Source organism: Ambystoma mexicanum, chromosome 1q (genome assembly GCF_040938575.1).
Source record: "Ambystoma mexicanum isolate Mex_15411 chromosome 1q, UKY_AmexF1_1, whole genome shotgun sequence".
Classification (NCBI taxonomy): Eukaryota; Metazoa; Chordata; class Amphibia; order Caudata; family Ambystomatidae; genus Ambystoma; species Ambystoma mexicanum.
In genome coordinates this window covers 1,411,720,616-1,411,792,704 of record NC_090922.1, presented here as the reverse complement: position 1 = coordinate 1,411,792,704, position 72,089 = coordinate 1,411,720,616, and positions in this window count along the sequence as shown.

Sequence of the window (72,089 nt, the reverse complement as noted above, 5' to 3'; positions counted from 1 at the left end):
TCAACTGGGGTCTTTCCTATCTTCTATCTTTCACTCTACTTGTGGTGTACTCCAGGGGTCTAACCTCGCTCCCTGGCTCTTCAACCATGTACTGGAACCTCTTGCCCACTGCATCGCTACTTTCTGCTCCAATTTTCAATGTTATGCAGATGACACTGAGCTCTCTTTTAGGTTCCCATCAGTCACCTCTGATTCTTCTCTCATACCAGACTGTCTGGCCGCAATTCAAGAATGGTGTGCCACCAATGATCTCTGCCTTAATGCGAGTAAGAATGAGATCCTCCTCATTGTGACACCCACTCCCTCCTTACGGTGAGGCTAAGAAGCTGGGTGTCATCTTCAACTCCACCCTCTCCTTCTCTCCTCACATCTCTGATGTCTCTAAGAAGTCAAACTATCAGCTGCACCTTCTCAGAGGTATTCTTGCTTTTCTCTCTTTCCCCCAGAAGCTCACTCTCTCCAGAGCTTAGGTCCTCTCTAGGCTTGACTAGCTTCTTTCTAAATCTTCCTGCCTCTACTCTTCGACATTTACAACTTATCCAGAACAGGACTGCAAGACTTGTCCTTGGCCTCAAGCCCAGGGATTGTATCTCTCCAGCTCTGAAATCTCTTCACTGCATCCCGTGGCTGCAAGGATCATCTTTAAGACCCTCTGCATCATCCACAAGGCTTTCGGGAACCAGGGACTGCTCTACCTCCAATTCTCTCTTCCAAAACATCTTCCTTCTCGAGCTCTCTGCTCATCCACTTCCAACTCTCTGAGGGTCAGACGCTTCTCCAAACTTGAGCAGAAGCAGCTCCGGTTCTGGAAGCAACTCAAGACCTTCCTTTTCGCTTCTGCCTTCTCTCGTCCTCTCCCTTGCTGATGCACCTGACTGCTCCATGCACTGGTCACCTGGTCACCCTCTAAACTCGAGCCCAGGCTCCTGCATGTGAAGTTGCCTTTGAATTGCCTCCGGGCTCCCCAGGACTTAAGGGTCTGTATCTGGAACCCTACAGTCCCTTTTCTTTGCACCTGTGAGCCACCTGCTGGCTGCACTTGTGAGTTAACTGAATTTCCCCCATCCGTTCCCCCTGGCACCTCTCCCCTTCCGTCATCCCCGCACTTTCACAATCTGAATTACACAAGCACTAGTAAGATTGTTATTTTGTCGTCCCTTTGTTTCCCCCTTCTTATCTTTTCACAGCTAGAAACACTTGTGTACAGGCGTGTTATGAATGCCACATCATATCATATCAAGGAGGGGGGATACAACATTTGGTCTAGCACCTTACAGCGTCTCTTGTGCTAGATGGAATTACCAAGATCTCAGACCAAATAACAAAACAAACTCAAAGAATATGGCAACTACTACTTTATTCTCAATTTAATAAAGCAGGGTACACCGTCAGACATCGGATTGATGCATGCACACACACACACAAACTTGATTACACAGAGGTCTTATACCCCAATATGCATCATCTATGACATCAACCTACATGGTAAACCATAAAACCAATTAGCGGGAGCGATTGGTTAGGGGAACCTATCTTCTTATATAATACATACAGATAAGTACATAATTTGATGTATCTTATCGGTAAAACAACCCTCAAACTACCTCTAAATACATATAATACTGATTATAGTGAACAAAATGGCAGCAGATTGATCTATGCAACATTGTATAGCAGGTTGACTCATAGACCCACTGATTGGTTGGCATCCCACCCAATCTTTGGCTCGGCAAGCAGCATGTAAGGAAACCGAAACCCAGGTGCTTCAATCACGTCAGATTACTCCCCACTTTTGCAATTAGTCCATCATCTCTCATCAGCTTGACCATAAGCCACAGTTTCCCGTCTGTAGTTGACCATGCCATTGCTCTCTGTTCTGGGATATTCAAGGGAGTAAGAGCACATCCCTTATCTTCAATCACAGCTTAATGGATAGCCCTTGTTTTCGACTTCTGTATCACATACAAGGAGACCGCAGATTTGTCCATTTCGACTTCCTCCTATTTACTGCTATTTGATTCCATAATGTGTGTTATTGCTCCTTTGGCCTTTAGAGACGTGCTCACTCAATCTTGTATGAGCCTTATTCATTGTTAATTGTCCAATGCTTGCCTCTTGCAAGTTTTTATCTTCATTAATCTAAGAGAAATATGTCTCACACTCATGAATTATCCATCTGCCTCCCTTCTTGAAATAGCATCATTGATCCCAGGCCAACATAGACTCCACTTCGTTTGCACACAAAGCTGTCGCCTGACTCTCATGCTCTGGTTTGTTTCGGAGGTAATTAGAATTAATCTTTGTGCAAGCCGGCGTCCATTTTCAAATTATGGCCATCCCAGCCACATTATATATTTCTCTCTAACAAGCTTCTTTATGTTTCATTTACCTTGCATTGCTGCATATTTACACTTACTGTTCCATAAGTTACTTTATCTTCTTTTTGCATACATGATTACTTTATCATTTCGTACATATTTCTCTTGTAGCTTCAGTTACTTCGTCATTCTTAAGTATTTTCAGGTAGTTTCAGTACATCCTCATATATCTTCTTCATGGGACAGTACATTCGGTATGGTTGTCTGAGTGCTTAACGTCTCTCATACACTTAATGCGGTATAGGGACAACACAGGGGTTCCCATGTGCAGCTCTTCTCCTGCTGTTCCAGTATGATGACAGTGAGGGGGCAGGAGTAAGTGTATATGCGTCTCCCTGATCCTCTACAAGCATGTGGCATAGGATATTTCAGACATTAAGATGGGATGTGATGCTGGAAAGCACAGAGCCCAGAGTAACGAGATTCAGAAGCATAGACAGGGTAGGGCTGTGTGGGCATTTACAGATGTTTGTCACTGCATTGGGCCCAACTACATTAGCTTCTGGCCCCACTTGTTAAACAATCTTGGCTAGATATAAGAGATTCACAATACCACACAGCACAAGACCTACAAGAACAACCTACCTACATCTTGTCTCAACCCCTAGATTCAAGCTCCAAAAAGCGGGCGGCAGTAGCTTCCCCACGATTGCCAGGAAACAATGAAACAACCTGGCGGTCCACTTAAGAGCACAAGAATCCTTTTGGTTATTCCACAGACAAATCAAAGCGTACCTCTTCACTCAAGGCCTGGGTAATTAATGCCCCCCACCCACGTCTGCCGAACTCATCAAACTCCTACCAGCCATCCATGTCCTCCCACATGTAACTATGTATATATTTTATCTATAATAATGTATTTGAACTGTATCTACTATACATTTTGTTTATATGTAACCTGCAACAATTGGAATTTCTTTTCTGTAAGAAAGCGCACAGATGCCTTTGGGTTTGAGGTGCTATATAAGCAACAAAATAAATAAATAAATAAATAAATAAACAAATACATAAATAAATAAATAAGAGTGGAAGCATTCGTTTTAAGGACCGCTATTGGAAATGGATCATTGTCAGAATAGCATACAGGTCAACATTATCCATTGCATTCGGGAGACACTAGTTCAGTCCTGGTGTTCACTTTGCATTCTGGGTATTGTAGTCCTGGGTTTTGTAATGGAGAACGTAAGCGCTATAAGTCCCACAATGCAAAGTCCAAACCAGCCCTTGACTAGTGTCTCCCAAATGGAATGGATACGTTGGCATGTCTGGGAAAGGGGCACTCATGTGGTGGTTGAGCTGAGAAAGGGGATTGGAAAACAGGGAGCCTGGGAGACTCCATGAATCACTTCAAGCGTCTTCTTCCACACTGCCAGTACCGGATTCAATTATGTCTCTTCTGCAGTGTTTTTCTAGCTCTCCATAAAACGAGTTAATTAATAAAAGCCTGAATCCCAGATGAGCTTCGCTTGCAAACGCGTTGAGGGAGAAGCTCTCCTCTTTGTTTACAGGAGCGACTGCTCAATCGCAGGATTAAATAATTACCGCGGTGGAGGGGAAAACTTCAAAGGCAGCTGAATTTCCTTTTCTGATTACAAGCAGAGCATCAAGCAGCAAATAATGAGGTGGATGTTGGCTGATTATGTCTGGCAGGGCGGGTCGCGTCAGCCCTCTAACTTTGCATAATTTCCAAACAATCATCTTCACATTTGCATAACATTTGGAGCACCCACAGGTCCGGGTACCTGCGAGAAATGGCACCTTGCCGGCTTTGTAGGGATTGCTATAAGAATGGTAATTTCATATGCATTGTATTCATGAACCTCTCGGGGTAGGGGAAGCTCGAGGCACATGTGGGGACATTTCCTGCTGAACCTGTGGAGAAAAGGATTGTACCCACAGTCACTGGCAGTGCCAGCGGTGAAGTAAGCCTCGTGAAACCAACGAAGGGAGTGGTCTGCAACCTTTTGCTAAACCAGATGTTTTTGACTACACTTCCCAGTCAGCATAAACAATGGTGAGGGATCATGAAAGTTGTAGTCCAGAACATCTGGAGAGCCACAGGTTGCAGACCCCTGGTCTAGTGTATGCCACACCATCTGCATCTGTGCTGTACTGATGCTTCTGGGCACCGACTGACTTGCAGGATACTTCTCTAGCAATACAGGGACAGCAAATCAGCAAAATGGCAGCAGATCTTCTGGTCCTGATGTTGTTGCAGGATGTGATGTGTAAAGGACTTTGGGCCTCATCCTGAGTTGGGCGGTATCCCGGTGCTAATTGTGCCAGGATACCGCCCAATGCTATTAGTGTTACCGCAACTCAATCAATTTGCACCAGATCGAGAGTTGCAGTGGGGAGGTACATCTCCATTCCCATTGGGTCCATGTTACTTGGCGCTATTAGAGCTGCGCTAAAAGTTCTGAAAACGGATGGAAAATGATAGATTTTCACCTCGAGCAAAAAGCTGGAGGTAAAGCTCCCGCTTTCCGCTCAACTCGAGATTGGGCGGAGCAGTAAATGCAGCGGTAATAGCATGAAGGCTGCAATTTACCGCTCTGCCCAATTCATGATGAGGCCCTTTGACCCAGATAACATCACCAAAGTGACTCTGATGTAAACAAAAACGTGTTTAAAACTGATACAATGACAAGTTAGTTAAGCAGAAAAAAAGGTTTTATTAGTTACTAACTATATATGGTGTGTACCGGGCATGCAGCCATTATGTGCCAGTGGCGGCCGAGAACAGTCATTACAGATTAGAGTCTATGACAATCTTGAAAACTCCATCAGCTTCTACTTCCCACCTTGTACCCTTGATTCTGGTGGCCTACTAATTCTCACTGTATCCTTGCACAGCCTGTACCAACTACCCTTTCTGCTCCTTCACTGCCATTCTCTATTGCCTGACCTACAATACAACATCTGTTCCTGCACTGAAATCAGGCCGTAATCTACATCTGCTCTTCTTGTGAGGGTATCGTGCCATGACACATCACTTTCTAAATTTGATCCGCTTTTTTCTCCCCGGGTATGTGTAGTGTTTTTTCAGCTGTTGAACAGTATATTCATGTACGCATTATCTGTAAATTCAGTACCATTGAGTACTAAAAAAACGACTAATATTAAGAGACAGTTCAGTTTGTAGTGTACACTAAAACTAAAAAGAAAATACAACTAATTGACTGAATGGGTGGGCTAGTGCGTGCTTGAGGGAGTGAGGTTATGTGCAGAATGTACATTAAACATCCTTCAATTCTGCTCGGCAGGATTAAAAGGATGAGCAAAGGCTGAAGTGCCCACTTGGGACTCACACTTCTACAAACCAATCGCCAACACAATCATAAGGGTAAAACAGGCACAGTTACCAGATATATGGCCTCACACCTCTACAGACCGTTAGCCAACAAAATTATGAGGCTATACCCTTAATAGGGGTGTGAATGTGAAACTTTAGCAGCCCAAACAGTGAAGTATGGCAGTCCAAAATAAAAGAATGTCTAATGAAGGTTCTTTTTCAAAGTATATAGATTGTAATTAAACCCACTATATGCAATAATAACCAAATAGAAAACACAACAAAAACCCAGCCCTGTAGAAATAATACAGAATATGCAAGCTAGGAAAATGCAGCACTCTGGGTAATGTAAAGCTACACTTTTCCCTTGTTTACGCCCAAACTATATTACTGAGAAATCTGCCATTCAGTGGAAGGAATATTTATCGCCTGTTACACATTTTCTCAAGTTTTTATGATTGTCACATTTATGCAGAGGTCACAATCAAATTCTTTCTTATAACTTTTGGTATGTCGTTTTTGGCCCACCAGATGTGGGTTTCTGACAGCTCTCCAGAAATCCTAATATGAATATTCTGGGATGAATATTATGGATATTACACAATGAAACACATATCTCCCAATTTACACAAAGGGAAATCAGCTATGTCCTTAAACCTGCCCCCACCCTCTGCCATGTGTGGCTGTGACATCAAGAGGTGTGCTGTGTTGAGATTAGCCCACATTCCACAAGCTTCAAAGGGCCAGTTGCCAGCTAAGGCAAGTTTTATGGAGCCTTAAGTGGTTTCTGGTCATAAAGCCTGAAGAGCATGAGCATTCCTCATCTCATCACCCTGGCTTGGACAAGCTAGTTTCCCACTTGTGGGAAATTGAAACCTAAGACTGGTCTTTTCCATGTTGAACAGTATTTTCCATTAAATCCACACAATCTGACAGGTAAACCATTGCACAAGTAATTTCCTGCAAACAGTGATTCCAGAAAGACAACCTAATATATATTTAAAGAATTAAGCTCAACATGTGAAAGCTCCAAGTGTTGTTGTTTAAAATCACAATTGCCATGTTATTGAAGAAAGTTCCAGCTGTGAAACCCTTAATTTTTTTGCAGTTTCACAACTGCACATAGATTCTGTGAATTGTTATGTGTTTTCATGATGGGCTCATGATGAACAAACGTACAAATCCTTTATCGCATTTTTGCCCACATTTTCAAGAGCGTGTCTTTACTATAAAGGGAAAAACAGAATTTGAAGGCAATGATTTTGGTCCAAGTGAAAAGCTCCATTCTGCTGTGCTGGCTTGCATACAATCTGAACATTTTATTTGCACACTGGATGCCGCTGTTTCTGTTGATTGTACTTTAGCTATCTGAGACTTTTGCACCTGTAGTCTTGTGTCTTTCGCTTCCATGAGACAATGAACATTTTTAGGCATCTTCCCGTTTTGACTCCTAAATTCGCTCCTTTTCGTTTTGGCATTTCAGGGCCTGATTTCCATGCTACTCAAAACAGGCCTTTTCCTGCAGGGCATGTTTCCCCACTGACTGCAGTATTTAGTTATAGTGTTTTAGGGCTACTTCACCCCACAAATCCCTTAGCAACTGAACCTCAAAAATACCATTGTTATACTGGCATGAGGAGGAGATCAACCGGCAGGACACTTCCTTATTTGGGCAGGTTAAACACACATCAGCCTCCTCTGACTATCTCAGAGAAATATCAGGTCAATGCGGAAACAAGGAAGAAACAACCGGGTGTAGTGCAATCTTCCATTCATTCACACACCTTAAGTACTGAGACGAGGAAGAGGAAGAAGTAACTGGGAGCAATGCACACTTCAATTCATTCACACGACTGGTACAGAACGAGGAAAAGGGCTGTGGAGGAGTACTGCAAATGTCAAGCATGTTCAGCTAATTGGCCTAATTATGGTCAGGCAACTAGAATGAAGGACTTACACCTGAAACCACATAACATGTCTCAGGTGTATAAAATGTGAAGTTAGAACCGTCCTGATTTGCCCCTATTCTCTATCTGTAGTTGCACATCCTGAATACTCACAAAGCATAGTAGGTTTGTCTTTATCCCCCAGTGTATATATTGTTTTTCAATGCATGTTACCTCCCTGTTGCCATGTTGGCGCTTTGAAACACAATTTACGTGTTGTATAAGCTCCTAACAAATGCACAATTAATAAATAAACAATAAATACATCCAGGAGAGAGCGTGGCATGCAGAGACATAGTGGACGGAAGAGGAACCGACTGGTGCGACGCCGGGTTAAGCAGAAGTGCAGAAAGGACGCCAGGGCCAGCGCAGGGCGTACGAAGGCCCTGAAACCAGATGTCCCCTTTTACCAGGGTCCACAGTAGGAGCTGTGGGACACCGAACGCCCTCAACTGCCTCAGGCCACTGATAGCCCCCGCTAGAGGAAAGCAGGACTATGTGCAACTAAAGCTAAGGAGAGCGAGCGATGCTCGCAGAAACTCACGCGACGAACAGGCGAAGCTGCACAAAGCAGAGAAGCCGAATCAAGAGGCCAGGATGAGAGATAACAGACCAGTAAGTGTACGAGAATGAAGCACTCAGACCGGGACACTCGGGGGCTGTAGAGAAGCATATTGTTATAGAGAACAAACTAAGAACAATCACAATTGTTATAGAAAACTAAATCTAATGTTGTTGAATGCTGAACAAGCTGCACATTGGCATAAGTACTTTTAAGAGTGCTACAAGCATTACTGATTACCAGATGAAGCTGAAAATGGTTCCAAGTATTCCTGTGAGTGCTACAAGCATTACTGAATGTCAGAGAAAGATACAAAGTATTATAAGTACTATTTCTGTGAATGCTGCAAGCATTGTTAAATACCGAACAAACTTAGAGGTGTAATAAGCTTATGTGAATGCAACACAAGATTAAAGAAAGTGATGAACACTTAAGAGCAAAGTAAACGCATGGTGGTGTAAGAAGGCGGACACCAGGAAATTAGTTATTTGAAATACACAGTGTGTCAAAGCCTAGAGAATGCCAAGGAGAGTCTGAAATAAGTATTGCTTGATATATCTGAAGAATATAGAAGCATAGCAAAATGCAAAGGATTATCGGTTGTGTGACCTGTAATGGGTGGGCGTGTGGTCCGACAACTGCGCCTAGACTGAGTAACCCCTATTTGAAAAGAGTCAAGAAAAAGCAACCGTGAAGAAGCTTGGATTCTGCTAAAGCTACTTGTGCATGAGAAAAACAGAGAGAGGAAATGAAAGTTTTGTGAACGTTTGAAAGGCCTGAATGATTACAGAGTTGAATTGGAATTATTTAGAAAGTCAAGAAACTTGAAATGATTATTGTTTTGAAACCTGGGAGAACTAGCTTCTAGGGGAAGGAAACCCCAAGACTTTGTTAACCGTGAGCTGACTTCTTGGGCAAGGGATCCCGAGAGTTGGTGAAATGTATTGACCCTAAAACTGTTTTCAAACTTAGGGGAAAAGAAAGCCCCAAGGCCTTTTGTGTACTGTGTTGAACTCTTGGGGAAGGGAACCCCGTAACATTGTGAACTGTGCTGAACTCATGGGGAAGGGAACTCCGGAACATTGGGAACTATGTTGAAATCTTGGGGGAGGGAACCCCAAGGCCTTTTTGGAATTGTTCTGAACTTGGGGATGAGAAGCTGAATTTAAACCACAAGCTGGAAGAAGCTCAGAACTTTGTTTTGACCACCATTTCTTTTGATGCTGACATCCCTACACATTATATATGGTTAGTTGTGAGGGCAGGTATAGATTTTGAGCACAGACAGACTTTTAAGTTGAACTTACTGACACAGACTATCCTTAGTTTTCTTTAGGTAGGGAAATCTCACCGTAGCATAGGGCAAGTTAGGCCTTACTCAATCCTGACATTTAAGAAAATACAACTTCTACTTAAAAATGTTGAATCTGTTGTCTGTGTCTTACTTAATAATATCTTCACAGTAATACGACAGTGGAAGAAAAGGGAAGAAAAACCACAAAGGTTATGTTCTGGAGTTGCAAAAAGGGAGTAATGTGACCTGCAAAAGGGATTAATGTGACCTAGTCAGACTCTAAGGCTCAAAATGGACCGTTGGCCAGGTGGCTGTTGTCAGTCAATAATACCTTTGCAAGTGCCTTGGCGGTTCGACAACAGTGAACAAGGGTTCAGCAGTTCAATTCGGTCAAAATGTGGGAGTCAAGGTGCTCGAGTGGCAAGCATATCTCGAAGCAGGGTCAAACTGAAGAAGGCTGTGGTTCACAGCGTTATGCAAGCGATGTTCAGTTTGGTGCACGAAGTGCAATGACGGATGGGCTAATAATGGGATGTGCTGCTGAGCCTGCTCAGTGCCGGAGCTCGAAGGATGCCGTTCAGGAAGAACACCAGGGTAGTTTTTTCAGTGATACATTCAGCGATGAAGAAGCTGGAGGTCTGAACAGTGGTTTGAGCAGTGCATCTGCAGATGTACTTATTTTTTCGAGATGAGGCAACAATGCACTTTCAGAAGGCATGGTGCGGTGGTGAACAGGTTTGAACATGCAGGGCACAGCTCTAAGTTTGGCAAGGGTCAAAAGCAGCTCCAGATGGTCCTGGTTTTTCGATCAGTGTTATCATGCTCAAAGCAAGACAGGTGACAGCAATCCTGGCTGTCCTGGCTCTCAGATGTTGTGAGTCTGACTCTAGCGTCTAATGGACAATATGATTTCTTTACTCGAGATCCCAAATATGGGAGAGGCTAGCACTTACCTTCTGGGGCCCATCAGCACGGTGTGGTCCTGGGAAACAGAATGGCTGCAAGAAATACAGGTCTTGTTCCAGCAGCAATTCACCCCAAATGGTCGCTGGAGATGAGAAGTGGACAGAGCTTGCCTCTGCCTTGGACACTTGCTTTAACCTCACAACTCGAGAACTTTGGAAAGGACCCCTCTCCCAACAGGGTCCAAGAAATCTCACTGAAGGTTTCAAGTCCAGAGATGATTCAAAGAAGTGGTGGAGGAATGTCGAGTTGCAGAGCCAAGATGGCGTACGAGTCAGTCGCATCTCTGTGAAGCTCAATATAACGGGATTTACCTGGGGTTTCGCAACGTTAAACAAATCATCTGCTCATGGAAACGGACATGGCAGTCTAAATTCCCCTTCAGGGCTGTGGCACTCACATAGGAGGACTGGGAGTGCTGTTGTTACGTTGTGATCCCCTGGCTCCTGCACAAATGTTTTGAGCAATTGGGGAGCCATTTATTTGCCTGTCGTGTCCTGAGGATCTTTAAGGCTGTCCAGGCTGAGGCCTATGGAGGAGTGTGGGCTGGGCAGGGTAAAGATGAAAACAGCCATGGCACTGTGAGCGATGGTGTGGGCCCTGAAGGTCAAAGAAGAACAGGTGTGAGAGGTGCCGGCTGTGAGGGGGGAAGGCAGCATGAGACAGCTTCCATGGAGTGAGGTGGAGACTGTGCCAAGCCCCAGAAAAACCTGGAGTAGGGATCGTCGGTGGTGATGGCACTGTCTGCGATGTTGAGCGATGTCTTGATGGGCCGCGTAGCCTTGACAGCAGTGAACAATGGAGCTGCATGAGGCATTGTATACTACCATGGCCTGGAAGTCGTGGAGCAGGTTGTGGTGAGTCACATGAAAGTTGAAGGGGGCCTTGATAAAATTAAAATATGATCCTCCATATGAGGCAACCCTGGACTGATGTGGATTGGAACAGGAGCATGAACTGGGGATACAAACATGAAACCTAAATAAAACCTTGAAGCTGTAACAGTATACTTATGTATAAAGTGATTTCTGAAGGTGATAGGCGAAAGAGTGTCATAGATGAACTTTTCATAATGGTGGTTGGTGAGCTATGAAAATCAATTGGCTACAAGTTGCTGGATGACCAATTTGAGGATCCCATAACAAAGCGGTTGTAAAGGAAGACACTGGGAGTCCCGATGAGAAAAGCTGCCAAAACACCAAGAACACAGCTAAAAGGGAGCATAGATACATTTGCCCTGGGCCCTCAGTGAGCAGTCGTTTCAGGCATGTCACTGAACTAGGAAGGTAGCGCGGGGGGAGGTACTCCAGTCGCATTCACCAAAAAAGACCTCAAGGACTGAAAAGTCTGCAAGATAATTTAGGCCATGAAATAGTTGACCTAAGGAATTAGGAGGGGCTGAAGAAAGATGTGATTTGCTGGGAAACAGAGAAAAATAAGATGGAACATTCAGTTACCGAGATCATTAACCTGGTTGCCCGCACATCGGCTGAAGTTGCCGGGCTGTGAAACGCGGTCAACAAATTGGATAACAAGTATAAGGATATCAAAAATAGGTAGAGAAGAGCTACTACAGGAACTATTTGCGCTATTGCTCCCGGAAGACTCGCCAGGTACACTGAAGCTAGACAGAGCGCATCGAGTCGGCCCTCTAAAACCGAATCAACACAGAGATACACCTAGGGAAAGCCTGTTCAAGCCTCATGCATACACCCTAATAGAAAAGATGTTGTCGGAGGCTAGAGCAAGAGGGATTATAGAATTTAGGGACTACACATTTCAACTTTTTCAGAATGTCTCAAACTCCACACTGCTAAAAAAGAAGACAACTATAACCTATAGCAGACAGACCATATAGGTATTTCCCACCGGCACACAATTTGACTGGAGTAATCAGTATCATGTGATACATGGCCTGGAAAAAGGGTGTAGGCTTCTGAAGATTGAGATTCCTGCCCAAGAAACAGACCACATCATGAAGAAGACTTGTAATTGGTAGGCGAGTGGGTGATCAGTGATGTGAGAAACCTGCAGGTGTCTCACACGCTAGTCCCCAGGGATCTGTAATCCAGGTAGCCAGGACATGGCCATTGCTTTTGGATCTAGTTCCTGAGGGTGGACCAGTGTGGGAGGATCACCTGGATGAGGTGTGCTCGGGGAGTGGAAGTGGGACACCAGAGGGTTAGACGCGGTATCCCCCTCCCAATAACACCTTTTCCCCATCCTACCAAGAAGGATACCTAGGAATTCAACCCCCTTAAATCCCACTTTTTCCGACGAAAACCCTTTCTCACAGACAGTTCACCATGAGCGACAATGGACTAACACCAGAGACATAAATCTGACATGTCCCAACACCATGGATAGGCAAGTTCAGGCAATTACAGATTATTAAACACACCTGACTTCCATCCCACTTCCCCACATAGATAAAAGGTGGAGCACGAAAGCACACTCTAAGTGTGGCAAACCACACAAGAAAACAGCAGTTCCAAGGTGGCAGTTTAATAAAAGGAGAAAGACAGTGAGACCAGAGAGAGTCGCAAGGAGGGAAGTACCCCTGACTTCTAAAGCCCCTTACTTTCATGAGTCTTGGAAAGTAAGAAACCGAACACCAGGAAAAAAGGCTGATGAAACCTGCACAGTGTGTCGGAGGTACCCGGGCACTCCCACATCGATAACCAAGACGGGAAGGAGCGATTGCCACTGCGCTACTGTCCTTGGCTCCTACACCAAAGTGGAATCAGAAAAAAGAGCACAGCCGTTGAGTCGAAGAGACTGATACTGAACCAGCTTGTGTTTTGAACCAAGGTTTCAAGTGGCACCTTTGTATAAAGAGAACGGTGTGTGAGGCGTTAGCGATGAGCGACACGAGTATAATTGGAACGAAAGAAGTAACTGAAATTTGTGATTGAACTTTCTGAGAAAAGATACCACACACAGAGTGGTCAGGCGCCACATAATTCAAAGGTCTCTTCTAGGTATCCATTTGATGCTGAGTGTGAGAAAAATGAATACTGAGATCGAAGTGGTAATGCAACGGGTCTTGCTAGATCCTGTGCACATTCGAAAGTTTTTGATCATTCAAAGTACATTGCAATTGGTCTGAGCCGTGTCTGAGGGAGACTAATTGACCGAAAGAAAGGGATCTGAGCCCAGGCTGAGGGGGATTCGGGGTGAACCATGAGTCACCTGCGAAAGAACTCTTGGACATTGCTGTAAAAGGGATCTGAGCCCGGAAGAGGGGGGGGTCCAACATGAAACTTTGAGTTAAAAAGTATTTGAGCCAGGTTTTGGGGCATTTGCAGTGAACCGTGAGTCACCCAAGAAAAGACATTTTGAACTATTGTTTTGAAAGGGATTTGAGCCCAGCTGAGGGGGATCCAGGGGATCTGAGCCTGGAAGAGTGGGATCCAACATTGAGCTTTTGTTTTGAAAGGGATATGTACCTGGCTGAGGGGATCAAAGCAAAATATTGTTTACGTGTTGTTTTGTGTACACCAGACCCTCTGAGTCAAGAAACTTGCAAGAAGCAAAGAGACTTGGATGCAGGAGGTCCTGAACTGTGAAAATAGAACTGTATTCTTTTACTACAGAAGCCAGAGTGTGTGATTGGCTCCAATGAACCGCCTTGCCCAGTGCTGAAAATATCGGGAAGGGAATCCAACAGCCCAATCCTCCTGACTAATAATTTTGTGTACACTTCATTCATTTTCATGAACTTCACCCCACATTATTTGTATATTACTAGCAAGGATTGGCAACAGGTTTTTTAGTATTGGCCCTTTTTAATTTAACAAGACTCCACTAGTATTGCATTACAATTATTTGATGGTCGTAGCTTGCTACTATCTGTAGATTTAGGTTTAATAGGCCTTTATCTCACCCTTGAGAAAGTTCAATAAACACTCTTGAACTGTGGTCACTTCAGTCCATTTTACTGGTGATAATATGCCTTACTTACAGTGAAAGGTGATAGACTACACAAGAACACTGCAGACACAGAAGAGGCCTCATGAACTCAAGATCAGCGAGCAGAGTAAAATGTACAAAGCACACCCGTTCTTTTACAACAAAGTAAAAATTAAATGTCGATTGAGTGATTTAAGCAAGATGGGCAGGAACACAACATACCCCGGGGGAACACCCTCAACTTCATTCTCCATGATGAGGACCCAGGGAAAGTGCGCTAGCGAATGGAGCTGCCTGGAGGAGTAGGTTCCACACACTGATTGTTATTAGAATGTGTTATCGTTGAGGTAAGGGGGATGGAAAGGAGGAGAAAGCTGAGTCTTACAAGCTGGAGGTATTTCGATGAGTGAAGAGCACAAGGACATAAATGACTAATAAACGGGGATGGTCAGGATACTTTCCCTGAAAATTAGAGTCCTGAACTCCCTGAATAAAAGAACCAGATTGTTTTAACTATTGGGTGATTTGGAGGTGGACATAGCCTTGATACAGGAGACTAATCCTCTAAGCAAGGACAAGGGTCGCCTTAGACACAGGCACTTTGCAGTATAGTTTCTTGCATCCTGACAGGCAAAGAAAGCGTTGTGGCAATACTTTGTAGGAAACTTTGGGTCTGGCGTGTTCTGAAGTGAGGTTTAACTCATTGGGCAGTTTTTGATTGTCAATTGTCACTGGGTAGTAGGGCCCTAACTTTGGATTCGATATATGCCACAAACTTGGGGAAGGGTGACTTTATGTTTGTGAAAGGGGTTTTTATTCTAGAAGGGGACCTAAAGATGCTCATGAATAAATCATTGGATCACTATGAGGGAGGCAGGGCACAGGGGACAGTAGCCTTGGACAAGATTAAACGAGACATGGAAAATCTTGGGGTTATAGATGCCTGGCAAGGAACACACACAGAGGCAAGGGACTATTCCTATTTTTCACACGTCGATAGAATGTACATGATCTACCACATGCTCCAAGGGGGATCATGATGGATTTGTTTTACATCTGAATCCAGAAAAACATTCTCCTGGGCAGTGTACGTGGACCCTACACCAACACCTCCTTAGGGATATAGTCGTTAGGGAGGACATTGCAACTCATATAAAGGAGTACTTTATACACAACTTACTGGGTGACAAATCCTTCAACAACACATGGGATGCATTTAAGGCAGTGCTAAGGGGGAGGTTTTTATCCTCGGGAGCCCATTTAGCTAGGGTGAAGAGCACAGAAAGCGAAAAACTCCATCAAGAGCTGAAAGACCTAGAAGAGAGATATACAAAGGGGGCTCACCTAAGACTCTAAGACAGATAACAGGAATACGGGCCAGATAGATTCTATGGCAATGAATAGGGTGGAATGCACATTGTTAAACTTGAAGCGTACGTATTACAAAGAAAAAAAGCAGACTGACAAACTAATGGTGATGCCCTACAAGTTAGAAGAGCTAAGGCGTGAATCAGAGATATAAGAACCACAGATGGCTCCTGTTGGGGTGGTCAGGAAAGGTCCCAATGATGAAGAAGGGTTCATTTTGCACCACCATATTTGTGACTGGGGGTGTGGCGAAACTGGCATGATATTGCAATTTATTTTGTATCCAGGTTAGTTAAAAGTGAATGAGATGTGTTACTTCAAGTGTAACTTTGTGTCCAAGTTGATACGTATTAGATTTGGACGTGCATAACAAGATAAATGCCAAAAGTGGCAATTTTTATATAAACACAATATAGATGGGGTGTGCAATGAAGTGCCTAGAAGCTGTGTGAGGAGGAATTTCATAATGCGCATCTGAGGATGTGGGCTTGTCATGAAGAACCCATTGTGAAGAAGAGATGACAGTTACTAAAAATGCATGCACACTGATATACATACATAGGAAATGTATACATCTACATGTGGAGTGCTCTCTTTATAAATGTATTAAACTCTGCAGCCAGGAGTTTGAGAGGTGAATTCTGAGCGTCTTGGAACAACTAGTTTTGCAGGAGTGGAGGCCGAAGTTGAAGTAATGATTAACCGAGCAGATGGTCAGCCGAAAAACTGGCCAGGGTGTTTATGGACTGGTAGATTCGCAGAATGGACATGTAATCTCTTTTAATTGCATAGTAGCGTACACAGGGCATGCACTTTGCTTTTGACTGCCAATAGATGTGGGGTGAAGTAACGCTGAAGTCCAAAGTGAGCCATACTCATGGGTTTTGTTTGTTTTCTCAGGATGTGACATGAATACTGAAATGGTAGTAATGTAGATTAGAATGTTCCTCAGCTGGCCAGCCGACAAACCAGTCATGCGGTTTATGGCCTGGTAGTTTCACAGAAGGCCCATGTAATCTCTTTTAAGAGCATGAGAGCTCACAGATGGATCCGCCCTTTGCTTTCGACTGCCAATAAACGTGGGGTGAAGTGACGCTTAAGGCCAGAGTGACTGATACTCATGGGTTTGATTGTTTTCTCAGGATGAGCAATGAATGCTGAAATGGTAGTCATTTAGATTACAATCTTCAGGAGATGCCACTAAAGTCGGGGTGCGTGAGATGGTTATCATCAGTTCAAAGGGAACCTGTTTATTTTCCTTCTCCTCATGTCATTTGAAGTATTTGTGAAAAACATGTGCAATTACGTTAGGGCAAGTAGGTCTCAGGCCAGCTGGGACTTGTAATAAATTATGTTTATAGACGAATGTGTAACCATGTGATACCACGGACACATCTTAAAAGAGGGTGTGTTGTACACATGAGCTGAAGATGGTAGCTAAGATAACTGCAACCAATGTGAATGAGAGAATTGGAGAAAGATTGAATCTCTTTTGTATAGGTCTTGTCCAATCACATGTGGGAGGTGGACTGTAATAAAACATATGGGAGTGTTTAAACTGTTTCAAAAATGTATATAATGTGTCAACTTATTTTGCTCTACAGCATCATCTAGCTCCTCAAAGACGATTGTACAATACATTTTCTTTACATACAAAACGTGCACTTGCTTCTTAAGTGGTGGGCCAGCTTTGGGTTAAGGTGATTAGGGGCCCATCCACACATTCCCTAGTACAGGATAGTGAGAGGATAGTGGATTCCTTTCGCACATTTTATGAGAAACTTTATGAATAGGAAGGTGCAGATGTGGAGAGATGCAGGACATATGTGGTGTGTGCTGAACTGAGGAAATTGATGGTTGAACAAAAAGACCACCTTGACAAACATATCACAGGGGAGCAAGTACTAGTGGTAGTTAAACTATTCAAGTTCAATAAAGCGCCAGGCGCAGATGTCCTGATGGGCAAGTTCTACAAAGGTTTTTAGTAGGGAGCTGCTGCGACCGATGACAGCTCTCTTCAATTCTTTACTTGAGTCGGTACAAATCCCAGGCATGATGAATTAAGCGGTTATGCACATCATACATAAGCCAGGGAAAGATCCCAAATTGTGGATCATATCAACCTATCGCTTTATCAAACTTAGAGGAATGAATATTCGCAAATATTCTAGCGCTTAGGCTAGGTGTGATTCTCCCAGTGTTAATGCAGCCTGACCAGCCAGGATTTGTGTTAGGCCGACAGACATTTGATAATGTCAGGAAAGTGGTCCATTTAATAGATGAGATGTTGAGATTTAAGAAAGAATCCACCCTATTATTGGTGCTAGATGTTGAAAAGGCCTTTCAAACTGATCAACTGGACCATCCTAAGAGCAGAGCTTGAGGGGTCAGGATTCGGTTCCAACTTTGTAAACTAGATCTCTGCCATCTATGCAGATCCCACGGCCAGAGTCAGAACTAATAGAATGGCCTCTGTCATCCGAAACGAAAAAGGGAAAAAGGGAAACTAAAAAGGGTTTCCCTCTCTCCCCCTGCTATTACGCTTCACTACAAAATATATGGCTAACCTAGGTATAAAAAGGATCACATTTGGGCAAGTGGAGTACAAAATAACATTATTTGTGGATGATGTAATGCTATTACTGAACAACCCTCATGCCTCATTAGAAGCTATTCAAGAGGAATTAGACAACTATGGTTATGCATTGAGCTTTCGGGCTAACTTAGAAAAGTCAGAGATCCTAAACCTAATGACGCCGACTATAGCCGTCCCTGCCGTACAAGGGACCTAACCCTTGAAATGGGCAAAGAAATCTATTAAATATCTGGTGGTGCCTCTATTAGCTGATATTAATATGTTATATGACAGTCCCTATCCAGAATTATTGGCACAAATGAAAGTTGACATGGCTAGGTGGGAGAATCTCACAATCTCATGGTTTGGTAGGATAACTGCAATCGAGATGAATGTGCTACCATGCCTCCTCTACCTCTTCCAGGCGCTCCGGTTACTGTACCGCAACAGGTACTTAGAAAGCTGCAGAGGGAGGCAACAACATTTATATGGAGAGGAAAGAAGAGCAGCATCTCTAGGGTGACTCTGATGAACAGAGGATGTCTTCAAGCCCCAAACTTTCAAAGGCACTTTGATGCAGCATAAGTAAGGGTGGTGCAGGAATGGTGCGGGTCAAATCATCAAAACAGTGGTGGGCCATGGGTACGGCAGTAGGTTAGATAGCTCTGTGAAGAGCACTATAGCTACCGAAAAAAAAAACGACCACCATCGTTGTACAGCAATCCGGTCCCACGGATAAAACTACTGACAAGGGACAGATTGGCAGTGAGCAGAGGTCTCACTACTTTTCTATCCCCTCTCACACTGATCCATGATAACCCAGATGTCACCCCAGCATTGGATAAGGGAGCCTTTTGGAGCTAGAGAGATAACAGAGGCTGGTGCATCTCAGATTTGTTTAGGAAAGAGGCAATTAAAAACGTCTTGGAGTGCAAGCAAGAATATCACCTGGGGCAATGGGAGAGATTCCAATATTTTCAGATTAGACACTGGGCACATAACAAAGAATCGAGGAGGTGGCAACAAGACAACTGGCACACTTCGAAAGATTTGCTACTGGGGAATTCACTACTAAAGGTCTGATCACTCTATATATAGAATCTTGATGGATGGCAGTATTGATAAGCAGTGGGCATACACAAAGGCTTGCGAGAGGGATCTAAACAGGCAGATCAATACTAACGGGTGGGTAGACATTTGGCAGAGAACAAAATATATAGCCTCGTTGGTACAGCAGAAGGAAGCAGCATATAAAGTGGTGTTGAGTTTGTATCTAATGCCAACAAAGATTAGCTAAATGAACCTGGAGATACAGGGGCAGTGTTTCTGCGATTGTGGGGGCAAGGGACTTTCTTACATACTTGGTGGAACTGCCCCATGATTGAAAGTTTCAGGAAAGAGGTTTTGGCATACATCTCAAAGGTGCTGGGCCGTACATTTCCCTTTGAGCCAGGATTGGTGCTTTTGGGCATACAGTCAAAAGCATATCCTATATTACTAGAGAGGAAGAAACTATAACATTGCTTCTTTTGGTTGCGAAGATGACCATAGCCTTGAAATGGAGGGAACGAGAGGAGACATATATAAAGCTGTGGTGGGCCAAAGTGTGGTCGGTTTTGGTGCTGACCTGCAGGACAGGAGAGGGAGCCTTGCCCATGAGCAGGGTTTGGCGATTACCTTTTTATCCACTGAATGTATGTACACCACCTATTCCCATAGACCTAGAGCATTACATTTGTTCGACAATGCAGAACTGATTCAAAGACCAAACTTGAACACTAGCCGGGTGGAAACCGACAAGCAGGAAGTAGGGGCAGTGCTGTTCCTTTGTCCAGAGTCCTGATGAAGCAAGGAAATGACTTGAAAATGCCCTTTAGATGATAAACGTTAAGCGTGAACAAACACAGCCCGACATCTTTAAAGCAGTAGATCGTTTCAGCTGGAGAAATCAAAAACTGTTTTTAATGTAACTGCCGTAGAAAGCCCTTTGCCAAAAGGTATTTAACAGGGATAAACAAAGAACTAATCCAAGCCCTGGCAGGCGTCCTTTGACTGATGAGGCTGGGCTATACCACTGTCAGAATAATAAACCGCATTCGAGTGCCTCCCACAAGTCGCCCTTTCAAGGAATCATGAGGCCCCAAAGGGCTGATAACACAGTTTCAAATGTCAAAGAGATATTTGTCAGAACACTGAGGTCTTCATTGGTGAAAATGTTCACATGCTTGTGTTTCTCTCTTGTCTTCCAGCGAGATGCACATATGCAAATCCTGTCGAGAGGCAACTGTGGCCGTTTCTGAGCAGCAACGCTCGCAATATCTTGCATCTGTGGTGCTGCCCCTTTAAGGATTCAGCATGCGGCGGAGTGATGTTTCACCCTGCGACGTGCATATAAATAAACGGGGCATGTCCTGGCCGCGCAGAGTGACCCGGGAGCCCAAACTAGCAACATCGTCTCTGTATGAGTGTGTGTCTGGGAGAGGGCTCACGCCAGCACATATGTACACCTGGGACACACATTTAACAGTGGGGACGAGTCGGGATCTGCAACTCAGGAACGGCGGTGAAACCAGCAGTGATTGAGTTTATTTTTTAATGATGATTTCACTGTTCGAAATGCTGCGGAAGGGGGTGCACACCACGCGGGTTGTGGCCATTTTACACAAAGGGCCCATGATGGTCACGGCTCCATTCTATGGCGAAGGTGAGCCATCCAAGCCACATTTTCTGACGCTTTAGGGGTGGACAGCTACAAATAGCACATGAGGTGCTTTTTGGAGCGAATTTGTTACACTTTCCTTCATTTTCGTTGAGTGTGAGGTGAGGAGCGAGGGAGGCCTGCTATTCTTTTGTTGTTTCCCTGATCCCACCCTGCTCAATATTTGGGACATCTGGCTAGCTGATTCCTTTGGCCTAGCTGGCCTATTCATCTTCCTGCAAGGACTGTGTGTCATCAATTTTTCCACCATTTTCATCGTCACTGGAGGATCCAGTGCAGTGGTGTTGCCCTGCCTCAATGGGTGTGAAGCACACATCACCAGAAGAAGGTGAGTGAGTTGCGGCCCCATCTGTTATTTGGGTCGGGTGCCTGTGTGCTCATAGCCATGAATGATCAGGCTGATCAAGGTGCACCTCTGCATGGACCCCCGGCCCCTGTGCCTCAAGCATTGGCCCTGATGAGAGCAAGAGGGTCACTGCAACCAATCCCTAACTTTGATATCTCAGGTGCTTTGTCCAGCCTGGGGACCCCGATGGAAAAGGTGGATAGATCGCCTCAACATGTACTTTCGGGCCACGATTGAGACCAATGATGACAGTATGCTGGCCATCCTCTTGTACTCCACTGGGCCTGCGGTGCACAAAGTTTTTGATTCCCTTCAACCAGCGGACACCTCATACGATGCTGCTAAGGCATCGCTTCACAATTATTTCCTGCCACTGGCAAATTTGGACTATGAGTGGTTTGTGATGAGGTCGACCCGTCAGAAGGATGATGAGACTTTGGACAATTTCTATGGCTGACTGCGCCGGCTATCAGTGACATGCGCCTGGGACAACCCTGACACAAAGGCCAAGGACCAGCTGATCCAGGGGTGTGCATCTGGCAAGCTATGCCGCCAGGTACTGCGGGAGCCAGGCATCACCCTGTCATGCATCCTTGAGCTGGGACGTTGCCAGGAATTCACTGAAGTGAGGGCATCCAAAATGGAGGACGGGGTGCAGACTAGAAAAACAGAGGAAGTGTGTGCCATTGGCCAGGGCAAGAGTGGCAGAGGCGCCCAATGATCCGGGGCCAACATCTGAGATCGAGGTGGAGAGTTGGGTGAGTCGATCCTAAAGTCCGGGTATGACCTGCCTCACCCTGCAGAGTGCCCGGTGGCAGGGAAGTCATGTGGCCGGTGTGGTCTGGCCGATCACTCTGCCCGAATGTGTCAAGCTCCCCTGCCCATGGTGGTGCCGAGAGGTCCAGTCGGGTCTGTCTATTTTTGGCATTCTCGACCCCCCAACGTCGCCCAGGTGGACCAGGGAGAAGAGGGCGCACAACTTGAAGAAGATGAGGAGGAGGAGGAAGAGAACATTTTCTTTGTGTCTAGCGTGGGGGCCCGGGACTCAAAGACTAGATGGCAACTGAGGTGTCTGGTAACTGTCAAAGAGTCGTCTGTCCCGGTGCTGTTCGACACTGGGGCTCTGTAAACGTAATGGCAACAGAGCACTATGATGCCATGGAAATACCACTGCAGCTGGCTGCCCCCAAGGCACGTATATTCAAGTTTGGAGGGTTTCAACCTATTCCGCTGGACGGAGCTTTTGTGGCTGATGTGGGACATGGGGATGAGTTAGCCCACCAGTGACATCAAGGCCTGCAAAACAAAAGCTCAGATGTGCCAGAAGGTCTGGTTTCCGGAGTTAGGGAGGCGAGTGGAGGAGTTTGTCGCTTTGTGTGTGTGGTGTCAAGCGGCCTCCCCATGTCATTGAAACCATGCCTCGTGGCACGACACCGTGGGAGGTGGTTCTTGTTGTTATTGTTATTTTGCATTTATATAACGCCTTATATACCATTGGTATGGTCTGAAGGCGCTGGTAGGTTGAACGCCCTTGGGAACCGAAGTTCATATCAGTAGAGAGAGTAAAGAGAGTCAAAAAACGAAGGGTGCCTGTGAGCACCGGGTATGTGTGCAGCTCGTGCGGTATCCATGTGATAACTGCTTTCTAGCGGTAGGTGTGCCGGTTGATAGGTCAGGAGTATGTGTTAGTTCTGGCAGGATTTATCGAGATCGGATGTGGCAGCGTTAGGCCTGAGGAGAACGCCTGGCTGGTGGGTGTGTAACCAGCAGTGATTGCTTAGAATGATGTGGAGTGAGCGGCGAGTGTTGGTATGAGAACAGTTATACCTAATAGTGTCATAGTATCTCTGTGTTCTAGTTGAGTGATGATGTAAGGAGAGAGTAAGCGTGGTGGTGAGATAAGATGGGTTATATGCCCTTTCAGACATTCACTGCATTCAAATCATAGTATATTCGTTACGGCCTCCTCTACGCACTCCCCCCCTCTAAGCATTCACAAGTTTTACGTCCTCACCCCCTCTACGCACTCACCCCCACGACGCACTCATCCCCATTACGCACTCATCCCCACGACGCACTCATCCCCACAACTCACTCATCCTCACAACGCACTCATCCCCACAACGCACTCATCCCCACCAAGCACTCATCCCCTCTATGCACTCACCCCTCTACGCACTCACCCCCTCTACGTACTCATCCCTTCTATGAACTTGTCCCCACCACGCATTCGTCCCTCTAGGTACTCGTCCCCTCTACGCACTCGTCCCCTCTACGCACTCATCCCCTCTACGCACTCATCCCCTCTACGTACTTGGCCCCGTTACGCACTCGTCCCCTCTACGCACTCATCCCCTCTATGCACTCCTCCCCTCTATGCACTCATCCCCACTACGCACTCATCCCCACTACGCACACATCACCACTATGCACACATCCCCACTACGCACTCATCCCCACTATGCACACATCCTCACTAAGCACTCATCCCCACTACGCACTCATCCCCACTAAACACTCATCCCCACTACGCACTCATTCTCTGTACGCACTTATCTGATCCCCACGCTCTTTGCTCCCCGCACTCTTCTGCTCCACGTACTCATATGCTTTAAGCAATCGTGCCTTTTAACGCATTCAACAGCACTATCCTGTCCTATATATTCCCTCTACACTCATCTGTTCTATATCTTCGTCCGTTCTGTACACTCTTTCACTCTGTATCCTTATCCATTCATATGCTCTGTCAACTGCTCCGCTTTATCCACTCATCCACTCTGTACACTTATCCACTCATACGCTCTAGCACTCATCCGCCTTATCCACTCATCCACTCATCTGCCCTATCCACTCATCCGCCCTATCCACTCATTCTCTCACCGTTCTATCCTCTCATCTACTCCATCCACTCATCCGCCCTATCCACCCATCCTCTCAACCGTTCCTTCCTCTCATCCACTCTATCCATTCATCCTTGTAGACTTTGGTTCCACGACCCGCGACACACACTTCCTGGTCATGGTGGATAAGTGGTCCAGGTACCCAGAAGTTGAGTTTGTTGAGTCTGTCACCTTTGAGAGCGTGGTGGTGGCGATGGAGAAGATCTTTGCCGCTCATGGTCTCTCCAAGGTGCTGTGCTCGGAAAACGGAGCTTGCCAGGCTAATGGCGGACTATGGCATCCACCACAGGAAGGTGACCCCACTCTGGCCTAGGGCGAATGGGAAAGTGGAAAGAAGGATGAGGACCCTTAACAAAGTGTTCCGCATCACTCAAGGGCAGGGCGAGTGTTTGCAGAGGATGCTGTATTAATTCTTGCGGGTATATCGGGCCACCCAGCACACATCCATTGAGGTCGTGCCGGCGGAAGCCCTGGTCAAGAGGTGCCCAAGAGGACTGTTACCCGAGGTGGGTGAGAAGATGCCGTGGTAATTGATGATCAGCAGGTGGAAATGGACAGGAGGCTCCGGACGGAGCAGCAGAACCTCCAGAGGGGACTCAGGCCTCAGCAGTTGGCACCCGGGGATGAGGTGCTAGTAAGAAACAGGCATCCGCATGGGAAGCAGTCACTGACATATGAGCCAGGGCTGATGGACATGGTGGCAGTGAAGGGGTCGATGGTCACGGCCTCGGATGGAACGGCATCCGTCACCTGGAACGCCAGCTTCTTTAAGAAACTGGGGGACCCTCGGGTGGAAGTGACCCCGGCTGAGGACATGATGGAGGTTCCGAATCTGGGCGTGGGTGCAGACTTTCCTCCCAACTCTACGGCCAGAGGGAGCCCCGCCCAAGGAGTCCCCATCCGGGAGGCTGGCAAGGCCAGGCCAAGCCCTGGCGCAGGAGTACCTATCAGGCAAGTGGACAGGAGGTACCCCCTAAGGACAGGGTGAGGGAAACCTGTCCACCTCAGTGACTATGTCCCTTTATATGCGAGTCTGGAGCAACATACGGGGTCCTGCAGTTGGTGTGGGGATCTGGGTGTTTGCCATTAAAGGGGTCATTGAGGGGCGTTGTTTTGGAGTTTTAATTGTGTTTGGAGAAGTGTTTTGTTATACTGTTTGCTGTTTCGCCTCATCGAAAAGGAGGAGTATGGTGCTGCCCCTTTAAGGGTTGACCATGTGGCAGAGTGATCTGTCACTCCGCCGAGTGTGTATAAATAAGCGGGGCGTGTCTCGGCCGTGCAGAGCGACCAGGGAGCCCAAACTTGCAACATCGCCTCTGTGTGAGTGTGTGTCTGGGAGGGGGCTCACGACAGAAAATATGTGCACCTGGTAACAGCATCTACGAGGAGCGGGACAGGAATATGCTGTGTTCACTGACTGTGGCACGGCACATTCCTCCACGGACTTCCAGGGGCTCAAACTTAAACCCTGTTAGACTCCGCCTACCGGCAATTTACAGTGAAAGTTGAACACCTCCAGAAGGTTCTGTCAGACCCTTATTGGATCTTATCCAACACAAATGCTATATGAAAGGTTCTGGGTTTTAGCTGCACCTCCAATATCTCTGTATTATTCCACTTCCCTGGCGTGGCCCACTATTGTCAACCGTACAGTAGTACTGTACTGATCTTGGACACTGGCAATCTCAGTCAAGACAGTGTGCTCTTTGATGCAATATGGTAATCTGCATTTCAGAAGGACCCATGATACACATTGTATTTCCTATTATGCATACATCTAAAAGAAAAACAAATGTTCAATTACACCCTCGCCACAAGGTGTTGCTAGACTAAAATAGCATTGCTCTTGTGTGAACGTTTAGCCATATCTGACATGCTATTTTATATCCTGTCCTGCATTGAACGCACCAAATGTCATCCTCAAGCGCTCAGGTCAAACTGTGCTGCACCAGGCTCTAAATTTAATTTCATGTACGCTTGTACACATATTGTAACTACAGCATTGGTAGTATTGATGTTTTGGAAACTCTATTTTTTAAAGAGAGAAGCCATTGGCGCTGATCTTGAACTTCACTGATTCTACCCCACTATTTGTTTCCTTCTGATATATTTGTGTATTTATATACCGAATGTGGATCTGAAATAAATGTTTATTTTTTTATTTTTTTACTTATAATTGCATTTGCATTGAAACAGTTGTTTTAGCATTACAAATTCCAATATTAACACATCCGAAAAAAGGAAAAGAAAAAAAATGTCTAAAGCATCTAAAAAAAAAACAAGTACGAGGAAAATAGAATAAATGTTTATCACTAAAAAAAAAGAGACAAAAACAATTCAATGGCTGAAGCTTTCAAGTGAGTTACAGAAATGTATATCTTCTAAGTGGCTTTCTGGCATAGTCAACACTCTTTAGATTCGGGGATTGGTAGGTTAATTGCATGTTAAGAACTGCACATTCCAACTGCTACCACTCTGACATTGTATTGCATCGTGCCTGGTGTGGATTCTCCTTTAGTCAGAGAACCAATTCTCGTTTACTCTGGATGTAAAAATCGGTTTATGTCCACTTGGTCAAAAATGTTTGACCATTTCCAATTTGACCTATTTTTTGTGCATTATTTCTTTGGTTGAAAATGCGAGGGGAGATCCCCCCATAACTCCCCCTCCACTTCCCCCCACTATAACCTATTCCCTTACCCCTCCCCATATATTTATTTAATTTCATTTAGTCGAAAAAACAATCAAAAAATTTCTGTCAAATCGAAAAAGTCAAATGTTTTTTCGATCAGGTATGCTAATACCGTAAAAATCACCTTCAAGGTGACATGACTCTTCAAGAATCACTCGTCATGCGGGCATGATTAGTCTAGCCCTCGAACCTAATGGCTATGCTCAAAGCTTCCTTAATTGCATTATTTGGCTACATCAAGGAGTCCACTGGGCTCCCTTCCCCCAGCACTCACACTGGTGTATTTTAAGCACTGCTTTACCTCTTTAATGCTCCTCTAGCCACTGACTATACAATCACTAAAGTAGTGGGGACTGACATGAGATCCAAGACGATTTACCCTTTTTACGTTTTTCAAGTTGCTTTCAAGTTCATACTGTAGCTGTTCTCCTTTTCACACAGTGGACCTCATTCACAAGGCGTTTTTTTTTAAAAAAACTGTATATTTGGTTAACAAGCTTAACCTTTACACAAATTTAAAAAAAAATGTAAATCCATTTTATAAATATATTTCTTCAAAAGAAAAAGAAATAGAAAAAACATTGTTTAAATGTCCTTACAAACCAGTAGGAGCGAAGCTGATAAGAATATATATACATATTTTTTTTTAATTTATTGTGATTTAGTCAAAAATAATTCAACTTTTCAAAAAAGCAAAAACAAGCAACTTAACATCATATGGATAGAGAAATAAAAATAAAACATACACACAAAATTAAAATATACAGTCAAACATTATTGAACAATCACTATAATATACACATAAAAAAACATTCAAAACATTGTTGCTGTTAAAATTGAATCTCAAGAAGAAAATAAGAGAAAAAACAGAATTAAGCACAATTAAAAAATTAAATAGAAGAAGTATTACATAATTACATCCTAATTTCGGAGAATCTTCTTCCTTTAAGGATCCTTTTCTTTAAACAGATACGACCAATCTCTGTTAAGAATATTTGCACACATCTTAGAAGTGTTCACATTCGGGCTGCAGTTGTCTCTTCAGAGTATTCAGGAACTGAGACTGAGAAGCCTTTTGGCTACCAGATGGCTTTCGTCCATGCAACCCCTTTGTGGTAACATCCAGTAACCAAGCTTGGTCTTTCTGTCAATCCTGGGGGAGTGAGATATCTGGCATGGAAATGGCAATGTTTCATGTGGAGTAAGAGAAGCATTTTTGTTTTTGCTCTTACTCCTGATAGAAGATATGTGAATGTTATTTTATACACATTCTGAATGTAAAGGTAGTTTCTTTAAAGCATTTTGTGAAACAGTTGTAAATGCCAATGGACAAAGCGTATCCTTGCGCTGAATATTTTAAAAGCTTTGATCAGAGGAAAAATCGTGTTTCTCACCAGAAATGATCTTCACACGAGAAAGCTAATTTGTGCTCTGAATTTGGGAAAAGATTCAGTGAAACGTGTCCTCTTATTAAGCACCTGATACAATAAACTGACGAAAAACCTTACACATGCACAGAATATGGCTAGAGTTGCCATTACAAGAGATACTTATTGCCGAAATGAGAACATAGGTAAAAACCCTTATCAGTGCAGTGAATTTTAGAATAGTGTCCATTTGCATGATACACTTGTCTGCCCCCCAAAAATGCATTCAGGTTTGAAACCTCATGTGTGCACTGATTGTGGGAAAGGGTTTGCTCGGAAGGGTCATCTTACTGACCACATGAGAACATAGGTAAAAACCCTTATCAGTGCAGTGAATTTTAGAATAGTGTCCATTTGCACCTGTTTGGTTCCTGTTTGTGCCTGTGTCTGCCGTCTGCCAGGCCCCCTGTCTGTCACATATCAGGTAACATACAAACCTGCAACCATGACTTTGCCTAGCAGCATCACAACTGCATCTAGATTACTGAGTTCGCCTTTTGACCATACTATCCATTGCTTTTATAACTAGATAAATTGACTTTAGACTGCCTCTCAGCAACTGCATCTAAACTGCCTTAAACCTGTCTGTCCACTGCCTCTTTACTGCATATCTATCACCTGTAGCCCTGATTGCTAAAAGTCGAATTTAGGTGACCCATTGCTTGTGCATCCTGCTAGCGACCTATGCTTGATGTTGTGACTGCATTAGTGCATTACCTGCCTGCGCTGGATTATTGAATTTAGCCTGTGTGTCCATTGTGACTGCATTAGTGCATTACCTGCCTGCGCTGGATTACTGAACTTAGCCTATGTGTCCTTTGTGACTGCATTAGTGCATTATCCTGCCTGCGCTGGATTATTGAATTTAACCCATATGCCTAAATAGTTTATTGAACTCTATCTCTGCCCACTCAGCCCCTACCAATATAATGCTGGCTCTCCTTACCACTATCATGTTACCTTTTTGTATGGTTCCTAATGCTACACCATGCAAAAGAGGACAATTCATTAAGGTGGGCGAAGGACTAGCCAGATTAGGTTGTCAACGTCACTTCCCAATCCCCTGCCCACCCCCTTCCTCCCCACACACCCCTCCTTCCCCATACCATCTTCTCACTCCAACATTACACCTACCACCATCAAGAACGCAGCAACCTCAGACATCCCGTGCCTCAGTCCCAATCTGCCCACATACAAACACACCAAAGCTATTAGCATTAACGATAGGACCACACCCATCCTGGGTACTGAAAGACTCAAAAGACTCATGTCTAGAACTAAAATGTCCCTATTAGCTACCTCACTCACCACCACACCCAACACACTGACCAAACTAAACACGACGCCCATTAATTTCCAACACAAAAGCCTCCACAACGCACCTCCAAAACACCAAATAAAGAACAAAACCACTGCTTTTTCCCCCATCCTAGGTAACACACCACCCCCTGCCCCCACCTCCACCCTCAAAAGTGCACTCATCAATGCCGGTTCACTAGGTGCCCATGCAATAGATATCCATGACCTTATCGAGGACCAACATCTTGATACCACTACTAGCCCTTGCCATTCCCCCGGGATTCAGCATCTTTAAAACAGATAGAACAAGGTTATGAACTCCTACTAGTGAAGTAAACTTCCAACCCCAAAACCACTACCAACTTCCTAGTGGTGTACAGATCACCCAATAAAAATACACACCCCGATTTGGACATCCCGCTACTACTAACTCCCCTCCCCTCCCCTCACCAAGCCTAAAACTAAATGTATAGTCCTCTGTGACTTTAACCTAGGATACAATGACCCCCTGGACTCTGAAGCATATACATTCTATACAGCTATGTCAGAAATGAACTTCGTACAACTGATAGACAAACCCACCCATTCAAAAGGAAGAACCCTGGACTGGCTTCTCACTCTTAACTCTCAAGTCACCATTGACTCCATCCTCCCAGTCAAATGGTCAGATCACCATGTAATTAACTTCACCATAGACAATGCTAGTACAGATCACATCTCTCCCAAAAAAACAGAAACCTTCGAAACTAGAAATATCAAAAATCTCTCATCCGACAAACTCACTCCAGCCCTGAGTGCTGCTCTTGCCCATACAGTTCTAGGCACCAACAACCCTTCCTATCTAGCAGAACAATACCAACAATGCCTCACCCAAACTATTGACTTACTTGCTCCCATCACCACCAAAACCCGCAGACCTGACAAACGATCCTGTTTTTGGTTTAATGAGGAACTTGTAGCCTTAAGATGAACACAAAGATCATTTGAACACCTCCATAAGATAAACAATACCCCAGAATCGGCATTAGCCTTTGCTGAAGCCAACAAAACATACAAATCAGCAATAATCACCCAAAACGCCAATGCCTTTAACCTCTGTATTACTAATGCGTCCTCAGACAGCAAAGAACTGTTTACCATCCTTAGAGAGCTTGAAAACCCCTGTCAAACCTCAGCACCTACTAACTCTAGTAAAGACTGGTGCACCACTATACAAAACGCCCTCTCATCTAAAATCCTCCTACTGCAAAATAAAATTGATAGTAAAAAAACTCTCCTAGCTGACAAAACTCCACCCACCATATCAATGACCACATCAAATACCACTACTGGCCCCCCATTTCAATTCACAACAGTGTCTAACAACGAAGTATTTGACACCATAACGAAACTCAAATCCTCCAACTGTAAAGAAGACCAATTCCCTTCCCACCTAGTGAAACTCTGCGCCCCCACACTTACACCCATCATCACCGAATTCATCAATGCCTCTTTCCTCACAAACACAGTCCCCACCAGTATCAAAAAGCGTGGGTGACACCACTTCTAAAAAAAACATCCCTGGACCCGTCAATACCCACCAACTACCGACCTATTACAACGGTCCCATTTTTCCTAAAAATAATTGATAAAATAGCCTACTGTCAAATTCACAACCATTTGGAACACCATCAACTATTAGGAGACCGTCAGTCAGGATTCCGTCCCAACCATAGCACAGAGACAGCCCTCCTTGATCTGAAGATCCAAATGGATGCCACTAGAGAAGCAGGTAAACTCTGTCTATTGATGCTCCTGGACCTCTCAGCGGCCTTTGATCTGGTTGACCACGATAAACTCTGTAACACTCTAGCAAACAACTTCAACCTAGCTCAAAACGCCACCAACTGGATCAAATCATTCTTGCCAGATAGGACCTCCAGAGTATCCATCGGCAAAGAATCAGCAGACCCGGTGCCTGTCCCTGCAGGTGTGCCGCAAGGCTCCTTCCTATCCCCCACTCTCTATAATGCCTATACCAAGCTACTATTCGCAGCTTTGGATGCCATGGGTGTCATCTATACTAACTTTGCCGATGACACCCAAATCCTCATTCCTCTCTCAGGCAATCACGAACAAGACTCTCTCCCGGTTAACCAACTCTACTCACTCATTCAAAACTGGATGGCTAATAATAGCCTTTGTCTCAACGACGACAAAACCGAGCTCCTCATACTAGGCTCCTCCAGCAAAATCAATTCCCTTGAGCCCGCTTTGAAATCATTCACCATCGATGGCACCATAATCCCTGTTCTTAAACAAGTCAAGACGCTTGGCGTCTACTTAGATGCAACACTATCCATGTCTAAACAAATAAACACATTAGCCTCGTCCACCTACTACACCTCCAAACTCATCTCCCTTAGCTGCAAATTCCTCTCAGCCAATTACTGTGTTACTCTAGCCAGAGCACTCATACTGTCTATGCTAGACTATTGTAGTATCCTCTTCCTTAGCACCTCCAAAGCCAACATAGCCAAACTTCAACTCATGAAGAACAAAGTCCTCAGAGCAGCCCTAGGCATCAAAAAATCTGAAAATATCTCTAACACCAGAAGAGACCACCACTGGCACCCCATTCAAGCTAGAATTCTATTTTAAACTCTGAGCATCACTCACAAATGCAGGGCTAACAAAGCACCCAAATACCTCAACAACACAGTCATGAACAATCCCCAGAGTAGAGTCCTCAGGTCCAATAAAAACGCATACCTTGAAACCCCCAGATACAAAAGAGAGAAAGCAGGGGGTAGTAGCTTCAAAACACTGGCCCCCAGACATTGGAACGCTCTACCCACCCACATTATGGACGAAACTTCCTTCCCAAAATTCAAAAGCTTTTTGAAGACTCGGCTTTTCAACAAGTACTAACTGAACCAGAGCATTAATCCGCTCCAATTAACTGTACATATCTGACTATTTTGTATATTGCTGTATAATTATCTGACTATTTTGTATATTGTTGTATATTATTGACTGTTATTCCTTTGTACTTCTGTGTTCACTCTAAGATTGCATTCTCCCATTGTCTGTAACTACGCCGTGATACCCCCGGGTCTGGGCGTATAACAAATGTAATCAAATAAAAATAAATAAAAATAAATCAGGATCTAAAATTAGGCAGCGTTATCCTACACGTCAAGACCCCCAACTTGCCTCCCAGTACTCTGGCCAAAATGTAGGTCAACCAGATTGAGTTCTTTCAGCAGGGTTACAATTTCAAATGATAGCAAAGTCTCGTTACCAGAGGCTAACCCTTCTCAAAAGCACTCTGTTTACAACCACCAATGACGGCTGACAAATCTAGAAAGCATTTGGATTCTCCTTTCTAAGGTACCTGGGCAATTCACAAGCAGATGTTTTAGGGATTGTGTTACACTTTCCTGGCAGAGATCGCATTTATTGTTGACAATTTCGTCTCTATGCCTAATTTATTGGATCTCATATGTGGGCAGGAGATAGATTCAAATGGAATCTCAAGAGCTGAGATCTGACAGAAGGGTCCGGGAATTTCCTCAAGTACGTGGGAAGGTAAGATCTGGTTTTGTCGATAGAAGTTAGGGACGGGGAGAAATTTGGCCTGATCCAGTCCGCCCTTTGCAAACACTCCTTTACCTTCATTAGATTTTGGATAAGGACCTCTTCTGAACAGTCTGCCTCCAAAAGAATTTCCAAACAGATATTTTTCAGGTTATTTAGATACTGGTTGGAGCCTGCCAAAAGGAGTTCGCCTTTTGGCCATACTATCCATTGCTTTTATAACTAGATAAATTGACTTAAGACTGCCTCTCAGCAACTGCATCTAAACTGCCTTAAACCTGTCTGTCCACTGCCTCTTTACTGCATATCTATCACCTGTAGCCCTGATTGCTAAAAGTCGAATTTAGGTGACCCATTGCTTGTGCATCCTGCTAGCGACCTATGCTTGATGTTGTGACTGCATTAGTGCATTACCTGCCTGCGCTGGATTATTGAATTTAGCCTGTGTGTCCATTGTGACTGCATTAGTGCATTACCTGCCTGCGCTGGATTACTGAACTTAGCCTATGTGTCCTTTGTGACTGCATTAGTGCATTATCCTGCCTGCGCTGGATTATTGAATTTAACCCATATGCCTAAATAGTTTATTGAACTCTATCTCTGCCCACTCAGCCCCTACCAATATAATGCTGGCTCTCCTTACCACTATCATGTTACCTTTTTGTATGGTTCCTAATGCTACACCATGCAAAAGAGGACAATTCATTAAGGTGGGCGAAGGACTAGCCAGATTAGGTTGTCAACGTCACTTCCCAATCCCCTGCCCACCCCCTTCCTCCCCACACACCCCTCCTTCCCCATACCATCTTCTCACTCCCACATTACACCTACCACCATCAAGAACGCAGCAACCTCAGACATCCCGTGCCTCAGTCCCAATCTGCCCACATACAAACACACCAAAGCTATTAGCATTAACGATAGGACCACACCCATCCTGGGTACTGAAAGACTCAAAAGACTCATGTCTAGAACTAAAATGTCCCTATTAGCTACCTCACTCACCACCACACCCAACACACTGACCAAACTAAACACGACGCCCATTAATTTCCAACAAGAAAGCCTCCACAACGCACCTCCAAAACACCAAATAAAGAACAAAACCACTGCTTTTTCCCCATCCTAGGTAACACACCACCCCCTGCCCCCACCTCCACCCTCAAAAGTGCACTCATCAATGCCCGTTCACTAGGTGCCCATGCAATAGATATCCATGACCTTATCGAGGACCAACATCTTGATACCACTACTAGCCCTTGCCATTCCCCCGGGATTCAGCATCTTTAAAACAGATATAACAAGGTTATGAACTCCTACTAGTGAAGTAAACTTCCAACCCCAAAACCACTACCAACTTCCTAGTGGTGTACAGATCACCCAATAAAAATACACACCCCGATTTGGACATCCCGCTACTCCTAACTCCCCTCCCCTCCCCTCACCAAGCCTAAAACTAAATGTATAGTCCTCTGTGACTTTAACCTAGGATACAATGACCCCCTGGACTCTGAAGCATATACATTCTATACAGCTATGTCAGAAATGAACTTCGTACAACTGATAGACAAACCCACCCATTCAAAAGGAAGAACCCTGGACTGGCTTCTCACTCTTAACTCTCAAGTCACCATTGACTCCATCCTCCCAGTCAAATGGTCAGATCACCATGTAATTAACTTCACCATAGACAATGCTAGTACAGATCACATCACTCCCAAAAAAACAGAAACCTTCGAAACTAGAAATATCAAAAATCTCTCATCCGACAAACTCACTCCAGCCCTGAGTGCTGCTCTTGCCCATACAGTTCTAGGCACCAACAACCCTTCCTATCTAGCAGAACAATACCAACAATGCCTCACCCAAACTATTGATTTACTTGCTCCCATCACCACCAAAACCCGCAGACCTGACAAACGATCCTGTTTTTGGTTTAATGAGGAACTTGTAGCCTTAAGATGCACACAAAGATCATTTGAACACCTCCATAAAATAAACAATACCCCAGAATCGGCATTAGCCTTTGCTGAAGCCAACAAAACATACAAATCAGCAATAATCACCCAAAACGCCAATGCCTTTAACCTCCGTATTACTAATGCGTCCTCAGACAGCAAAGAACTGTTTACCATCCTTAGAGAGCTTGAAAACCCCTGTCAAACCTCAGCACCTACTAACTCTAGTAAAGACTGGTGCACCACTATACAAAACGCCCTCTCATCTAAAATCCTCCTACTGCAAAATAAAATCGATAGTAAAAAAACTCTCCTAGCTGACAAAACTCCACCCACCATATCAATGACCACATCAAATACCACTACTGGCCCCCCATTTCAATTCACACCAGTGTCTAACAACGAAGTATTTGACACCATAACGAAACTCAAAGCCTCCAACTGTAAAGAAGACCAATTCCCTTCCCACCTAGTGAAACTCTGCGCCCCCACCCTTACACCCATCATCACCGAATTCATCAATGCCTCTTTCCTCACAAACACAGTCCCCACCAGTATCAAAAAGCGTGGGTGACACCACTTCTAAAAAAAACATCCCTGGACCCGTCAATACCCACCAACTACCGACCTATTACAACGGTCCCATTTTTCCTAAAAATAATTGATAAAATAGCCTACTGTCAAATTCACAACCATTTGGAACACCATCAACTATTAGGAGACCGTCAGTCAGGATTCCGTCCCAACCATAGCACAGAGACAGCCCTCCTTGATCTGAAGATCCAAATGGATGCCACTAGAGAAGCAGGTAAACTCTGTCTATTGATGCTCCTGGACCTCTCAGCGGCCTTTGATCTGGTTGACCACGATAAACTCTGTAACACTCTAGCAAACAACTTCAACCTAGCTCAGAACGCCACCAACTGGATCAAATCATTCTTGGCAGATAGGACCTCCAGAGTATCCATTGGCAAAGAATCAGCAGACCCGGTGCCTGTCCCTGCAGGTGTGCCGCAAGGCTCCTGCCTATCCCCCACTCTCTATAATGCCTATACCAAGCTATTATTCGCAGCTTTGGATGCCATGGGTGTCATCTATACTAACTTTGCCGATGACACCCAAATCCTCATTCCTCTCTCAGGCAATCACGAACAAGACTCTCTCCTGGTTAACCAACTCTACTCACTCATTCAAAACTGGATGGCTAATAATAGCCTTTGTCTCAACGACGACAAAACCGAGCTCCTCATACTAGGCTCCTCCAGCAAAATCAATTCCCTTGAGCCCACTTTCAAATCATTCACCATCGATGGCACCATAATCCCTTTTCTTAAACAAGTCAAGACCCTTGACGTCTACTTAGATGCAACACTATCCATGTCTAAACAAATAAACACATTAGCCTCGTCCACTTCCTACACCTCCAAACTCATCTCCCTTAGCTGCAAATTCCTCTCAGCCAATTACTGCGTTACTCTAGCCAGAGCACTCATACTGTCTATGCTAGACTATTGTAATATCCTCTTCCTTGGCACCTCCAAAGCCAACATAGCCAAACTTCAACTCATGCAGAACAAAGCCCTCAGAGCAGCCCTAGGCATAAAAAAATCTGAAAATATCTCTAACACCAGAAGAGACCACCACTGGCACCCCATCCAAGCTAGAATTCTATTTTAAACCCTGAGCATCACTCACAAATGCAGGGCTAACAAAGCACCCAAATACCTCAACAACACAGTCATGAACAAGCCCCAGACTAGACTCCTCAGGTCCAATAAAAACGCATACCTTGAAACCCCCAGATACAAAAGAGAGAAAGCAGGGGGTAGTAGCTTCAAAACACTGGCCCCCAGACATTGGAACGCTCTACCCACCCACATTATGAACGAAACTTCCTTCCCAAAATTCAAAAGCTTTTTGAAGACTTGGCTTTTCAACAAGTACTAACTGAACCAGAGCATTAATCCGCTCCAATTAACTGTACATATCTGACTATTTTGTATATTGCTGCATAATTATCTGACTATTTTGTATATTGTTGTATATTATTGACTGTTATTCCTTTGTACTTCTGTGTTCACTCTAAGATTGCATTCTCCCATTGTCTGTAACTACGCCGTGATACCCCGGGTCTGGGCGTATAACAAATGTAATCAAATAAAAATAAATAAAAATAAATCAGGACCTAAAATTAGGCAGCGTTATCCACACGTCAAGACCCCCAACGTGCCTCCCAGTACTCTGGCCAAAATGTAGGTCAACCAGATTGAGTTCTTTCAGCAGGGTTACAATTTCAAATGATAGCAAAGTCTCGTTACCAGAGGCTAACCTTTCTCAAAAGCACTCTGTTTACAACCACCAATCACGGCTGACAAATCTAGAAAGCATTTGGGTTCTCCTTTCTAAGGTACCTGGGCAATTCACAAGCAGATGTTTTAGGGATTGTGTTACACTTTCCTGGCAGAGATCGCATTTATTGTTGACAATTTCGTCTCTATGCCTAATTTATTGGATCTCATATGTGGGCAGGAGATAGATTCAAATGGAATCTCAAGAGCTGAGATCTGACAGAAGGGTCCGGGAATTTCCTCAAGTACGTGGGAAGGTAAGATCTGGTTTTATCGATAGAAGTTAGGGACGGGGAGAAATTTGGCCTGATCCAGTCCGCCCTTTGCAAACACTCGTTTACCTTCATTGGATTCTGAATAAGGACCTCTTCTGAACAGTCTGCCTCCAAAAGAATTTCCAAACAGATATTTTTCAGGTTATTTAGATACTGGTTGGAGCCTGCCAAAAGGAGAAAGGAAGCGTCTTCATAAAGAGACTGGGAGGGGCAAGCCATGATTGATATGTACAGGGAAACCCACTGCCATTCCATCCAAGCCCTCAGTGACCGTAGCCCCAACTCATACCTTAAACTAGATATAGGTACACAGTTGGGAAGAAAGAGTACGCTCTTCCAAATGTTCCCCTCGAGCTGCTTCCAATCTAACAAATAGGACAAAGGGTTGGAATCCAGTCCAAAAAGTAAGGTAGGAATTACTTTGCCTATATAATATCTGATGACGGACAAGAAGGAGAATTTGCAGAATTTTGTTAGTATCTTTTTCATGTGCAAACCCAGTTTCTGAATTTTGATCTCTAAAATAACCTGTGGCATGAATTTTAGTAGGAAATGTTCTAATCAGAGCACCTAAATAGGTGACTTCCTTCACAAATGATATGGTTTGTTCATCCAAGCTCCATAGAAATGACTTAACTGCTTTTAAACTTTGTTTAATGACCAACATTTTTGATTTTGAGGGGTTAATTTTCAGCCCATTTACCTTCGCATATTTATGAAGAGCGTCGGCCATCCGCTGAATGCCGACCTGGGTCTGGTCGAGTAGGACAAAATCGTTGGCGTAGGCCATCCAATTTATTTTAGTTCTTCCAATTTTTGGACTGGCCAACACCGACACCTCCAACCCCTGGGGCAGAACAGACAGATAAGAATATACAATTGGAATTAACATTTGCAATTCATTTAAGCAACTACATTGGTAGGTCTGGGACCATTAAACATATACATTTTTAAGTATACAATTTCTTTCAACCGGTAAAAACAAAACCGTTTTATTTCAAGCAACATTGAAGCAATATTCACTTGAAAAATTGCCCCCGCTTTTCGACATCACGGCACCTTCATCCAATATATTAAAAATATATTTGACAAAAGTCTGTTAAGGCTGAAGACACACTCAACTGTCTAGCAGCCGTAATTCGCGGCCCCCAGGCATCTGAACAGGCAGCACTCTTGAAATGAACAAACGTTTCAAAGTTGAACTGGGGTTTGGCTGTTAATGTTTAACATTCCATAATCTAATGATATAACGTTTCCACTGCACTCAGTTCACAAATCCTGGAAGTGTGCCCATAAACCGGAACCTTTAGTCTTTGACTGATCACTACTTCCATTGTATGCAGTGCGTTTCCACGAAATCTCAATAGCCACATCCTTTCCACAAAGAGTTTCTCGCTGGGGACATCCCATTGAAAAACGCCTTATGAATCAGGCCTAATAGGTAGCCAAATTTCCCAGAAGAGTTACTCCTGCTTCCTTTCTATTGGGGGTACACCAAGCACAAGTCGTGTAGGAGTGATTACCCAGCCCCGCCCCCCCCCACCGTCATGATTTGTTTCTGCATTCTAATGAGATTCTTGTATGAGAGAAGGGCTGTGTAAGCAGGCAGGGCCTAGAGCAGAAAGCTGGTACTGGCTTAAACGTGGTGGGAGTGGTGAGCCGATGAGCCCCACTGCTTAAATATGAGCCCCCGCAGTTATGTTACAGGAGATGATTCGATTCACAGCCTCTATATGCTCAATTCGATGAGTGTCCTCAAAGCTGAGCCTTTACTACGGGAGGAGTAGAAACGCGTCGTCAAGACATGTTACTGCCGGAGACTGCTGAATGCCGGTGGCAGGAGGATTATTGCCGAAGAAACACGGTAATAAATTAAAATGGAAAAGAACATCCATGGTTATGATACAGTGTGGCAGTAATTTCAAAAGATCATTTCATAACAGCAAAAAGGAAAAGAACATTGGTCTTTAGGGGGGACCGTAGTGTAACATGTAAAAAGATGAGCCGTTTGCCCCTTTGCCATTTCCACTAGGCTAACAAAGACATGGTTCAATGGGGTTGTTGTCGGGCTGGGCCTGTCAGTCAGTGGGCTAATCCATCCCTTATAGGGGTCTGTGTTTGACCTCATGGTTCCGGGGTTACATCCCAGTAGGTCCACTCAGCCCTTCAACCTTCGATAAAATGAGTACCATTAAATTAGGTAACAATAAACATCTGTTATCTGTCAATAGTGCCATGATGCCCCTCTGGGGGTGAATTGGTACACTACAAATGCACTTGTTATATATGTTAATATGCACCTCAGTTTTTACATACCCACGCTAAGCTCTTGGGGCTGCACACGAGCATTGTGGCCAGTCCATTTAGAACTATTTTTAATACCGAGGAGAGTAAAAACGTTATAATAGTATTGAGCATAAAACCAAACTCCTGCTGCTCACATATTCTGTAGACCACCAATGCTCTTCCAATTCCACCTTCAAGGCACAGGCAATAGTGTCTGATTCCACTTCTCAAACATTATCTAACTGTTCATAGGGCAAAAAGAGCACAGTTGTGCACGTTTACACAATAGTCACACTGTGACCTTGTTTCTGATAAGGATGAATGCAAAAAGAAGTCATTAAAAAGCTTCCTATGATTTATCTCAACATGTACCCATTCCCAACACACAGACATTTGCTAACTCTCTGCAGCGCAAAATCTGCACTTCCCAGAGTTGTGCAGATGTGCACCAATCACTAAGTCTGTCTTCCAGAGTCGCATATTTTAATACAGCCCCTAGGCTCAGGTACCCCAGTACCTGAAGATTGTGAATCATCCTGTTGGATGCATTTCCTAGGGGCGATTTGGCGGAGGGTAAGGGAGGGAGATACCTGGGAATCTTCTGCCTCAACCATCTGGACATGTGGTTCTGCCACTTCATCGACCTGCAATCCTTCTGCCTGGCCCACTGTTTCTGGCTTGTAACAGGCAGTATGGTCTTTGTGGTGCTGTGATGTGAAGAATTTTGTGATCTTAACTTTACAGATACTCTTTGTGTCTCATATGGGGTGTGGCAGCATGCATGGCTTCACCACCTCTGTCTGACTCTGGGATCCAAACTGTCTACAGGCCTCTGAGCTCCATCTTGGTATCAGTCTTTTCATGCACAGACACTGCCCTCAACATGCTGGCGAGGCACCTCCGTTTGGACGCGCCTGCCTCAGATGTTCCGCAAGCTTGCCTTGGATTATATTATTATTATTATAATTATAGGTTATTTATAACATGCTTAATACCTAAGAGTTTTCTAAGCGCGGACCTGGGATTCGAACGTGAGTTGCTCTGTGCCATCTTGCAGATGATACATTGCACTGAGCTATACTACATAGATCCAACTGTTCAGGTCAATGCCCCACATCCTTTGGTCCCATATTGATATGTCTCCTCTGTGAACAGTACACTGAGCTAAAACGTGACTGTAGACCCTGCTGAGTGGGCACCTTCCCATAGAACAGGTTGTTTTGCCATGTTTGTTCTTGGTGGAGGGGCTCCCACACCTTTGTGTATATATACTACAGGTGACAATGCACACGTGCAGCTGCAACCACCTGGACAGTGTAGGTCATACTGGACCTACGTAGAATCATCGCCACCACATATGAGAAGACACTTCCCTCTCATCACACTTCTGGTTCTCCCATTATCAAAACCTGTTCTTCCAGCCGCTCAACCTCCTGCTCTACCGTCCCACCTACTTCTCACACTCGTGCACTATAAACAGGCATCTCTGCTGGTTTACTTTGCACTAGTGCGTCTGGGCGTGCTGCAGTCAGGCCACCCAAAGGTTCATTATTTACACTTTTTGGGGCATGTTCCCAAACATGCAAATCATAACCATTACCAAATATTTGGGAAAACTAAATGAGGTGGGCAGGTAGTGGATAACAGAGGCCTGGGCGATAGGGCTAGGAGTCGGGAAAGAGCAGTGGGCATGTGTTTAACACCCCATGTAGTTAAGTGTGAAAGAGGCTTATTTTCCCAACCTTTGTGGCATTTGTGAAAATGCAGATCGGGGTAATTAATGTTGATAATGCACCTGGGCAAAGGTTCTTCCTGACTTACTTTGCACAAATGCGTTTGTTAGTTCTTAGTTCACTCTTCTGCTGCTCCCAGGTCTTCAGAAGAACCTCAGGTGTTGGCTGTAGCTTTGAGCAAGAACATCTACTCTTTCTTGTACAATTGTCTGTATTTTTGTCTTTCTTGCCTGAATGTGTCCATGTTTCTCACCTACTATGCACAAGCACGTATTTTATCTTTCTGTTTCTCACCTTTTTTGCACAAGTGTCTATCTTGTCTTTATGTATCTAATGTACTGCCCCCAATCACCTATGCGGTCTTTATGTTTCTCACCTACTCCGACCAAGCCCCTTTTTTAATGATTCTCAGCTGATTCCCACAAGCAACTGTTATCTTTATGATTCTCACCTATTTTGCACAAGTGCCTATATTGTCCTTATGTTTTTCACATACTCTTCCCATTCAACTATGCTGTCTTTATGTTTCTTAAAAAATCTGCCCATTCAACTATGCTGTCTTAATGATTCTTACTTACTCTGCCTAAGCACCTATGCTGTTTTGATGTTTCTCACATGCTTTGCAGAAGCACCTATGTTGTCTTTATTTTTTTCACCTATTTTGCAAAAGTGTCTGGGCCTCATCACAAGTTGGGCGGTAACGCCGGCGCTAATAGCGCTGGCGCTAACTGCCCTACCGCCAAACCCACCGGTGCTATTAGCATCGGATCACGGGTTTGGCGGATTTGGAAATCCCCATTCCCCATTGAGCCCATTTGGGAATGCCCCATTCCCCATTGGGTCAATGGGAAAATTTCACTCTCATACCGCCGGCAGATTTTCCGCCGGCGGTATGAGCGCAAATTTTCGGCGGATTTCCCCCCAGCTCAGAGCTGGGGAGAAATCCGCTGAAGCCCTTATTTGGCGGACCCTTAAATCCGGCGGAAACAGTGCTACCGCCAGATTTAAGGGTTACCTCCAAACACGTGATGAGGCCTGTATTTATGTATTTTATGTGCTGTACCAAATCACTTATGCTGTCTTTATGTTTTTCACCTACTCCGCCCAAGCACCCATGTTTTTTAATGATTCTCAGCTACATGGCACAAGCACCTGTGTTGTCTTTATTTTTTCACCTATTTTGCACAAGTGTCTATCTTGTCTTTATGTGTCATGTGTACTCCTCCCAATCACCTATGCTGTTGTTATGTTTCACACCTACTCTGCCCAGGCACCTATGCTTTTTATGAGTCTCAGCTACTTCGCACATGCACCTATGCTGTCTTTATGTTTCACACCTATTTTGCACAAGTGTATATCTTGCCTTTATGTTTCTCACCTACTCATTCAACTATGCTGTCTTTATTTTCCTTTTCTTCTCTGCCTATATCCCAAGCACCTATGTTGTCCTTATGTTTCTCACCTATTTTGTACAAGTCTATCTTGTCGACTTCATGTATCTCACCTTCTCCACCAAATCACCTTTTTTGTCTTTATGTTTCTCACCTACTGGGAAATTAGTGTAGGCACAATGAATTGGTGAAAATTGCCTCCAATTTTGCTTAGCCAGCAGAGCAGAACATTTCTCGGATGACTACTTTTTAGGCCAAGTGTGTTTTTTTTCAGAAATTTAGTTATTTGCCGAAAACCTCTGGGAAAATGAAATGTCATTAAAAAAACAAAATTGCAGACAAATCCATTACATTTTGGGAAATTGTGTGCATGAAAACATCAGAAACTATCAGACTTTCACTACGTGTGAAATTGATGAAGCGAGCACATTTTGTCCAATTCATTAATTTCTTCATGGAGCGAATCTCATTCGTTTTACCCACCCTACCGGTGTTGTCTTCATGTTTCTCACCTAATTCTCCCTATCACCTACGTTGTCTTAACCTTTCCTAAATTCTTTACCCAATCATCTTCGTCATCTTTATGTTTCTCACTGACTTTGCACAAACACATTTGGCGCCTCTTTCTTTTTGCAAGCAACTCCCTCTGCTGCATTTTACTTACTATGCACCAGTGCCTTTGCATTTTGCACTAACACCTTTGCTGTTTCTCGCTTATTTTGAAAAAATACACCTGTGCACCCACTCTGATTTGGCCCTTCAGTCATTTACATAAACTCCATTCTGCTATCTCCCGCATTTCCCTCCTTGATAGCTTATTTCAGCCATTTTTTAAATTGTACCAGCCAAGTTATATTTTTTTACAGACACTTATGTACGGCCGCTTGCAGGCTGTGGGATTTTTCACTGTATGCCTGATGTGGCAGCTGGCCCGAGCAGTTAGGCCTCTTTCTTTGACTTCTAGCGCATTTATCTTTGCACAGCATTACATGCAGCTGCATTTGTCACGTATAACAGGTGACACACTTGGGACTTCCAGGTGCCGTAATGTCGCGCCGTATTGACCTCGTGCAACACGTGATACTGCTAGGTCAATTTAGTTAATTACGGTGCTGCCGCCGGCAGATCATACTATCAGTGCTTTCCACGACTGACGAACGTTAAATTGGGATTGCCGCATTGCGCCGCGTACTACTGGCATTTATGTAAGTGCCTGTTTATTTTGCTATCCATAGTGGCTGACAGTGCATTTTGGGCAATTGGTAGTCCGTCTCCGTTAGTAGAGACTATAGATGTTACACTGTCTTGATGTTTGGGCACTGTTTCGAGCTTAGTAGTTTTTGCCCTCAGTTACAGATTGAAAAGACCTACTTGGCATTATATTTTATGCCGCGGTCTGTATGTGTTAAAAATGTTGCATAATGTAGTTGGCTCTTAATTTTATTTTGCATGCACGTTTATTATTATTTTTACATATTATGGATTGGTTGCCCATTAGGCTAGCACAGATCCATCAGGTGTGCCTTGGGCATTTCTACCATATGACGTTGGCAAAATTCTACCGCACCATTTTTTTGCCCATACGATGTTAGGGCATGTGCCTGATGGTGACTGGGCTCCTTTTTGTTCTTACAGTGAACCAGGTCATTTTATATGTGTTGCCCTGCTGTACAATTCATTAAGTGGACATCCTTACACGTCTATTACTGAAGGATGCCGCCCATAGCAGTGAGACCCCAGGTGCAGGTGAGCAAGTATGTAATACATGATATATAGGACACTCTTGCCTAGCGCTGTACTTTTTGGCTAGCTTATGCCTATTTGTTATCTCCCTCTCTTTTTCCCAAATTATTGTCCCAAGATTTGAGTGGCCCTTTTGAGACGGACAGCAGACTCTCCATCTTCTTTCCATTCTGCCCGTGAATGCTCAAACATATGAGGTCAGTTCTGTTGCATATTTGTGCAGCCCTCTTGTTGATAGCTAATGACTTATTTTTATCTTTTCTTCACATTAAAATAGTTTCTGTAATATTGGTTTGCCGTGGTGCACTGCTCTATGGCCTTCACTCTTTTGCTCTGGATTAAAACAACTCTGTAATTGGGGTCGTTTTTGACACTTTCTTTACTCCCCTATTCAATTTTAATTCTATTCAACACATGGTCTGTAACAGGGAGCACGTGGTATAGACATTTTTGTTTTTTGAGCTAGGTGTGGGATAGGGCACTGCCGCATATTTATGCAGTATTGCTCTTGCCTTGCGGCTTTTCATGATATCTTTCTCCTGATGAAGACGTTGTCCAAAGTACATTCTACGTCGAAACCGGTTGAGCCTATTTTCCAGGGATGTGATCTACATAATATTCTTCTTCCCAGAAAGACCCTTGCGATAGATTGTTTTTAATCAGTTCTATTGCAGTTTGTGTAAAACTTCAAATAGTAAAATCAGATGAGATGTGAGGGAAGTTTACCTCACTTCCTACTGTTACTCAATGTTGTCATTTTATTTTAGCAATTGTTGTATGGTTGAATGCCACTGAGTGTTGTGTATGGTCTGAATACTGCACTATGAATGGCTGTTGTGGTGGACTAATTTTAGCCAGTTTTCATGTATACCCATGCTGTCGTGTTATGTGATATAATAATATAGTGCAAATTAATATGTAATTAATTGACTCTTTTGTATCATGGTGAATAAAATTTGATACACCTTTGTGCTAAATATACTTTGCTCTCTGGATACTTCTTTAGATTTGTGATTTACAGTAATACTCTGGTCCAGATTAGAGTCTTCCTGCTTCTTTCTGTAATTGTGGTCTCTCTCTTCCATCACCTTCTCTCCTCAAACTGAGTGCTACTCTCAGCCTTAGATGTCTCAAACTATGTCTTCCCTCAGGATCCTCCTGTATTTCCTTTCTGTATCCCCAATTATTCCTGTCACCCCCACTTTCTTCCAAATGTCACCTGTCTATCATTTCCCCTCTCTCCATAACATCATTCTTTCATTTCCATTTACTGTTGGCCAGGTTGATAGGCCAGAGCAAAGTGAGATTTTCCACAAGGGCCATTATGGGGTGGCAAAGCCCCCCTGAGCAATTATTAATGTCCTTGGCATCCCAGGTGAAAATCCAAGGGGTTAATGTGTTTGTTTAAAGGAAAACGACTGTAGGTAGTCCTCTCATGCTGAGGATCTAAAAAATCTACACACTAATATGGCTCAGTCAGAAACAAAAATGGGAGTCCACACATGAGTCCCATTTCCATCTCTTTGGCAGCAATCGTGACATCCTGAAGTCGAATGATGGCGGCATGGAAAGAACAGAGATGGTGAGGGCAAGTTTGGTGTTGCTTAGCGAAGTGGGCGGGGAGTTGCCAGATTACATGTTGCATGCGGAGAGCTGCATGGGCATCTGTGGAGGCATTTGGCTTGCAGAATATACCAGACTGCAGGAGAGCCGCTGTGGGCCTTTCATGGAGTGCAGTGTTTCATGGGCTAACAAAGTCAGCGTTCCTCATCCGCTGCTTGGATGGACGCAACCAGTGTGCGCACATGCCATGTTAGACAGCCAGAGAGCGATGATACAGTGTTTCACTCAAGAATGTAGCCCTAATGAAAGCCTATGAAATTCAGTGAAAAAACCTTGTTAAAGAGATGTCATGGCTGCAGCTCAAAATCTAAAAACCAATGAAATACACCAGTTATCGTAAATTACACACCCATGATTAGCTTTAAAAGCATGATGATGGAATGCAAAGATGTGTCTAGATGATAGTTGATAGATATAAGGGAGAGAACATTGACGAGAGCCATTGGATGGGAGAGCAATTAATATGGTTGATCCCCTATGGCTATGAACACACAACGGGAGATCTACAGAGATCTGTGAGGAGCCTCTATACATGTGTTAAAATTCTGGCAGGGGATTGTCAGCCTCCCAATACTGGGTTGAAATGGTGCAATTTATGAGCACTCGTTTTGCTAAAAATTGGGCAAAATACCATATAATGTACAAATAATTCTCATATCCAATAGATGCCTGGTCGTCAACAGTATGCAGGATATGCCAGCACTGTGCCGGCAGTGTGACTGTAAAACAGATGTTGATGTCATTCTAAACAATTTGTCATCATTGTCATTTTAACATATACATACATATTTTTATTGTGAATTAGTTTACATTTAAACTTGTTACCCATTCGCATATACCTTATCATTGTCCAATGCTTTCAAACACAATTTTTAATGTGATCTAGTTCCCCAGTGTCCTGATCATCCAGTTCCTTCATAGATTTGTTAAATAATTAATTCCATCACAGGTCAGACCTTTCCTTTCGCCACCAGGAAAGTATTTGCAACAGTCGTCATCCTTGGCTATGGTTTCGTTTATCACATATTCTTCCACCAGTATTGTGCTTTGATCTTTTAATGCACAGCATTCCAGAGCAGCAAGTCCTTGACTGTTTATTGGGGGTATTCTCCTTGAGGCTAACCCTCTATCTCCTGTTCTCCAAAGATATTTGTTTGTTCCATAGATGTTCAATCTTATTCTTATAACTGATCACTATTGAATTTACCCATTTCGAAAGCCTTATCTGTAGTGATATTGCTCAGATTTTTTTTTGTTTTTGCGACGTTTAGTAATGCTATTGGCATATAATTCGATGGATCATCTCTTGGCCCTTTTTTGAAGATTAGGACTATTATTCCAGTAGACCATAATGTTGGTAGATGCTTTGATTCTGTCATGATGCCTACCCCCGGGCATCAGGACCAAGCCCATTAGCTCTGGGAGCAGGCATCCAGATACTTATTAAACCCCAACAGCCCCGGCTGGGGGCTGTTTGGGTTCAGTCCTGGCACCTTAGGTGCCAGGCTCATCATAGAAATCAGTCCTGGCGCCATAGGCACCAGGCTCATAGACTTTACTTACCTGATGCAGACCATGCTGCTAGTGAGTCCAAGCCAACGTGAGGCCTGGATGGGACTATTTTATTACAGGGACTATTTTTTACTCAGGCGTGGTTCTAGGGAACATCTTACCTGGAACTACTTTGGAAGTTATTTAAACCACGCACGAACAATAGCACACGCTTCGCGTTATTCTGCATCCAGCAGCGTAACGCTCACCGTGCCTGCAGTCTGGATCCAGTCTTCTGCCACGCCCGCCTCGAATCTGGAGCTCCTAAAACAAAGAGGAAAGAAAAGGACAAGGTTAGAAAACGAACTATTTTCGAATTCCTCACCTGATTCTGGATCCATCTCGCCTCCGGACCTGGAAAGAACATCATTACTGTACGTGTCGCTTCTCCAGCTGCAGCGCCATACTCACCAGTCCTCGCAGCATCTTTCGATTCGGCGCTGCCTCCATCATTTCTTCGCCGAACTCCGGCACCTGGGGGACAAAAGAAAACAACAAGGTGAGCCGAGAAAACCAACAAATATAACTCTTATCACCATAGACTTACCTGATTTACCACCGGAGGCATTATTCTATAACTCTCCACATCTTCATGTGCCGCACCTGCAAAGAGAGAGAAAACAACACGTTAAACACGTGCAACATTTACCTGACAGCGTCGGGTAATACAGACTCTTACCTGAGCACCACCAGCTGCCACGAGAGCATCTTCTCATGATCTCAGCTGCAAGACAAGAAAGGAAGGGGGGACAAGAGTGAAACATCGGACATATTGAACTCTATGAACTTGATACTTACTGGACCTTGCCAGGAACCCCAGAGTCAATACTCTCCGGAACTCTCCCACGCCTTCAAACCAGTGAAGTAACTGGCATCAATGCGCCCCTTCAATCCATGCAGGATGGAGAGCTCATCTTTCAAGAATATAAGGTGAGATTGCTGAGAGTGCACTTCGGAGGTGAGTAGCTGGGGGGGTGCCATCACTTGAATCCACGGCTGGCTAAATCCATCCCTCCACTTGCAGGAGAATACTTCTACGGGTCAAGCAGACATGATTAGGAGGGCCAGTCCAGTCAGTCATCACTGCATCACGTTGGTGGAGACCGCAGCCGTCCGGATCCGACCAACGCCCCTGTGGGAGCCAGGTGAGCGTAACAGATTCCACAATGTTACTATATAGATGGCATAGGAATCTGGCCCCAGCCTCCGGGTTTTGTTTCAGGATTAGATTGGTCAATCCATCAGGGCCTGTTGACGCTGAGTTTTTCAGCTTCCTTATTGTTATGGCTATTTCGCTTTCCAACAGGTCGTGGTTCCATGTTGTTTCTATTCTTTGCTCGCTTTGTTCCGGAACCATGGAGGTCCCGTATACTTTGGAGAAATGCTTGATCCAGCTGTCTTCTGAGGCTGCGTTGCTCAATCGACTTTGCTGGTTTAGCGTTACGTCATTTAGTATTGACCATGTGTCTTTTGAGGATTTCTTTTTCATGGCCTTTAGCATCTGTTCTCCGTCTTCCTGTTCCCAATTTTTTTTTTTTTATTCAATCAGCCAGTTTTTATATTGTTGTTTTATCTGGTTGGTTCCTTTTTTAAAGACCTTTGACATTCTGTCTGTGTACATTTTACCCCATTTTCTTAACTTCGTAGACACTTTGGTTTTTCTACTAGTGTTAGACTGTATTTATGTTTTGGGTGAAGTAGTGGCTGTTTCATTCCAGTTTTAATTATCATTTTAAGCAATTTTTGTGATGCTGGAGCCCTAAACAATTTGAGAGAGCTTCGCATGCAAGCCAGCATGGCCCGTCGGTTATGCACCAGAATTACATGTAAGATTCCTGCCAGGAGAGGCAGCAATCCAGTGAGCTGTTCTCTTTGATACTGCCTCCTCGTAAAGGGCAGATGGGTGGCAAGTTGCCACCCATTATAAATAAGCAACCCCTCACTACAACCACAGTCTCTTTGCTCAAAATATTAATATAACAATTCATACATTGTCCGGTTGGGTGATTATATGATTTGTGCCCATTTCAAGTCATCCATATAAAACAGAATTTTATTTTAGACCTGTGATTTACACTTCAGTCTCCCTCATCTTCATTTTTCCAATCCTGACAATTATTTTGACATAAATACCTTTGGCTTACTTTTCCTTGATTGAGGTCTGTGACCTAGAATGCAAGCAATTAGCGACATTTGGGGAAGTTGGTTTCATTTTATGACAAAGCAGAAGAAAACTGCAAGAACATTATTCCTGGTTCATGGATGGAGCTGGCATTGCTTTGCACCGCACAGAGGCCACATTTTTTCTGTTCCATGTAATAATGTCCCTGCAAACATGTCCCCTGACAAAAAATTCAAAATTATTTGTGGGGACATTATTACATTGAACATGCAGGCACACTCCCGAAACCCTCAATTTTAATGTTTTTTTTAACAATGGGAGCAGGGGGCTTCCCCACAAACTGCCCCATACATAATGTCACCATATATAATGTCGCCAATGGCTTTTCCCGGGGACATTATGTATGTGGACATTATTACCTGATCCAATTTTTTCATATCTGAACATGAATGGTACATACTGAGAGTGAGGCACGTGTACCTGTAAAGAATGTAGGTGACACATTATTTTTTTATATAGTTGAATGGTGAATTTGTGACCCTAGATATCAAATGGTAAATAAGATAAAAAACAGGATGTTGGGATTATGTTACAGAACACTCTGGAAAGTGATGGGACAGAAAGAAAACACGATTGTTGAACAGTCACATTTTTGGAATTGGACACGATTCTTGATGGTTACGCTGAGACGAGAGGTTCCAAGTAAGTGAAACTGCTTTGCCTGGTGATGGGGTGAATATAGTTAGAGTACTGTGAGAGGTACTGATGCATACACCCAAACTTTGATTTTTGCTGGCACAGTCTCTGCGAAATGATGGATTGTTTTAAATGAGCACAGCAATGAAGAAAGAAGGAAAGGGCTTCAGTATTTTTTTAGTCCTGATGTAGGCCTGATTCGAATGAAGGGGCTTTCGTAAAAATATGGTAGACTCCTAATTAAATGGGCCGAAACACAGATGTGTCGACATGCAATAGCATTTTCACTGTCCAGGAAGGCCCCTTATGGACCATAGGTTTTAAATATTCGCAAGAGCACAGCACCAGAAAAAGTGGAGCTGGAACGTTTCCGTAGAAGTCAAACTGTGCAGTATTGTGTTTAAATTAGGTTTCTTTGTGAACATTTTTTTTTAATGTATAAAAATTGTCTGTGGTAGATCTAAACCAGTACAATGTCATAATAGAAAGCTGAGGAAATGTTTTGTACTGCGCAAGATCATTAAATTGACTCACGTACTAACCCCTACACTATTGTTATACTTCGTATGTTTTTATGAGAGTAGATACATTGAATATATATTTGTGCATTGTAAAACCAACAAAAGGGATTTTTGAATATGTTGTGAATTGCAAATCGATTGTCACTGCCTAAGTGAAAGGCGAAGCGGACATTTATGGAGATTTATGTTCAGGTTCATAAGTTTCCAGGGGTTTTGTTCTGGTGCAAAAGGAAGCTTCCTCCAGGGCTTCGCATCTCCCTACAACCCGGGCCACCTCCTCTGGAACCTGTTGGTTGTCGGAGGTTTCTTCCCGTCAATGCTCCGGGGCACCAGACCCAGATGTTGAGTTTTTCTGGGCATCAGGTTCCAGTGGACGGTTCTGCTGAACCCTCAACATGCGACCCAGGTATTATGTTAAGTGTGGGAATCCAGTTGAGACATCCTTTCTGGTTGGTAGGGAGGTCTTGATTCATACCTCTGCTGCTCCCGGAATGGGTGCTGTCCCTTCTACCAGAGTAGATCAGGTATTGGGAATTTTCTTGACAACATTCCATCCTTGCTTTCCCTTCTCCCTGATTTGGGAATCTATTGTCCTGAAAGCAGGGAGAATGAGGGGGCATTGTTCTGGAAATTGAGGCTTGTAGGGTATCTCAGAAAGAAACTTAGGTTGGGGGGTGGAGTATTTCTTCCCACCAATGGAAGCTCTAAGGGAAGTTTTGAGGGAAGTTTTGAGGGAGGTTTCCTGGGGCCGTACTTACCTGATTTCCCCCCCTTGTGCCGGGGGAGTCCATACATACCCAAGGATGGGTCTGTTACCCTTGTTTCTAGGGCTGGTTGGTATAGGTGGCAGGGTCAGATGGAGCATTGGTCTGATACTCTGCCTGGCTACCACCCAATTGGGTTGGATCTGATGGTCTCCTCTGCCTCTCATTCTGTTTGTTGGCATTAGTGGGAGGAGTATTTTTAGGCCCCCCATTTCCAAGTCCAATATGGAAGTATTTTTCACCTCTGCCACCTTTGCAGTGGTGGGTGTGTTTGATGGTTTGGGGTTTTTATGGTTGTTTTTGGTTTCGGAAGGCTTTTGGACTTCATAAATCCGGGTGGCCAGTTTTATCACCCATTCCAAGGTCCTACACTCATGGAAGTCCTTTACTACTTGGGTCACAATGTATTTTGGAAGAACATGGAAGTGAGTGTTGATGAACTCCCGGCTATTTGTGTTCACCCGCTTAGAGGTCTGTGGAAATGCTTGCTTCAGTTCTTGCACAAAATCTGAGGGTTCCTGTGAATGGATAAGTGCTTTAAGATGGCCGTCTTGTAGGTGGATCATTTTTGGTGATCTTGGTCCTCCAATCCCACAAAGAAGCATGAGGGGAATCAGGGGAAAATGTCAATTTGACAAACTCCATGGAATTCTATTATTCTTAATACCAAATGAGGTCATCATTTTGTCATAAAGCTCTAGATGATCCCATAGTGAGCATTGGGCGTTCTTATGGTAGGGAGTCATAAAGCTCTTTGTGGCCTTTATCTGCTGAATTGGGTCTTTCACAAGGCTTCTGTTGTGTTTGGCAGAATTACTTTTCTGACTAAGAGCTGCTGCTATTGGTGGTCCACACCCTGTCCTCTATGAGCTCCCTTCCTCTATAAGACTGGGAATCCCTCCCAGAATGACAGGGCCTGGTCTCTTCTCCCCTGTGGTGCTGCAGGCTCCCAGGGTCACTTCCCCTGGACTCCCCTTTTCGCACAGGGAAGTACTCATCCTCCTCATCCCTCCTTCTGGTATAGTAGGGAATTCCCCTCAACTCCCATAATGTGTGGAGGTTTTTTAAATACTCTCTAGAGGGCTAAACTCTGTTTCTTCTCTGTCTGCAAATCAGACCAGGTGGTCCCTTTGTAACTTCAGTTTCTGCCAGTCTAATTGCCTGATTTTTGCATCATAGGAACCCTCCTGGTCAGAAGTACATGGTGGGGTATTTTTAACTCCCAGAGTCCACTGGTCCGGATGCCTTCCCTAGAGATGAATATTTATCAATATCTGATAATGACTAGCCTTGTGGTTCAGTTGGACTAGGCCTGGTTGGGTCCAGCTGCCTCATGAAGTTAGCTGCACCCTGTACATATGAGGTTGTAAGTTGGCTTGAGGCCCCTGGTAGAGAGGTCATCACTCTGTGGTCGGAGGGTCCATTTCCATACCCTAACTGTTAGGGGTGCCTCAAAGCCTGTATGGATTTGGCTACTTCATTTTCCAACCTCTCATATTGGTTTTTCTAAGCCCCTATATCTTGGTGATATACAGAGGCCTGACTTTTAAATTCTGACCCCAGGGCTTGAGTAGCTTCTAGCACTATACTCTGTGTCATCAATCAGTCTCTGAGTTTCACGATGCCCGCTCCCGGGGAGCCGGCTCAGGCCCTGCGTCCCCGAAAGCAGACATCAAGCCCCGGGGAAGGTCCCAGCAACCCCTTACAGGGGCCCTTTGGACAGCGTCCTGGCGCCTATGGCGCCAGGCTCATAGAAAACGTCAGTCCTGGCGCCGGAGGCGCCAGGCTCATTATGAAAGTGTTTGGGTGCACTTACCTGATGCAGACCATGCTGCAGAACCCCGGCCTCCTTGAGGCCTGAAAGGAACTACTTTGCCTGTGGGACTCATTTACCACCCGGGCGTGGTTGGGGAAGGATACATACCTGATTGGAGGAAGGACACATTCTAGGAACTTCTTCCAAGGCTATTTAAACCACACCCGATCAGCCACATATGCTTCGCGTTGTTCTGCATCTAGCAGCTGGACGCTCACCGTGTCTGCTCCTGCATCTTGACTTCTGCCACACCTGCCAGCATCCTGAATCACCTGCAAAGGAAGGGAACAAGAGAACAGAAGAAGGAAAAGGCCTCACCTGATAAATCTGCATCCCAGAGACATTTCGCCGACAATCCTGAAAAGGAAGCCATTTATTTTTAAAAGCACATCGCATCGATCGCTGCAGCGCCGCATTCTACTCACCTTTACAGGATGCCTCCATGTTCAGCAGCGACCATCCGGATTCGAAGTCGCGCCCCCGCGCCTAGGGAGAAAAAGACAAGAACAAAGGTGAGAGAAAGAAGGGAAAAGGGAAGCTAAAACTCCATGTCAAGACTTACCTGTTGGGTCATTCCCTTTTCATTTCGGGTCCGTGCTGCATCCAGGCATTTTCGGACCCTGGCCCCTAAGGGGAAAAAGACATCAGCGTTAATGAGTGAATGAAAAGACATTACCAAAACACTCATTAAAGACTTACCTGATTTCCACAAGGATTTCACCGCTCACCTCGGGTCGGTGTCTGTTCCCCGGCATTCCGTACCCCGGCCCCTATGGGGAAAAAGACACTAGCATTAGAACATTAATGCATGGATACAAGGGGAACCACTTATAGAAAAACTTACGTGGAAGCCAAGCAAGTTTGGTTCTCACCCATCCGAAAATCCAGTGACGTAACTGGATACCAACGCGCCCCTGCATCAGAAGCAGAATGGAGAGCTCGTCCTTCCAGACCCTAAGGTGAGACGCTACGGGGAAGCACAGAAGGGTTTTGAGGAGGGTGAGAGTGGTAAGTGGGATGCCGAATGCATTACCCCGCCAGACAGTTAACCCCCTATTCTCACCTACAGAAGGATACTTCTGCGAGTCAGACAAGCCAGATCTGGGGCCCGGTCCAGTCCGTCTTCCGAACCCTGCGCATCACCTTAGACGAGGTCACAGCAGCGCGAACCAGGCCAGCGCCCCCGTGGGAGTCAGGTGAGCGTTACAGAACGCGAAACCTTCCTACAAATTCCCACCCAGGCGCTATGGAAACTTCTGAGACTGATCAGTTGGCCCAATTACTGGGGGAATTACGGGCCGAAGTACATGCCGCTCATCAAGAGACTAATGCCCTCAAGAGGGAATTAATAATATCTAAGGAAAGAACTGATGACCTGGCCAGACAGCTTTTGCAAGGTCAAGCTGGACAAACTCCTCTACCCTGTTCCAGAGGGAACCCCGCTCCTGTGGTTCCCAGTAACCCTGTGCAGATTAATCTACCTGGAAACATGCCGCTGGCCCCACCTGAACGCTTTACTGGGGACCCCAAACGATTCGCCGTATTCATGAATCAGTGTCGTTTGCACTTCCTATGCAGACCTGGGGCCTTCCCTAATGATCAGACCAAAGTAGCCTTTGTATTGTCATATCTCAGCGGCTGCGCTGCCGATTGGTCAGTTCCACTGGTTACTCAAGATGACCCGATTCTCCGTGATTTTCAGGGATTTCAAGCAAGCATGGAAAGGTTATTTGCTCGACACTCTCAGGGGCAGGCTCTGGATGAAGAACTTCTATCCCTGCGACAGGGCAATCAGGACCTCCTATCCTATATTGCAACCTTTAATAGACTAATTGTGGAAACGGGATGGCCAGAGGATAAAAGAGTCACGTTATTTTATCGAGGTCTACGCGGAGAACTTAAAGATGTCTTGGCCCAAGTTGTAAATCCGCCCCAAGAATGCACAGAATATATAGACTTAGTGGTCCAATTGGATCACAGACTTCAAAACAGAAAAACAGATAGTACAGGTTTGAGACCCGGGGGTTGGTCAGGACCCACGATAACCCCAAGGGAGTTGATGTCTCTGAGCCGATGCAAATTGGAGGGGTTAAAGAACCCTTAACTCAAAAGGAACGTGAAAGGAGGCGGCAGTTAAAATTATGTGTTTATTGTGGGAACTCTGGACACTTTCTACGAGATTGCCCGACAAAACTGCCCAGAAAAGCGGTAGGAGCCGCTGATAAAAACCATGAAGACTCTGTTTCGGGAAACGACTCAGCCCGACAAGCGTAGGGGTCCGCTTGCCGAGCTTGAAAACTAACTCTCAGACCTCGCATTTCATTGTGCCAATGGTTCTCGTAGATCCAGAAAAGCCTAAGCGGTTGCATGCAATAAAGGCATACATCGATAGTGGGGCTATTGGAAACTATGTGGATCGTGAATTGGTCTCTAGGATTAACCTCCCTCTCCGTCCTAAAACCAGCAAAGATGTCATCACCACAGTCGATGGAACTGAAATTGCCTCTGGACCGGTAACACATTCCACTACTGAGGTGACTCTTATTGGTCCTGACGGCCATCGGGAGGCAGTTGTGTTTGATGTAATCAAGGCTGCACAGTTTCAGGTTATTCTTGGAATTCCTTGGTTAGAGACACATAATCCTCGAATTGATTGGCGAGCTAAGAGAATAACCTTCCCGGATTGTGCACAAACCTGCTACCCAGAAAACCTGAAGATTAATCTAGCATCTGTAACCTCTGCCTCCATGCAATTACCTCCGGAATACCAGGACTTTCAGGACGTCTTCCAAAAGGAACAGGCCAACACGTTACCTCCTCACCGATCGTACGACTGCCAAATCGATCTGGTGCCCGGTGCACAACCCCCTTGTAGCAGGATTTATGCCCTTACCGAACCTGAGAACCTGCATTTGAGACAATATTTGGATCAATACCTCGCCAATGGTTTTATTCGCCCGTCAAAGTCCCCGGCATCCTTGGCTTTGTTCTTCGTGCCTAAAAAAGAAGGCGACCTTAGAACTTGTATCGATTACCGCGCATTGAACCAGATAACGGTTAAAAACCGTTATCCTCTGCCTCTGATTCCTGAACTCCTTGACCAGGTGAAGGACGCTTGCATATATACACCAAGTTAGATCTCCGGGGGGTATATCATCTGGTGCGAGTAAAAGAAGGTGACGAATGGAATACAGCCTTCCGTACAAAATATGGATTATTCGAATACCAGGTAATGCCTTTCGGGTTGTGCAATGCGCCTGCTGCCTTCCAATTCTTCATGATTGATGTCCTTCGGGAACTCATCGATGTTTGTGTTGTCGTCTATATCGATGACATTCTAGTGTACTCCTCTTCGGAATCTGATCACAGAAAACACGTTAGGGCAGTTCTGGAAAAACTGCGCCAACACAAACTATTTGCTAAACTGGAGAAATGTGTTTTCCATACCACAGAAGTTGAGTTTCTCGGTTTCATCCTGACACCCAAAGGAGTCCGAATGGACTCAAGAAAAGTGGATGCCATCCTCAAATGGCCATCACCTAGCTCTGTAAAAGGGGTTCAAAGCATGCTCGGCTTTGCCAATTTCTATTGCAGGTTTATCCCGGATTTTTCACGCATAGTACAACCCATCACTGCACTCTTGAGGAAAAATAAACGTTTTGAATGGTCTGAAGAAGCCGAGCAGGCCTTCCAGGATTTAAAAGCTAAGTTTACCTCCGCACCTATTTTGAAACACCCACATCCAGATCTCCCGTATTTCGTCAAAACTGACGCATCCAGCCTAGCCATGGGAGCAGTTCTGTCTCAAAGAGATCCTGAAACCAACCAACTGCATCCCGTAGCATTTTGGTCCAGAAAATTCTCGGCACCAGAGATTAATTACGCAATCACTGACAAAGAACTGTTAGCCATAAAGTCCGCTTTTAAAGCCTGGCGGCATTACCTGCTTGGCGCTCGACATACCATCACGGTGATCACTGATCACCAGAATTTACAGTATTTGAAAACCGCCAAGGCTTAGTCATCACGGCAGCTCCGATGGGCTTTGTTTTTCGCTGAATTTGATTTCGTGATTACCTATCGACCTGGCTGCAAGAACGGCAAAGCAGACGCCTTATCCCGAATTAGAATGGGAGAATCTGATACAAACTCAGAACCAGTACCAATAATTCCCGAACAGAGAATTCTAGGCATGACTTCGTTACAGACGCTTGAAGACATTCAAGTCAGAGTGAAACAACTCCTGCACCCTACAGTCCTACAGGATTGGATACAAAAGGGATCCGACTTTACCATAGATAACGGTTTACCTTATTACCAAGGACGCTTATTCCTGCTGCACAAGGATTTACACGAACTAGTTATTTCAGGTTATCATGATACATTAATAGAGGGACACCCCGGTATTGCCAAGACAATGATAAAGGTGAAACGACAATTCTGGTGGCCCTCTTGGCGAAAAGATGTTAAATCTTTTGTGATGTCCTGTGGTGTCCCAAAATAGAGGTCAAAAGAAAAGACCAGCCGGTCTCCTTCAACCTCTAGACATACCGCCAGCACCCTGGCACACCCTATCAATGGATTTTATTACGGACTTGCCTCCTTGTTCGGGATACAATACCATTCTGGTAATTGTGGATTTGTTTTCCAAAATGGCCCACTTCATTCCTTTGAAAGGTTTACCTTCAGCTTCTGTCCTAGCCAAAGAATTCCTCGAAAATATTGTTCGACTACATGGATTCCCATCTATACTAATCTCTGACCGGGGAAGCCAATTCATTTCCCACTTCTGGCGCAAATGTTGTCAAATGGCACAAATCGACGTAAGATTATCGACCAGTCACCACCCTCAGACCGATGGTCAGACCGAGAGGACAAATCAGACCCTTGAGCAGTACTTACGGTGTATGTTACAGCAATCTGAAAGCAACTGGAAAGACATTCTTTGGATAGCCGAATACGCATATAATAATTCGGTACACTCTGGAACTGGCCATAGTCCTTTTTATACCTTGTTTGGACATCACCCTCGAACCTCAAACCTCGACTCACCTCAGAACCTCGGAGTGCCCGCAGTAGAACATCTGCATTCTACCATTACCAGAGCCTTTAAAGAGGCAACCACGCATTTACAACAAGCCAAGAGAAAATACAAGGAGAATGCTGACCTACATCGGAGTGAAGAACCTCCGTATCAGATTGGGGATCAAGTGTGGTTAGCTACCAGACATTTACCGCTCAAAGGGCCTCGAACTTTTAACCCAAAATATCTGGGACCTTATTCTATTACGGCAATAATTAACCCAGTAGCGGTTAAACTTGATTTACCAGCTAATATGCAAATTCACCCTGTTTTTAATGTGTCACTTCTGAAACCAGTGGTACCCGGAACCCAACTACTCAAACCTCCAGAACCTATTCAAATAGATGAGGAACCCGAATTCGAAGTGAAGAACATTTTAGATTCAAAAATGTTTATGTCAAAGCTTTTCTACCTAATTGATTGGAAGGGGTACGGACCTCAGGAGAGATCGTGGGAACCCAGTGACCATGTGCATGACCTCGATTAGTCAGGAAATTCCACCGACTCTTCCCAAACAAACCAAAACCCCCGGAGGGAACAACCTTGGAAGGGGCCTTGGGGGGGAGTGCTGTCACGATGCCCGCTCCCGGGGAGCCGGCTCAGGCCCTGCGTCCCCGAAAGCGGACATCAAGTCCCCGGGGAAGGTCCCAGCAACCCCTTATAGGGGCCCTTTGGACAGCGTCCTGGCGCCTATGGCGCCAGGCTCATAGAAAACGTGTAGTCCTGGCGCCAGAGGCGCCAGCCTGATTATGAAAGTGTTTGGGTGCACTTACCTGATGCAGACCATGCTGCAGAACCCCGGCCTCCTTGAGGCCTGAAAGGGACTACTTTACCTGTGGGACTCATTTACCACCCGGGCGTGGTTGGGGAAGGATACATACCTGATTGGAGGAAGGACACATTCTAGGAACTTCTTCCAAGGCTATTTAAACCACACCCGATCAGCCACATGTGCTTCGCGTTGTTCTGCATCTAGCAGCTGGACGCTCACCGTGTCTGCTCCTGCATCTTGACTTCTGCCACACCTGCCAGCATCCTGAATCACCTGCAAAGGAAGGGAACAAGAGAACAGAAGAAGGAAAAGGCCTCACCTGCTAAATCTGCATTCCAGAGACATTTCGCCGACAATCCTGAAAAGGAAGACATTTATTTTTAAAAGCACATCGCATCTATCGCTGCAGCGCCGCATTATACTCACCTTTACAGGGCGCCTCCATGTTCAGCAGCGACCATCCGGATTCGCAGTCGCGCCCCCGCGCCTAGGGAGAAAAAGACTAGAACAAAGGTGAGAGAAAGAAGGGAAAAGGGAAGCTAAAACTCCATGTCAAGACTTACCTGTTGGGTCATTCCCTTTTCATTTCGGGTCCGCGCTGCATCCAGGCATTTTCGGACCCCGGCCCCTAAGGGGAAAAAGACATCAGCGTTAATGAGTGAATGAAAAGACGTTACCAAAACACTCATTAAAGACTTACCTTATTTCCACAAGGATTTCACCGCTCACCTCGGGTCGGTGCCTGTTCCCCGGCATTCCGTACCCCGGCCCCTATGGGGAAAAAGACACTAGCATTAGAACATTAATGCATGGACACAAGGGGAACCACTTATAGAAAAACTTACGTGGAAGCCAAGCAAGTTTGGTTCTCACCCATCCGAAAATCCAGTGACGTAACTGGATACCAACGCGCCCCTGCATCAGAAGCAGGATGGAGAGCTCGTCCTTCCAGACCCTAAGGTGAGACGCTACGGGGAAGCACAGAAGGGTTTTGAGGAGGGTGAGAGTGGTAAGTGGGAGGCCGATTGCATTACCCCGCCAGACAGTTAACCCCCTATTCTCACCTACAGAAGGATACTTCTGCGAGTCAAACAAGCCAGATCTGGGGCCCGGTCCAGTCCGTCTTCCGAACCCTGCGCATCACCTTAGACGAGGTCACAGCAGCGCGAACCAGACCAGCGCCCCCGTGGGAGTCAGGTGAGCGTTACACTGAGCCCATTGTTCTCCTCACAATGGGACTCATTTTCCTTTTGTGAGGCTTGTATTGTCTGTGTATATTCAGAACACTTCTTTTTTAGGAGAGTAATCTTCTACCCTTGTGCAATTCTGGCCTGTGTTTCCTGCTCTATGTCACCCTCTGCTTGCCTCACATGTTCCCTTAATTTTAAATTTTCTAGCTTCATGTCAGTCAGTTCCTAAGAACATAACTCACTTTTCTCCACATCTGTCCTTAACTGACACACTTCCTGAAGGAGGGTACTAGTCTCTTGACACAATTTGTTATTTTCTTCCCTCAACTGCTCTCTCTGCTGTTTCGAGATTTTCAGATATTGGGGCATCTGATTAAATTCACCCTGAGAATTGACATCCCTAATGACAACTGCCTGTTTTCAGCTTTCAGTTGTTGTGAACAAACTGCTCACTTAATTTGTGTAGATTTGCGCTCAGATTTTCAACACATTCTTGATAATCCCCTTGCAGTACAGACAATTGAACCTCTTGCTCTGCATTCACTTGCTGTTGTGTTGCTAACTCATCTTTTAGCTGCTGAATAATATTTTCAAATTTTGACTCTGAATTTTGGCTCTGTTGCTGTTTTTCTTCTAATTGTCCCAACTCTCTCTGGGCTTGATTCAAAAGCTCTTACTGGTTGTGCTCAGATGCTACACTATACTGATTTATTTCTTCAATGATCATCATATGGAAGTATATATATGCTATGAGCTGAGCCATTTAAATGTTCTCATCTTAGCTGGTCTGTGTCAAGTAAAAGTTTGTCAGGGCCCGGTATAACACCCCATTATCCTGCCACATATCAACATTTACAGAGGTAACCTCCTGCATCATTCTAGCTTGCCATATGTCATGTTCTTGTTCTACCAATTCACCTTTAATAAACAATTTGGATAGGAGGTGCTTCCTGGCCATATTGATTTCTACGGTGCTGATTCTGAAATGGTTTCTGCACCTGATATACTCTCTATGCACTAGCACAAACCACAAACCTGTTCCTGCTTAGTTCCACACACAATGACAACTCAAAATCAACACTGTCTTATCTATACACCACCATGGAAACCAGGGGACAGGTGTGAATGGGATCTTCACAATGCAGCACAACTTTACATCAACTGCAATGCAATTACACCCAAATGAATAGTCTGCCTCTTCCGCACTGTCACAGTGAAGACTCTCTACCAATCCCAAACGAGCCCCCAGTGTTGTCGCAGTTAATTATGTGGTCACACTCAACTCAGGGAGTTCCTTTCCCCTCAACTAAGGTGGTGCACAATAAAGCCCTTTTTATTTCAGGTTCAATTTGGTGAGGCCCTCAACCCGTCCCCAACATATACCCTTGGTCAGCAATGGTGTAGGAACCAGGCTGGTGTGTAGTGAGAAAATATATTTATGAATGTATTTAATTGTGTACAAACAGGCTAACATCAGCCACCAATGCTGTGGCAACACACAATATCACAACAATACGTCTATTCTTCAAAAAACACAGATGACATTTTGAAACATGCAACCACAACTTACAACAGATTTAATTTCGATTTAACCAATGGAAAATATTCACAATACAATACAGGGTCCAAAGGAATGACTTAATTTGAAACAATACTTTTCTCTGAGCAACCCCCACCCTCCAGGCTTCAATTAAATTTGACCCTTTTGATTGAAAGGCAAGGTGCAGGGAGTGAGAACACAATGGAAAAATAGTTACAGCTGCTTATTTAAAAAGGCATTGTTTGGGAAGGGAATTCAATGGGAAAATGTTTTGGGCTTGTTAATTGAAATGCAATATTAGGGAAAGGAATACAATGGAAAAATTGTTCTGTGCTTGTTACTCGGAATGCAATATTGGGGAAAGAATACAATGTGAAAAATCGTTTTGTGCTTGTTACTGGAAATGCATTATTGGGGAAAGTAATACAATGGGAAACATTGTTTTTCAACTTTGATCTAAAAGGCAATGTTGGGAAAAAGGAACTCAAATGGAAATCGTTTTTTCAACACACTTGAAAATTAAAGGATCGACTTGATAACTCAGAGAAGAAAGGAAACCAAAAGGGAAATCTCTTTTGTACACACATACAGATGAGATGTAATACTTTGTAATTCTGATTTAAAAAGAATGGGGAATTTAGTTTTGCAACACACATACGGATGAGATGCAATACTTTGTAATTTTGATTTAAAATTAATGGGGAAATTATTTTTCCACCCTCCACACTGACTTGAAAGGTGGTATTTTGTGGATTACTTCCTTTTGGGATTATGGACCCCCCTCTTTCTATGTGGAAGTCAAGGATTTCAGAACAGTCAACCAAGTCTATACATGCTATACTGGCTAGAACACACTGGGAATGAGCTGTTAGTTTAGAATTCTAACAACACTCAACCCGTGATTTTCTCTATGAGAATTAATTGATTACTTTATTCAAATGTGCTAAGAATCTACACATCTTACCCCCTCCCCACAGTTTAATGGAAAGGATTAAGGCTGGCTGCTCCCCACACAATGCAATTTCAACAGAGGTGTGGTTTTCTATGGGGAAATAAGTTTGAGTGTAATAAATTGTGCAAAGGGCCTATACAGTTTCACCCCCTCCTTGACCCACCAATGAAAAGGGACAAAGGCAGGCGGTTCCCCACACAATTGATGGCTTTGGGATATGTACTTACATGGGAGGCTTTGGTCAGGGAAAACAGCAGGGGTCCTCTGAGGACAGCACAGGTCTGGCCAAGGGCTATCAGTCAAGGATTTTCTCCTGCACCCAGACTTGTAATGCTCCTCTGATTTAGGTACAAGCTAGCTTCTCTATTTCCCAGTCACTAACTCCAATGCAAGGATAGAGGCCTCTCTGATTGTTGTTTCTCGCAACAGACCAGCAGTAGCCCTCTCCCGGAATATTTCACAAAAGCCCTGTTTTGATGCAAACCTGCCCTCTCCTAGAACTAGTGACACTGCAACCTGGTCATAATTCCTGTGGTCAGGACTGGCTAGCTTGCTCCCTTTACCTCCCACCAAGAGACCCACTGGCTGCTGATAGGACCAGAAGTTGCGCGATAGGTATGATGTATGCTGAAAGAGGAGAAAAGAAACATCATCTCAAATTGACAGGGATTTTTGCATCTTTTGTTCTGAAAAATCTGATACTGCAGTAACTCCTTTGGTCTTACAATACAAATAACCCAACAATGATATATATATATATATTCAGTGAAAAAACTTTGTTAAAGGGACGTTATGGTTAAGTTGCGCTACTAAAAACCTATGAAATTCAGTAAAAATCTTTTTTAAAGGGACATTATGGTTAAGTTGCGCTACTAAAAACCTATGAAATTCAGTGAAAAAACTTTGTTAAAGGGACGTTATGGTTTAAAGTAAAACTGAAAACCCCCTGAAATTCGGCAGTTATGGTAACATAAGCAACCATAACTCGCGCCACCGTGCACTGCTAACACTAACACCCAGGACATCAAAGATGACATCACAAATGTCATTGATGACATCACTGATGACATCACATGTGCATTTACTTTTCATAAAAACTCTGTACAAGGGATTCTTATAATGCTGACCAAAAACTGTCAAGGATCATTGAGATAAATATCATGAGCTAATTAGTGCATTAAGCAATGCATTGATATAAATAGCATTCTATTATGAAGTTCTATCCAGTATACTAAGCTACTCATGCAGATACATAGGCAGTGTGTGCAGCATACATGATGAAGGTGCCATATTCATAATCTTGCCATGTTGAATATGAAATGATAACTGCTTTCTTATTAGAGTTTTGCGTACTGTGAAACATGTAATAAGTAGATAATAAAACCCACTTAATACATAATTATTACAGACAAAACACAAAGATACAACAACACATACAAATATGAGTATATACAGGGACAGTGAAGTAAACAAAAAAGCAGAAATAGTAGCAGAAAGAGTTCATAACTTAACTGATTGTCTTTATGCAGAGAAACTATTGCCCTGTTTCAAAGCTGCTACTTACCATATGTATGTGTATCACATGATGTGACTGCACCCAAAGGAAAAATGTCATAAATCACCAATGTATCAATTGAAAAGGATACGGTAACCAAAAAAGGATACAATTGGTAGGGCTCTTCCGGATCCTTTTTCACACGACTTGATTGTAGGTAGGTCAAATTAGACCTTCCAAATGATACAACTCTCTGACTGATAAAACAGGCAGAGAGATAGATCACTGGAAAGGGTGTGGGTATTGTATCGTAAGTATGCCTAGGATAGATAAAGTATCATAAAAAACTGTCCCAAACTCAAATCACTATGATAGCACAGTATTAGCTTTAATTCAAAACACTGACGTTATGGCAAAACTGAAGAATTCAACGAAAGTCTCTTGAAGAAAACCAGGATTTGAAACAACGATAAAGGAAGGGAAGATTAGTAAGGGAGACTTATCCCGAACGGCACGAGGCTCACGCTAGATACCGGGTTGGTGCACCACAGGATAGCGTCCAAAGTACTGTGCACAATCACCTTCCAATAGTTCATGAAATACTTCCTTTCCCACAATGAACAAAATTAGATTTTCACCTGTTAACTGTCACAGGCACCAAAGGTACAAAGTAGTTCAGAAAACCACGTGCAGGATTGCACGCGACAGCGTACACGCAGCCAGGCCAGCCGCGCTTGGAGACATCGTTTCTGCGTGGAGATTTAGCAAGCAAACAGGATACACGCAGCCCAGGACAGCCGCGCTTGAAAACACCATTCGCGTGTGGAGATTTGGCACGCGAACAGGATACACGCAGCCCAGGACAGCCGCGCTTGAAAACAGCATCCACGTGTAGAGATTTGGTACGCGAACAGGATACCCGCAGCTCAGGACAGCCGCGCTTGCAGACAGCATCCGCGTGTAAAGATTTGGCACGCAAACAGGATACACGCAGCTCAGGACAGCCGCGCTTGCAGACAGCATCCGCGTGGAGATTTGGCACGCGAACAGGATACACGCAGCTCAGGACAGCCGCGGTTGCAGACAGCGTCCGCATGAAGATTTGGTACGCAACCAGGATACACGCAGCTCAGGACAGCCGCTCTTGCAGACAGCGTCCGCATGGAGATTTGGTACGCAACCAGGATACACGCAGCTCAGGACAGCCGCGCTTGCAGACAGCGTCCGCGTGGAGATTTGACACGCGAACAGGATACACGGCTCCAGGAATTAGCGTGTGGAGGAAAACACGCTCAAAAAAGGCCAAAGAAGTTGCTGAAGGGAATGCGAGGACGCAGGTCCGGAGTTCAGCTACAAAACACCAAAAATGAATTAATCAGAAGCAGCGATCGACGTTTCCACGCTGCTTATGTACGAACTGCCGTAATACACGTGACAGAACTAAGTCACGTGAATTTTAATGACATGAAAAATGCAGACGTAGTTTTCCGGGCAATGCATCGAACAACCTCCATTTCAAATAGAATGGTCTAGTGGTTCTATGGGTTTAACTCATTTTGTATGGAGAGGTCGTTCCTGGTCCAGAGATATGTCCAGCAGGCATGACAGTGCCACCCCCCAAAGTAGCAGCCTCTCCCCTTTTCGAGTGGAATCACCTTAATAAAGCAGGAGCATGAATGTTAGACAGAGGTTCACAGGATCTATCCTCGGGACCATAACCTTTCCAATCCACCAGATAATATGGTTTCCCAGACCTTAGCCTCATGTCCAGTATGTCCTGTGCTTCATATTTGTCTGACCCTTTCACAGAAATAGCAACAGGCCGTATAGGCAATCTAGTAGCATCAGAGCACGGTTTGATGAGTGACACATGGAATACAGGATGCACTCGCCACCGTTGTGGCAATGCCAGACGGACAGCAGCGGATTTATAACGTGGAGCACTTCATATGGCCCGATGTATTTAGGCAACAATTTCTTTTTACCGGGTATCCTCAAGTTTTTTGTGGACAGCCATACCTTCATACCTGCTTTGTAGACAGGTGCAGGGATTCTATGAGCATCGGCATAGGTCTAATCTCATTTTTTAGCTTGCTCCAATTGCTGCTTAACTTTCGTCTGTGGACTCTTTAGATCTCTAATATTACGTCCTGCTGCAGGAGTATCCAAAGACAAACTGGAATCCAAAGGAATGGATCAGGGGTGTTGCCCATACAGACCATAGAAAGGCGAAGTACCTATGGCACTATGGTAGGAATTATTATAGGCAAACTCCGCTGCCGGCAGGACATGGAGCCAATCTGACTGAAACTGCAGGCACAAACATCGCAGATATTGTTCCATAGTGCTATTGACTCTCTCAGTCTGTCCATCCGTTTGAGGGTGATAAGCACTAGACAACCTGTCATCAATTAGTAATGCCGAATTTAGTGCTCTCCAAAAACGTGACGCAAATTGTGAGCCCCTGTCAGTGATTATCACTGAAGGTAGGCCAAAAAAACGGAATATATGCCGGATGAATAGATCAGCCAGACCAGCAGCTGTTGGTACACCAATACAGGGGATAAAAAGCGCCAATTTTGTAAAGTAGTCCACCACAAATCACATGGTATCGCAGCCTTTATTTCTTGGAAGTTCGACCACAAAATCCATTGATATCATGTCCCATGTTTTTTTAGGAACAGGTAGGGACTGGAGTAAACCCACTGGTTTGCCAGGAGTGTTCTTGCATTGACTGCATACAGAACATGTTGAAAAATAATTTATAACATCTTGTGTTATAGACGGCCACCAACACCATCTTTTCAGCAACTCTAGGGTCTTCTTCGGTCCAGGATGGGCGGCAATCAAGGACTCATGACCCCAACTGAGGGCCATGTTCCGAGTGGTACCAGTTGGTAGATAAAGTACTCCTTGTTTGAAAGGCAAACCATTGTATATATCAATATTCAATTCCTGAATCAATTGTGGATTTAGTTTCACCCACTCCTGTAACTCGTTTTTTAGGGAAGGTTGTGCAGAACAACTACATATCATGTGATCTGCCAACATCTTATTTTGCACCGATGGTTCTTCCTTCACCTCTTCACCGATGCGAGACAAAGCATCCGACTTGACATGTTGTCTGGCAGGGCGATAAGTAATTCGGAAATCGTATTGAGCAAAAAAGACATGCCATCTGGCCTGTCTAGCTGTAAGACATTTCATAGTTTTGAATGCCTGAAGATTTCTATGATCCGAGTACACCAGCACCTGATGTTTGGCCCCAAGAAGATGATGTCGCCATTTTCGGAAAACATCCTTGATTGCAAGTAATTCACGCTCAGTGACAGTATAGTTTTGTTCATATGAAGTAAGCTTACGTGAGAAGAAAGCAACTGGATGCTCCTCCTTGGTTTCTGCACAAACTTGCGAAAGTACAGCTCCTGTAGCGACACTGGAAGCATCTGCTTCAGCGATAAACTGACAATCCGGATCAGGATGTTGAAGTACATGTGCAGTGGTAAATGCTTCCTTTAACATCTCAAAAGAAGCTTGGGCATTCTGGTTCCAACAGAATGGAACTTTGGAACTAGTTAAAGCTGTCAATGGGGCCACTGTTTTGGAGAAAGAACGAATAAATCTGCGTTAAAAATTCGCAAAACCTAGGAATGACTGTAATGACTTGACATTGTGTGGAACAGGCCAATTCAATATGGCCTTCACTTTGGAACGACTCATTCGAACACCTTGATTGGTAATGTTGTAACCCAGAAATTCCACTTCTTGTGTATGAAAGACACATTTCTCGGCTTTAACAAAAAGCGTGTTCTCTCTCAGTCTTTGTAAGATAGCATACACGTGTTTAACATGTTCTGGAACAGACGATGAATATATCAAAATGTCATCCAAGTAAATCACCACGAATTGGTCCATCATATCTCTGAAGATATCGTTCATGAAGAACTGAAATGTGGCGGGAGCGTTACAAAGACCAAAAGGCATCACTAAATATTCATAAAGGCTGTACCGCATCTTAAAAGCGGTCTTTCATTCGTCTCCTTCGCGAATGCGAACCAGATTGTAAGCACCGCGCAAGTCCAATTTAGAGAAGTACTTGGAAGTTCCTAATTGATCTAACAGAACATTAATCAGTGGTAAAGGGTACTGATTCTTTATGGTGATGCCGTTAATAGCCCTGTAATCAATGCAAGGCCTTAGATCTCCTTCTTTCTTTGGAACAAAGAATAAAGGAGGGGCAGCCGGCGATTGAGATGGCCGTATAAATCCCATATCAAGAGCTTTATCGATGTATTCTTTCAAGACAACATCTTCTTTGGGAGTTAAAGAATAGACTCGACCAGTAGGGATTTTAGCTCCAGGAATTAGTTCAATTGGACAATCATACTGCATATGTGGAGGCAGCTGTTCTGCCTGACCTTTGTCAAACACATCAGCAAAATCTGTATATTCGCTTGGTATATGTGTACCGCTCTGATGTACCACACTAATAGTGGAAATTCCCTCCATAGAGGCCAAAATATGTGATTTATTTGACACCACCTGACTGGTAAAGCAATGTTCATTGCAAAAAACGGAAGGATATTGGATCAATCCCGTAACACAGTCAATGGCGGGATTATGAAGAGTCAACCAAGTAAGTCCAAGTAATATTTTGTACTGATGAGCCGCAATGACATCGAAGACTATTTCTTCCGTATGACCATTTAATAAAGTCATCTGAATAGGTACAGTCTCCTGAGTTACCATACCGGAAATCAAAACCGATCCATCCACAGTATTAACAGTTTCAGGTTTGTTCTTGTCTACAAGGGGTATAGAACATTTCTTGGCATATGTGATATCGATGTAATTATTAGTGGCTCCAGAATCAATCATAGCCTTGGAAACCAATTCTTGATCATCAAAACGTAAAGTCATCTCAACAGCTATAGGTGCGTGCGCTGGAAATGTAATGGAGTCCGATGTAACACTCGACACAAGGACTCCTGGTACTGTCGAGTTTTGGCGTTTCCCGAAGGCTTAACTGGTTTATTAGACATGCCGCCAGTAAATGCTCAGATGAACCGCAATACATACATAAATTATTTTTTCTTCGGTTCTCTCTTTCTGCTCTAGACAACCGGCCTCTCACCGCACCAATTTGCATTGGTTCAGGATAATTCGAATAAGCTGCTGGTGTATCAGAACGAACCGGTGCATGAAGGAAAGGTTTTCTCTCTCCTTTGCGGGCATTTCTTTGGGAATCAATTTGTAAAATCAAATCAAGAAATTCTGAGAAAACTGTAGGAACCACTGGGCCCGTGGACAAGGCCTTTTTGAGTTCTTCTGAAAGACCCTTGTAGAAAACAGCCGTCTTCTTGTCTTCCGGCCATTGGGCTTCGGCTGTTAATTGATTGAATCGTGCGATGTAAGCCAACAGGGGTTGAGTGCCTTGTTGTAGATTCAGCAACTCCAGATCTGAGGCTTGAGTAGCGTAGCGCATATCAAAGACTTTGTTCATAGCAGCCAGAAGATCATCGCAATCGTACAACAAGGGGCTATTTGATTCCAATAAAGGATTAGCCCAAGCAGCAGCTGTACCCCCCAAATGGGAAAGCACGAATGCTGCTTTAGTAGTTAGATCGGGAAACGAATTAGGCCGGCAAAGGAAATGAAGTCGGCACTGATTAACAAAAGTTCTATAGGTTTTAGGATCACCTGTGAACCTTTCCGGGGGAGCCAAGGGAAACTGTGTGGGCATAACCACTTTAAGAGTTTCCTGTGATAATGATGGTGTCGTAGTCCCAGATCCAGATGCAGTGGCTACTGGAACCTGTGCTCCATGAGGAGTGGCATGCATGGCATCTTGCATAACATCCATTCGATGCCGTAGCATGTCCTGTGCCATAATCATTTCATTTCTCAAGTCAGTGATTAACTGAGTCAAAACAGTTAAAGGATCCGTACCCTCCATGGCTTATGATTCTGTCATAAATCACCAATGTATCAATTGAAAAGGATACGGTAACCAAAAAAGGATACAATTGGTAGGGCTCTTCCGGATCCTTTTTCACACGACTTGATTGTAGGTAGGTCAAATTAGACCTTCCAAATGATACAACTCTCTGACTGATAAAACAGGCAGAGAGATGGATCACGGGAAAGGGCGTGGGTATTGTATCGTAAGTATGCCTAGGATAGATAAAGTATCATAAGAAACTGTCCCAAACTCAAATCACTATGATAGCACAGTATTAGCATTAATTCAAAACACTGACCTTATGGCAAAACTGAAGAATTCAACCAAAGTCTCTTGAAGAAAACCAGGATTTGAAAAAACGATAAAGGAAGGGAAGATTAGTAAGGGAGACTTATCCCGAACGGCACGAGGCTCACGCTAGATACCGGGTTGGTGCACCACAGGATAGCGTCCAAAGTACTGTGCACAATCACCTTCCAATAGTTCATGAAATACTTCCTTTCCCACAATGAACAAAATTAGATTTTCACCTGTTAACTCTCACAGGCACCAAAGGTACAAAGTAGTTCAGAAAACCACGTGCAGTATTGCACGCGACAGCGTACACGCAGCCAGGCCAGCCGCGCTTGGAGACATCGTTTCTGCGTGGAGATTTAGCAAGCAAACAGGATACACGCAGCCCAGGACAGCCGCGCTTGAAAACACCATTCGCGTGTGGAGATTTGGCACGCGAACAGGATACCCACAGCTCAGGACAGCCGCGCTTGCAGACAGCATCCGCGTGTAAAGATTTGGCACGCGAACAGGATACACGCAGCTCAGGACAGCCGCGCTTGCAGACAGCATCCGCCTGGAGATTTGGCACGCGAACAGGATACACGCAGCTCAGGACAGCCGCGGTTGCAGACAGCGTCCGCGTGAAGATTTGGTACGCAATCAGGATACACGCAGCTCAGGACAGCCGCTCTTGCAGACAGCGTCCGCATGGAGATTTGGTACGCAACCAGGATACA